Source organism: Schistocerca cancellata, chromosome 2 (genome assembly GCF_023864275.1).
Source record: "Schistocerca cancellata isolate TAMUIC-IGC-003103 chromosome 2, iqSchCanc2.1, whole genome shotgun sequence".
NCBI lineage: Eukaryota > Metazoa > Arthropoda > Insecta > Orthoptera > Acrididae > Schistocerca > Schistocerca cancellata.
The window spans coordinates 380,967,858-381,039,946 of record NC_064627.1 but is presented as its reverse complement, the minus strand read 5'-3'; the positions used below and the strand labels follow the sequence as shown (position 1 = coordinate 381,039,946).

Genomic DNA, 72,089 nt, shown 5'->3' with positions numbered 1-72,089 from the left:
AGCTTGATGTATCTACTACTCTTGGAACACCCCTAAACTTTTTGTTCACTGAGTCTCATTTCCCTTATATAGTCATGGTCTCACCCCTTGCACTTTGAAGATCTGGAAGATGACAGTGTTTTGCAGTTCTTCAGACTCTTCGTGGATGATGAACTACTGATTATATTAGTTTAAGAGACTAATGTATATTCACACCAATGATTTTTTTGTTTCAGAACAGTGGTGTCTAACAAGCAAAGAAATATATATTTTTCTGTCTCTTGTAATTTTGCAAAGATAGTGAATTTATGGTACCTCAACTACTATTATATTGCCCATGCGGCCAAATAATTTCTAGTCCTTTGTAAATAAAAACAGTGCCATTCTGCTGATATAAGTAGCTGAAAGCATTTAAAATTTTGAAACAATGGAAAGTATGAGTTAAATAATAAATTAAATAAAATGTAGACCATAAGCCAAAGGCTGCAGTAAAACATGCTGTATACAGTTATACAATCCTGAAAGAGAACTTATGATAGAGTAATATCTATTATCTTACTAAGGCAGACTAGGCTGGTTAAAATGATGCCGATTTTGAATAAAGTCTTTCTCATTTTGTGAATCTAAAAGTGTATAGTAATTACCATAATATACACTGGGAAGAGAACTAAGTTTGATTAGGAATACAGAGGTCTTCCTGTGTCTTCAAATGTTATAATGATACTGAGAAATGCTGGATATTGTCAGCAGTTGATACTTTTACACATCATGTAGTAAGTATTTTGGTAACTAATGGAAGAGACTTTTGTGACACTGTCAAGCTGAAGAGGAATCATAAGCCACTAGGTATAAAGGACAAGAATTAGAAAAGGAAAGACGCTGTAACTTTCCAATGAAGAGGAAAAACGGAGGCATTGCAGTAATCAGTTCAGCATATAATGGTAAAATGGTACATGTAGAGAACTGTTATAGTATATCATCCATTGTGTTGATGCCATTCATTTATTTGAAAACATAAATTGTGATTTTTACAACATGTACACAGAGTCAATGATGTTTTTTTTTTATTGTCAAACAGTTTTTACTAGCCGTTGTGCAAGAAACGGAACTCATCTGCAAAAGAGCTCGATGGTCTTAGAACTCTGGTGCTGCTCCATGGAGAGTAAATTTCCTTGTCATGTTAATCTTATGAAGAGACACACTTCTTTGTCTTGAGGTCTGATGAAAGAGTGTGCATATTGGTGTTAGTCTCAATGTTTGTAAAATGGGTATTGTTTTCAGCAGCCATTAAAGGTTGTCTGAAGTTAATTCAGTTTCAACAATGCAAATGGTGCCAGTTAGTTAATATTTCATCTCGAAACTGATGTGAGGGACTCAAGAATATATTTTCTTACTGAAAGAGTGTAAATCAGTTTATTTCTTTGAACAGTGACTGACTTACTACTGTGGCTATAGCCTACACCCATAGAATATTAGAAATTGTTGGAATTGTGTGAACAATATATTTCGTGTGTGATGGCGCAAAGTGCACTGTGTAAAATAGACCTCTTTGACATTGTCTAACACTCTTTGTGTGCGCTAATTATTCTGTTGTGTTTGCTGTAATTTTGTTTGTTCTTGACTGTGCAAATATAGTTATTAGTAAGATGTCCTTTTTTCTCCTTAATACTTATTCAGCTGCGCAAATTCCAATAGGTTATGGGCCCAGCGTGCATTTGGAATAAGTATATCAATAAAATAGTAAGGAGAAAGTATTGGAAAAGTTTCAATTTACGTGAAGTGCGAGTTATCCTTACAAGACGATCGCAAATTTTTTCCGCATTATTTTTCGGTGTTCTTTACGGCAATAAAAAGCAAGTTACTGTTAAGATTGAGTGCGGCACAAATTCCACAGATTGAAAGACTTATAGGTCGCGAAAACTATGCAACCTGGAAGTTCACAGTAGAAGCGTATTTACGTTTAGACGACCTATGGGACGTGGTAGATGGGACAATGAAATCCACAGATCAGAATTATTCAAGTAAGGATAGGAAAGCAAAATCAAAATTGATATTACTGATTGATTCGGTGAATTATGTTCACGTTGAAAAAGCTGCTACAGCGAAAGAAGTCTGGGACAATTTACGAAGTGCATTCGAGGATGGTGGTCTTACGAGAATAGTAGGATTATTACGCGAGTTAATTACCACTCGTCTGGACAAATGTAAGAGTGTAGACGAATACGTTAACAAAATAATAACCACGTCAAACCGACTAAGAAACGTCGGATTCGAGATCGCTGACGAATGGATAGGAACATCGCTGTTGGCAGGACTGCCCGAAAGGTATGCACCTATGATTATGGGACTTGAAAGCTCGGGTATACCAATCAGAGGCGACAGCATTAAGGTGAAAATCCTGCAGGACGTAAAGAGTGCTCCAAGCTGTTGTACATTGGAGAAGGAAGGTGCGTCTGCTCTCTACTCGAAAAACAAAAAGAAGAAACCGGGAGGTGCTATAAATGTCATAAGATGGGACATATTGTGTCTCAGTGCAAAGAAAAAGTAAGCCCAAGATCAGACACTCAGCAAAAGAGGTATGTTACTGATAGCCCAGAGAGAAGGACCAATAACAAAGGTAAGGCACTCTCATGTTTTTATTCTTTTGGTGAGATGAGCAATCGTGATATGGAATGGATTTTAGACTCAGGTGCATCTGTGCATATTGTTAAAGATAAATCACTTCTTTATGACATCAAAGATAAGACTCATATGGGAATATCTATTGTTGATGGCAACAAGCTCCAGTGTCACCTGGCTGGGAAACTAGATCTACATGTAAGTGTAAATGGTGAATCAGATATGGTTACAGCACACAATGTTCATTATGTGAAAAATGTTGCAACTAACCTGCTGTCTGTAGGGGAAATTGTCAAGAAAGGAAATACAGTCACCTTTGACATGCAGGGTGCAAGAGTAATCAGTGAAAGTGGTGAAGTTATAGCTACAGCAAGTAACGAAAGGGGTATTTTTAAGTTGGATACCATTGACAGTAAACATAGAAATGTTAGTGATTCAGTATATTCAGCAGAAGGTTTTTTACGGCACCGGAGACTTGGACATCTAAATAGAAAGAGTATGTCTATAATAAAGGATATGGTAAAGGGAATACAGAATTTTAGTGTGTCCAAGGATCCTTGTGAAACATGTATAAAGGGAAAACAAGCAAGGTTACCATTCAAGACTAGTAAGAGTAAATCCACAGAAGTGTTACAGTTAATCCACACAGATGTATGTGGCCCGATGGAGTGTGAATCCATAGGTGGGAGTAATTATTTTCTTATGTTTATTGATGATTACTCACGATATACTCATGTTTATTTTCTTAGTTCTAAAGACCAAGTGAGAGATATCTTTGAGGAATATTGCAATATGGTTGAAAGATGGACAGGAAAGAAGATCAAGATCATCAGGTCTGATAATGGGAGAGAATATATTAACCAGAAATTGAAGAAACTTCTGGCAGAAAAGGGAATCAGGCATCAAACTACCATAAGGTACAGCCCATCTCAAAATGGGGTTGCTGAGAGGGCTAATAGGACCATTGTTGAAAAAGCAAGGAGCATGATGACTGACGCTGAATTATCCAAAGATTTTTGGGCAGAGGCAGTGTCAACAGCTGTATATTTGAACAATAGATCACCTACAAAAGCATTGAAGAATAGAACCCCTTATGAGATATGGGTAGGAAAGAAACCTGATCTAAGCAATATAGGGGTTTTTGGGTGTGATGCAATGGCACATATTCCAAAACAGCTAAGAGGAAAATGGGATCTGAAAGCTAAAAAGTATATTTTTGTAGGCTATTGTGAAAATTCAAAGGGCTACCGATTAATGGATCCATTGACTAAAAAGATTGTCACAAGTAGAGATGTAATATTCTTTGAAAATAGAAAGGACTCAAAAGAGAGCAAAACCACTAAGTCAACTGCACCTAGTTCAGAAGGTGAAACCTTGTGTGAGGAAATAGGAAGTGAAGAAGAGGAAAACGACAGCCGAGGACAAATGGATACAATTTATGATGACAATGAGTTAGAGGATGAAAAACATGAAGAAAACAATGTAAGGCGTTCTTCTCGTGTACCAAAACCGAAGGAATATCCGGATTTTGAAATGTATACAGCACAGTCTTTTAATGATGAGCCAAGAACAGCAGAAGAAGCAATGAGTGGCCCAAACTCTCAAGAATGGAAAGAAGCGATGAAGAGAGAATTAGAATCTTTATATCAGAACGAAACCTTTGAATGGGTAGATATGCCAGGAGATAAGAAACCACTGCAGGCAAGATGGGTATTCAATTTGAAGAACCCTGAAAGCTCATCACAAAATACAAAGCAAGACTTGTGGTAAAAGGATATTCACAAAAACAAGGGGTAGATTATGAAGAAACTTTTTCACCTGTAGTCAAGTATGCATCATTGAGATATCTTTTAGCCTTGGCAGTAAAACGAAATTTAATAATTCATCATATGGATGTTAAAACGGCATATTTAAATGGGAAATTGGAGGAGGAGATATATGTCATTCCACCAAGGGAAGCCATAAAAACCAGGTCAGAAAGTAAAAAGATTTGGCGTTTGAGAAAAAGTATTTATGGACTTAAACAAAGTGGACGTCGCTGGAATTGATGTCTACATGAAACTCTAATAAATATGAATATGAAGCAATCCAAGGCAGATCCCAGCATTTACTATAAAGGGAGAAAAGAAGAAATAATAATAATGGCGATATGGGTGGACGATTTCTTTATCCTGACTGAAAGTGAAGGCCAAATGAGAATTTTCAAGAAACAGCTGCAAACCAAGTTTAAGGTGCATGATTTGGGAGAAGTCAAACGTTATTTAGGTATGCAGATTACTAAGGATGAAGAAAGACAAGAATTGAGCATAAGTCAATCATCATACACGAAAAAAATATTAAAGAAATTTGGCATGAGTGATTGCAAACCCATAAGTACTCCAATGGAAGTAGGAGTGAAGTTAAGTGTAAATGAGACTGATGTGGAATGTGACAAGAATGTTCCTTATTTAGAAGCAGTAGGGAGTCTGTTATATTTGTCTCAAACATCATGACCCGACATTGCTTTTGCCACCAATGCAGTGAGCAGATATTGCAGAGACCCAAAGGAAAAGCACTGGAAAGCTGTAAAGAGGATATTCCGGTACCTAAGAGGAACCTCAAACTATGAGCTAAAATACCATAGAGATGGTAATGCAAAACTAGAGGGATATAGCGATGCGGACTGGGGGAGTGAATTGGGAGACAGATACTCCACCACTGGCTGCTGTTTTAAATTAATGGGGGGCCTCACATCATGGTCCTGTCAAAAGCAAAAAACTGTTGCATTGAGCACCGTAGAGGCCGAGTATATGGCACTATCCTACACCACACAGGAAGCATTATGGCTACGAACATTAATAAGTGAAATAGAACCCAATTTAATTGAGGAACCTACAAGCATCTTCTGTGACAATAAGGGAGCCATAAACCTAGCTAAAAATGATGTTACTAGTGCTAGGACAAAGCATATTGATATACGGCACCATTTCATTCGGGACCACGTAGAGCGACAGAACATTGCTGTGGAATATCTGCGTACAGAAGACATGTTGGCTAACCTTCTGACCAAACCCTTGGAAAGGGAGAAGTTTGAGAAGATTGTGGGACTATTTGGTTTATCTTGTGGAAGCAACACACAAAATATAAGTTCAAGGAGGGGTGTTGGAATTGTGTGAACAATATATTTCGTGTGTGATGGCGCAAAGTGCACTGTGTAAAATAGACCTCTTTGACATTGTCTAACACTCTTTGTGTGCGTTAATTATTCTGTTGTGTTCGCTGTAATTTTGTTTGTTCTTGAATGTGCAAATATAGTTGTTAGTAAGATGTCCTTTTTTCTCCTTAATACTTATTCAGCTGCGCAAATTCCAATAGAAATGACATTTGCTAGATGATTCAATGGTCTAGCAAGTTTTGACACCTGTTAGCTTCAACAAAAGCAGTTCATCATTCATTATATCAATGCACTTTGAATAAAGGACAAAGAAGGACTTCAATAATAAACTAAACACTAAAAAATTCTAATTTAGATTATAATAAACTTGTAAATAAATAATAAAACTGGCTGGTCAAAGACTTGTTATATTTCATCCAGCTCTCAAATGAGGACTTGTAAAAGGTAAGATTTATTTTATTAAGAAGTATTGTGATACCAATAATGTATTCTTATCCAAGTATTGCGATTTGTGACACGATTTTCTGGTGGAGTACAATGGTCTACAGTAGTAGAGCTGTAATGGTCCATCACAAATGGCTTCACGGTGCAACTAAGCAGTGTACAGGCAAGCATAAGCAACAGTTCTCAGTGCTTATCTGCATGTACCACACTATGGACTTCAGCAAACTCTTACTAATAGCAGCAGTTAATCGATTTTTCTTTTTCACCATGCTCTGAGTAGCACCTTCAGAATAATTTTTAGGTGATAGTAGTTATTTTTCCAGGTTTCATATTAATTGGCAGTAAGTTACTATCTTGTTAGTGAATTTTTGCTAGGTTATGTTAAGACTAGATCTCAATTCAAAATGCAGTGAGATCAGGAATCCAATGTTCAACCTGTAAAGGAAATTCACAGAGTAGGACAAGGAGCCACATTTAATCAATTAGGACTTTATCCCAAGTGGAGATTTTAAAGACAGTTAAGGCTTTTACCAACTCAACATCAGAGATATCTACTACTGTTACTAATTTAGCAACTCAACAAATAAAGATGTCTCCTACTGTGACTAATTTGTCTATAACTATTACTAATTTGGCAACTCAGCAATTGTAAATGTCTCAAAAGCAAATGGAGATATCTTAATCTGAAGTCTTAAATAAGATGGTTCAGCTTCAGAAAGCTCAATGGAAATTTCTGAAGGAACTATTGAGAATTAGTCAGTAGGTCCAATATTTATGAAGAGGAGGTGGGAACAGTTGTAGGCCAATTACTCAAGACAGTAAAAGATTTATCCTTTGTTTGTGGTTAACTTATGGAATACAAATTTCATGAGTACCAACTAAAATTCTGAACTCAATTAGATGACTGGGTGAAAGCAAAGGAACAGCAGACAACCCACTGTGCTAACAAGAGTATTAATGAAACTGTAGAAAATCTCTCAATTGATAATTTACCTTTTTCACTGCAACTGAAACAGGACCTGGAAGGAGTAAGTGATCCGATAGGATCTGACATGCTGCAATGGAAGAATGAAGTAACCCAATCAGTAGAGATATAGCAAGAGTTCTGGGGGTGATAAAGGGAAACCTAGAGGAAGAGAGGCAATAGATCTCAGTCCTTGAATCAGTGGATGGCAATGTCTATGCACATAATAAGCCTGACAGTAGTTTAGATTCTGCACAGGCTGGTATCTCACCATCTAATGTGTATGCAAATATTCTGATGGAAGAGAAACTGTTAAAACATTGACAGTTCCAGACTTACTCACCCAATAAAATTTCTGTTAATCCAGTTACATTTATTCAAGGATTTAGGGGTATAATACCCAGATCATTGACTGGACAACAAGAAGTAAGCTATGAGTCAGGATACATCCAAGGGGATGTAGCCTGTCGGCAACTGACATAATGGATAAGCATGGAAATTACCATGAATTGGTAAGGAATTCCTTGCCAAATATTGGTCCAGAGGAATATGAAAACATCTTATCAAATAACTGTTCAGCTTGAAGCCTTTGTCATTCAAGACTGGTAGATTGTGAAGGTATTTTGAAAAGTACCTGAATAAAGTAAGATACTGCAATGAACTGATAATGCATAAAGAGATCTTGTGAATTCCTAAAGCAAAATAACCCATGAAAATCCATGAGAAGCTGACACATTGAATAGAACTAGAGGAGTTTATGTCTCTACTTGTCTCCATTGACCTTATACAAGAAGACATAAGATCAAGGACAAGTCATGGAAATTTGCATGCACACTGAGTGAGTCAGCAGAACAGTTGTGCAAAAAATTGCAATGCACAAGAAACCACTGCTGGTGAACTAATGTCTAATCATTGTAACAATGGACAATACGATGACCAGAGACTGAATGGCAATGGGAACAATTTCCGTAAGAAATGAAGCAAACAAAATAAGCCAGTATGAATATTCAGTCCTGAATATATTTCCAATGTCAACAACCAATGCTGGAATCACAATATGACACATCCACAACTGTTGACTGCTAATAACTGAAGGTAACAATTACCAGCAATTACTGAATTCATTGATGAGATTACCCACTCTAATGAGCAACATTCATTAAACTAGACTCGACAAAATCATGCTCCAGAGGACAAGGCATGGATCTGAATAGGGGCTATGGGCCAAAGGTTCAGTTCTTTTGACAAAATGGCAGAAAGAATGTGACTGAGGAACTCTGTACAGGTGTAAATGATTGTAAGGGATGATATTCTTCAGTACCAATATCAGCAACATGTCCTCTGTAGAAGATATTCTAGCGAAGGTTGTGCTTGATGTAGGAGCATTCGGTAAATGCTGTATCAAGCAACTTCTCCTGGGAGGTATCACAAAGGACTCAGTTACCCACCTGTCCTATCCATAATTGTTAATTATAGGAGCAATCAACATGTGATCGCAGAACATATGAATACAGGCAGTGTTGGAAATTAAAGTGGGATGTACAGTGATTAAATGCGTGTTCCTCCTAGTAAATGAACTGATGGTTGAATGTATTCTGGGACTTGAAATGATCCAAAATAAAGGTGTATAAATAAACTTCTCTTCAGGCAAGGTCAGTTTTCGGATTGATGGAGCCATCACTCAAGTAGATTTGATAAGGGTAGAGAGTAACCAAGGTCAAAACTGCCAAGGGGCAGGGATGCAATTAATAGTGAAGGAGAGCTGACCAACCTATAAGTCACAAGTAAATGATATAAACTTATTTGGATTCTCAGAACAAGTACAGTGCAAGTCAGCTGAGTTGAAGCACCTTACAATAGAACAAAGAAGACAGTTGTCTGAACTCCTAAACAAATATTATAGAGTGTTCAAAGTGAAACCTGTAATAGTACATGGATTTACATGCAATTTAGGTGTTTCCTCTCATTGCACATGCTGCCATAGTTCCTATCCAATCCCTTGGAAGCAGTGACAAGCTGTTGGTGAAGAGACACAAAGGATGCTTAAGTGGAATCTGACTGAACCTTCCAACAGTCCTTATTGTAGTGTGCTCCTCTGGTAACAAAACCTGGAGGGTAGAAAGAATTGAATGGACGGAAAAGTTAACAGAGGTACCAAACGAAGAGGTAAATTGGGAAGTTAAAGTTAGAATGGCACTTATGAATAAGCAAGGAGAAGGAAGAATGAGTATGACCAGGAAAAAAAGAGACTGTAAAGCTTCCACATAGGAGAAAAAGTGTTGCTGCATACACACCCCACATGCCCATAAGAAATGGCAAGTGCTGAACATTGGCCCATTTGGGATATCAAGAATACCACATCCAGGACCATATCTATTTGAGTACCCTGAGACATGCAGAATGAAGGGGCTATACTCACATCAAGACATCAAGAAGTACTACGCTTGACGCAAAAGTTAAAATGATTTGTCTGATGATAAGAGAAAAGATATATGTTGATGATGATGCCAGGCTGATATGTATATAAGGTGTAGTATAATCTTTCTTTTCCTTTTAATTTTGCTGCAATGGTTACATGTACCTGTGAACATGTGGCTTATAGAAATATCAACTATATTAGAAAAAGTATAGATTGCTACTCACTGTAAAGGTGACATGTTGAGGCGCAAACAGGCACAATGAAAAGATTGTTGCACATTTAGCTTTTGGCTAAGGCCTTCTTCAGAAAAGAACACATTCATTCATAAAAGCAAGCACACCTCATGTCTGACATCAGGACAGGTGTGGGTAGAAAAGGTCCGAACTGCCACAGATGGCAGGCTTGTGTATATGAGATGTGCTTGCTTGTATGAATGTGCATGTTTTTTCTTTTCTGAAGGAGGCTCTGGCTGAAAGTTAAATGTGTAACAGTCTTGTCATTGTGCCTGTCTGCAACTCACTTTGTCATCTTAATCGTGAGTGGCAATCTATCCTTTCCTAATATTGTTGATATTCTAGTCTGGAGTTTCCATTATGTGATTTTATTTTACAGAAATGTCATTTGTACTTTTTGCATAAACATGTTTTATAAATATTTTCTTTCAGTCAGTAAGTAATTGAGAAACCAAATCATATGAAAAGATTTGTTTTGAATAATGATGATTTTCAGTCTCTTGCAATGTGTCAGGGAGTCATGTGAATGGTAAGGATAAAATGGGATTAGTGTTATCCCATTTAATCTATTTAATATTACTTCCTAGCATTAAGATTTCTGTGTTCAAACACACTTCTTTGAATTCTCAAATTAAGGCTAATTCACAAGCAACTGACACATCTTTCGTGACCACTGAGGTATGCTATTGACAAGACAGATTAACTTACTCCCTTTGGAGCATTTTATGCAATGAGTCTGAATTTATATACATGTTGAGAAGCTAGATCAAGCTGGCACAGGCAGTGAGTTCTGACATTTTTGATCTGTGTTCTGCACTTACAGTGTATGATCCTTCTCAAAGCCAGTTACCAAGCTTGTGATTTTCGGTTGTGATGTGATCTAGTTTGATGAACTAACTGGTTCGTGACCCGAATTAAGTCAGATTCATATGTAGCAGTTATATCAGTTATAATCTAATGTAGAATGGCAGCACTTATGAGAGTCCAAAGTGAAGCAGACCAAGTCATCTTTTGCTGGTGGCCGAATGGCTGAGAAGTATGACCCCAAATCGTTCCCCTCCGTAGCTAAACCATGGGAGGAACATAGGGCCATAGAAACAAGAGAGCCATATTTGCCTCAATATTTAATTTGCGGAAGAACTGATGTGGACTCCTCTCAGGCTACAAAGCCGCTTATTTGTTGTTGACAACCTGGAGGATATGTTTGGTGAAGTGACGTCACTGTGTATCATGAAAATGAGTCAGTCCTGATTAAGACAGCATCCCCAGCCAGTCATGGGCAATGCTCATCTGTGACAAGCTGGGTGATATTTCCATTTCAATCACTCCTCATAGAAGCCTAAAAATGGTCCAGGGGATTATTTTTCATTGAGACATTCTATTGCTGTTTGACGATGAGCTACATGCATTTATAGGGTTGGTACCAGCGCCTTCATCTTGGCCTTCAAGGGCGATTCATTACCTGAAAAGGTCAAGGTGATGGTACACCAATGTGACGTCAAACCTTAGGTCCCTTTCCCTTTGCTGTGTTTTAAGTGCTGGAAATTCGGGTACATGTCTTCCCGGTGCCCCTCCTCCCACCTGTGTCAGGTGTGGAGAGCACCACTCCCCCTGCTCGCCAGACTGCATGGTTCTTCAAAAGGAGAGGAAAATTATAGAATACAAGACCATGGACAGGCTGACTTACCAAGAGGCTAAAAATAAATATGACCACTTGAACCCTGTTTGAATGACATACTTCTATGCTGCAGCTACAATGACGTCGCTGTCACTGGCGATGATAGCCCTTATTCTATGCCTCCTACAGTAGGCCCTTAGGGCCACCTGACTACATTCCCCCCCCCCCCCCTCTCCCCCCACTTGGTGGTTGGGGCACTTCTTCTTCTCTTCTGCTGTTCCAAAAGCACATAATTTGGAACAATGCCCCCCCCCCCCTCTCCCAAATGCCGGGGTCACGGTCCCCTACTCCCAGCTGGAGAAGCAACAGCCTCCTATGGCTCCTCTTGCATGGAAGGGGTCCTTTGGGACTCTACTTTCCAAGGCCTCTTCCCCGTGCAAGAGTGGACACCAGCCAGTGGCTGAAGGGCCCACAGGCTACCAGTTGAAGGTCTTCATGCTCTTCATATGTACCTGAAGCTACTTCAGAGAAGCCCTCCCAGCAAGCCCCTAAAGAGCAGCAAGAGGGCAAACAGATGAAGAATAAATCTGGGAAGAAACAAGAAACTCCAGAGGCCCCTATGCCACCATTCCCTACCAGTTCCAACTTTAAGGATGAGGTGGAGATTCTGGCATCCCCCAAGGACCTAAATCTAGCCGACACCTCAACAGTGATAGTAATAGATACAAGCAACCATGGCATTGGTAACCCTGTGGCATAAACTGTATCCTTTGTCCTTTCATGCCTTCCCAGATTACAGAAATTGTCATCCTCCAGTGGAATTATGGCAGTTTTTTCCACCAACTGGCTAAGCTATGACAGCTCTTTAGCATTACACCTGCTTTCAGCATTGCCCTTCAGGAAACCTAGTTTCCAGCAGTGTAGACCCCCACCTTTCATGGCTATTGAGGGTATTACAAAAACTGTAATGATTACAACAAGGTGTGAGGTGGAATATGTATATGTGTCCTTACCTCTGTATATAGTGAACGTGTGCCCCTCAATACAACTTTAGAAAGTGTGTCTGTCAGGTTGAGGACAATACAGGAAATTACCATCTGCAATGTCTATCTTCCTCTAAAAGGTGAAGTACCACAAAATGTATTGGCTGCACTAATTTCTCAACTCCCCCCACATTTCCTACTGATTTCAATGTCAATAACACTTTGTGGAAAGCAACCAAGATTACTGGCTGTGGTAATGATTTCGAGAATTTTCTAACACCACTCGACCTTTGCCTCCTAAACAGAGGTGCCCTCACTCATTTCACTGTGGCACATGGCGCATACTCGGCCACTGATTCCTCAGTTGGCCGTTCTGGCTTTCTAGCATCTATCCACTGGAGAGCTTATGACTGTGACAATTTTCCACTCTTCCTGTCCCTCCCCCAGCATCACTGGCCTGGACACTTGCTCAGATGGGCTCTTACCAAGGCTGACTGGGGCACTTTAACCTCTGCGACCGCTGTTGGATCTCCCTTGTAAGGCAACATCAATGTGGTGATACAGAATATTACTATGACCATAGTTTCTGCAGCTGTATCAGCAGTCCCATGTTCCTCAGGTTGTCCCTGGTGGAAGACAGTGCCGTGGTTGTCAGTGAAAATGGCTGCAGCGATTAGGGAACATAGGCGGGCCCTACAACGTTGTAAGTGGCAGTCATCAATGGAGAATCTCATTGCCTTCAAATGACTCTGTGCCTGGGTCCACCAACTAATCAAAAGAGGGAAGCCAGAATTCTGAGAATGGAATGTCTCCACCATTGGAGCATGAACCTCTCCTTCCCAGATTTGGACTAAGATGATATGCCTTTACAGATATCAGACCCCTGCAGGTATAAAAACCTGGCATTTCCAAACATGGAGCTGTATATACTGACCCATACACAATTGCAGAACATTTTGCTGAGCATTGTGCTTGAAGCTCTGCATCTTAGAATTACCATCCAGCTACCTTTTGTACCCAAAAAGCTGCGGGTGGAACAGCAACACCTATCTTTTACTATATGCCATGTAATGCTCCATTCAGTGAGTGGGAATTTCTTAGTGCCCTGGCACATTGTCCTGACACAATCCCTGGGCCAGACCACACCCTTGCCGTCTTCAGCCATCTCTGGAACGATGGCGAATTCCTGTCACAGTGGCAAGAAAGTGTCATCGTTCCAGTGCTAAAAACTGGTTAAGACCCGCTAGATATGGATAGCTATCATCCCATTAGCCTCACCAACACACTGTGCAAGCTGCTCAAATGTATGGTGAGCCAGTGGTTCTGTTGGCTCCTTGAGTCTTGGGGCCTTCTGGCTCCATCCCAGAGCAGTTTTCGCCAAGGTCACTCCACTACTGGCAACTTGGTATACCTGGAGTCTGCCATTCAAATGGCCTTTTGCCTGCATCATCACCTTAATGCCATCTTTTTTGACCTGTTGAGACCCTATGACACCACTTGGCAACACCACATCCTCGCTGCATTATCTGAGTTGGGGTTCTGCGACCTGCTCCGCCTTTTTATACACATCTTTTTGTCACTCTGCAATTTCAGAATTCAAGTCAGTGCTTCACACAGTTCTCCCCCATATCCAAGAGAATGTGGTCCTGCAGGGCTTTGTACTGAGCGTCCCTCTCTTTATAATGGCCATTAATGTTCTTGCAGCAGCTGTGGAGTCCTCAGTATCACCCTTCTTATATGCTGACGATTTTTGCTTTTCTATTTGCTCATCTATTATTGGTGTGACTGAATGTCAGCTGCAGGGTGCCCTATGAAAGACACAGTCATGGGCCCTTACCCATGGCTTTTAGTTTTCAGCCGCCAAGACTTACGGCATGCACTTCTGTCACAGTTGTACAGTTCACCTGCACCCACAGCTTTTTCTTGATGACCATCTCTTTAATGTAGTGGACTCTTATCACATTTTAGGACTGGTTTTTGATGCCCACTTAACTTGGCTTCCTCATCTTCAAAGTGCTGGTAGCACCTTAACATTCTTCTTTGCCTGAGTCACACTGAATGGGATGCATATCAAAGCCCTTGTACAGCCCCGTCTTGACTAGGGGAGTCTGGAGTAAGGTTCAGCATCACCCTCATCATTGCAGATGCTGGACCCTATACACTGCTGTGGAGTTCAACTTGCGATGGGAGCTTTCCAAATGAGCCCTATGAACAGCCTACTCATGGATGGTGGGGTTCATCCATTGCAGATCCAGTGACAACAACTGCTTACCAATTATACTGCACACATTCACAGCTCACCTCAACATCCAAATCACCATCTACTTTCCTCCTACCATGATGATCGATCTCCTGCAATAGTGGCCCAGGTCTGGGATTACAATTGCAGTCCATATCCGGGCCCTTCTCACTGAACTCAAGTTTTTCCTCTACAACATCTCTTCCAGGTCCACTCACATACACCTCCATGGTGCCTACCTCAACCACAGCTTCGTCTGGGCCTATCACAAGTCCCAAAAGACTCTGTTCATCCTGTGGCTCTCCACTGTGTCTTTCTCACTCTTCTTGACATGTCCCAGGTTTCAGAGGTAGTTTACATGGATGGCTCGATGGTTGATGGTCACGCTGGGTTGACTTATGCTCATGCAGCACATACTGACTTGTGCTCTTTGCCAGATGGGTACAGTATTTTCACAGCAAAGCTGGTGGCTTTCTCTCGCACTCTTCAGTGTATCAATTCCTGTGCTGGGGAGACCTTCCTCATTTGTAGCAACTCCTTGAGCACCTTACATGCTCTCAACCAGTGCTATCCTCACCATCCTCTGGTAATGGCCATCCAAGAGTCTGTTTATCAAACAACATGGGTGGTCAGTGGTGTTTGTGTGGACCCATGGACATGTTGCAATCCTGGGAAATGAACTTGCTGACAGCTATCCATGGAGGCTTCTCTCAAACTGAGTCGGGAAATTGGCATACCAGAATTTGATTTTCTATCATTATTATGCCTCAAATTTTTTGTGCTCTGGAATACAGAATGATGTTCCTTGACTTTGCAAATAAATTATGAGTGATAAAGGAGGTGACAAATGTGTGGCGATCCTCTATGCGAGCTGCGAGCCTCTCTCAAGGAATCCATTGTCCTTTTCTGGCTCCGTGTCGGCCACACTCATGGTCACCTCCTACATTGTGAGGACCTACCTCAGTGTCGATGTGGTTCACATTTGACAGTGGTCCACATCTTGTTGGACTGTCCAAATTTAGCAGCCCTGAGGTGGACTCTTAATTTCCCAGATGCGCTTCCTTTGATTTTTGGTGTCAATGCCTTAACAGCTAACATAAAAGTTTTAACTGTGAATGGGGTTTTTATCATTCTATTTAATTTCAGGCAATAGGATTCTTTTAGGGTATGGTTTTAATCTGAGACCTGTGTGACTAAGGGAAAAGGGACTGATAACCTTGCAGTTTAATCCCTTTAATCTACAAACTATCCAACCAACCAACTTACAAGTGTGAAGTCATCACAAATTATAATTACCAACAATGAACTTATGATGGAGAGCTGTGAGGCGTTATGATAAACACTATCCAGTTAATGAAATTATGCATTTGCAGTGCCATGAGTAAATACAGGTGTGTGGAAACAAAACTTCAGCTTGTGTAATAATTGTGATAGTCACCGATAACTACATGGGTGTAGCTATATGACAGAGGTATGATATTGTCAGTGTTCCAAGGACAACCAGAGATTGTTGATCAGCTTATCTCTGGTTTACAAGTGATAAATCATGGAACATTGGTGTTCTTTTAAAAGGTTACCAGATATGAAAGCAGAGCTACACTTTTTTATAACACGCTACTTCCTAATCTAACCATTCAGAACAGATACAAGATGGTCAAATCATAAGTGCTTATCCCATTCTTTTATAGGAAATTAACCTTTAAAAAGTACTTATATATGCATGAACTGTTCCATGTTCTCACATCACACTGTAAGTGTGGTGCTATGAGGTCTGATCCCAGTATCTTCCTGTCTGAGAATCATCCTTGGTCTGATGTCAAGAAGGACTTTCTTCATCTCCCCATTTAGGTCTTCAGCCAAACTTCAATGTACTGTTTAAGTATGTAATAAATCAAATGAATCAAATGGACCACATGATGTTGTGCCAATGCCTCCTTTAGTGTATTACTAAACCAGATGCTTTATTTTCGTGTGCCAGTGTTGACCCATTTGGCTCCACCAAGAATATTTACAAAACTTAATGCAAAATTAACACACTTTTTTGCAACCAAATGTACAAAATGATTTCCTCTCAACATACAACAACATATTATTATCTATTTGCTGCAAAGAACTTGAAACAACTTTATATGATTGTGCATGAATGTCATTCCTGATTAACACCTTTGTAAATTACTGACTGGGAAATATGGTTGAGTGAGCTTTGTTCCAGGTTTTACTTGGAACTCTTGCCTGAATGGCACACTCTTTGTAAATAAATGGCAATGGCCATACTAATCACTTAATATGCTACAAAAGCAATTAGTAAATATAATTTTCAACCTTGTTTATAAAATGGTAGCACTTTATTACTAGCTACCTAGTAAGCTGCAAATATTGTCGTAAGCAGTCAATCGTGCCCTTTAGAAATCGTTACAAACAAAACATGTTTTTGAACATGACACAGTCCTTAGTGGATGCAAAATGTTCCTAAAACAAAATTTCACTGCCACGAGGGACCATATAGTATATCATAATTGTGCTGGTGTTATTTGCATATATGAAAAAGGAAATTCTGATTTCTGTGACATGTACACAGAATCAGTGACCTTCTGTATTTTCAAACAGTTTTTACTTGTTGTAAGGCAAGAAATATAAATCAACTGCGAGAGAGGTTTACACACTTTGAACTCCAGAGCTACATTGTGGAAAGTAAATTTCCCTGCTATGTTAATCTGGTGAAGAGACTCACATTTTTGTCTTGAAATCTGATGAAAAAGTATGCATATTGATGTTAGTCTCAATGTTTTTAATAAGGGTATTGTTTCCAGCAGCCATTAAAGGTTGTCTTAAGTTAATTCAGTTTCAGTGATGCAAATGGTTTGAAGGATATATTTTCTTACTGAAAATGGCATAAAGCAGTTTATTTCTTTAAAAAGTGACTGATTTAATATTGTGGCTATGGACTACACCCATAAAATCTGCTTACATTGTGATTTACTCTTTTGGGAATATTATTTTCCCATTTTCTGATTTATGAAATCCTATGGTGCCATAAAGGTAATCCAAATCTCATCACAGAACTGTACTTGGACCTATACAAACTCTGCTGATTCTATGAGGACAGTTAAAGCATATTTCTAGGTTACAGGTAACTGAGAAAATTTTGGCTGAGTTGCTGCAGGTCTACAAGACCCTCAGAACCTAGCACAGTGATTTCTAGCAAGTTTTGATATCTGTTAGCTTCAACAAAAGCAGTTTATAAATATAAAGAAACAATTAATAAACTAAACTTTAAATAAACTCTAATCAAGCTGTAACAAAAAATGTTTAAATAAATAATAAGATTTTGTTAAATATTTTACTTTAGTCACTTCAGTGCTTAATTCAAAGATCTTCGTATGTCTGTACAAGTTATAATGATACTGATACAACCATTTTTAACACAAGATATTGCCTGACAACTTATAATTTTTATACATCACCTAGTAGATATATTATTTTAATACCTTCTACTACTTTTCCAGTTAGTGTACATTTTCCTCTTTTGGTCAGCTTCTTTCGTTTTCTCTTTCCGAGCAGTTCCCCATTACTTTTCCACCCTTTTCCTTTCCCTGAGTCCTTTTGGGAATTGTTTTAACTTGAGCCTTGTTTGCATGAGGAAAAAGGGTTGGATGACCCTGTAGTTTGGTCTCTTTACACCCCAAACCAACCAATCAAACGGTTCTGTTGTTTTCATGTTTTCTAAAAGCTGGACAGCCAGGAAATGTCAGAAATGTATGACATTACTGAGTGTCTCAGGAAGTTCATACAACCTATGGAAAAGAAACAGCACTCCAGAAGGCAGTGTGCTGTGTGCAGCTGTGTATGTGATGGAATGGAAAGAAAATGTATAGAGGGTTCATTGTGCATTGCATTGATTGCAACATGTCCCCTGTTTACTACCTGTATCTGTGTTTGTTACACTACCAGCTGAAGTAAGACTGACATTCTGAGTAATAAATATGACATTTGATATTTAACATGGTCTTATACCAAAAGGAAAATTCTCTCAAGTAAGCTATAAAATTGTGAGACATAGTTGCTGCTCAGTACTTACCTTCAAGAGAAGTGACAGATAATGTGTCATAGTAACTTGCAGGGTGACTTCCCTATAGCATTTATCATAAATAATAAAATTCTATTACAAATATTTTCTGGTTCACCTTCCATTAGAATTTACTTGGTGCTCTTGACTTAGCCAATGTTTTCTTCCCATATTTACATAATTTTTCTCATTCTATTTTTTTCCTTATTCTCCTCCACATCTCTTAGTATTGTTTACCACTGTAGCTGTTATTAACTTAAAGTAGTTAGTTTCATATCACAAAATAAAGGCAAATATTTGTTGTTTTATGTTTTATAGGTGATTAAATGTGTCCCACTGAAAGAAATGTAAGATTATGTTTAAAAAAATAATTTTAAACAGCATGGAAGTAAGTAATACAGTAATATATGTAGAATGAGGTTTCCAGATATATTTGTCTCATGAAGGGTCTTTACATTTAGGCCAAATTGTTGTTAAACTTTTGATCTGCAATTACCTAAGAATATCATACTCTAATTCTTTTCAAGTCATTGAAAATTATATTTTCTGGAATTATTTGCAACAGTGTTGTTGAAAATAGAAAATTCTAGTTTGTTTTGGGAATTCTGTATTTGTGAAACATTTCTTGATGACATACACAGCTTCACTGATGTCCTCCATTTATTACACCTGAACAGTTCTTAGTCATTTTAGTTTGAACATATGGTGTACTCATTGTACTGATTTTTATTTTCAACTAGTGTCTGTCTATTTCACACTTATTTACCCATAAATACACTTTCAGTCCTTTAGCTTCTGTAAATAAACAATGTGTCACATTGTGGAAAGTTCCATTTAATATTTTAGTGTTAGATATCATCATTTTGCCTAACATGTTCCTTGTGATTTCTCAAAGATTGTTTCATGAGAAAAGTTCCATCAGCCATGGACTGACAGTCTCATTGAACTTTAAGAGTTTTGATTTCTTGTTCATGTGGTATTAAAGTGTTTCCCACAGATTCAGTACTGTATAGAAAGCACTCACTGCTTGCATCTACTTCACTGAAATGGGCTCAGATTTCTCAGCAACCCAGAAGGTACCTCCATCTTTAGCAACTGTACATCTGTGAAAAAAAATTTATCAATAAGACAAAGGATACAAACAGGTTAACATTGATACACTTTGATTTATAATATCATTAAAGACTAATTTACAATCAATAACTTCAGAACTATTGAGATGATCTGAGCTGATATTTTGTAAACATGCAGATTACTTAATTAAAATAAGCATCCCATTAATTTTCTTAATCCACTGAAGAGCACCAGTGTCCTGTATGGCTGGGAAAAGCAGAGAGGTCAGTTACCGTCTTTTATGGACTGTAAGTCACTAAGGGCTGCAAAACTCACGTTAATTTTTAAGCACTTTTTTTTAAAATTTACCATTCTTATCAATAGATTGCAAAGCCAGACTAAAAAAAATTCTTAGTTTATAAAATTGAACTGATCTTTAAAATGCCTGAAAATTATCATCTGAACTTTCTTCTTCTTCTTCTTCTTCTTCTTCTTATCTTCAACATCACTGTTGTCCTCTTCATATGTAAGATGGTCTCCACTGGCATCAAGAGCATCGCTTATGTTGCAGTTCTTGAAAGATTTAGCAATAATGTCTCCTCTCTCTCTAGACCATGACTGTTTTATCCACTGACACACTTGTTTGATTGAAGGTTGGTTTAAAGCTCCCTGCAGTGTGAATTCATGTTGGGTTTCATATGTCATGCATTTGTTCCATTCCTCTTTCATATACTCTTTACATGATTTATTTATCAAGACATCAATAGTTTGCAATTGTGAAGTAAGTCCTCCCAAAATCTCTGTCACATAATTTTTCAAATGATTACTAAATTGATCTAACACAAGAAGAGAATTCTTCTTCAATAAAGCATCTTTCCTTCTCTCCCACACTCTGTTAATCCAAAATTTCATACCAGCCTGATCCATTCAACTCTTGTCACATAGTGAACAACAACATCTGGTGGTGTTTCAGAAGGTTTTTGCATTGTTTTGCCATTGAAAATTATCATTGGATTAAGTTTAGCACCATCAGCACAACGTGAAAGGACCACAGTGTAGTGCACTTTTTCAGGTCAACTTGTTTTCATAGTTACAATTTCAGCACCTTTCATGGCAGTAGTTCTGTTAATCAGCATGTAAAATTTTAGAGAAGTTTCATTGATTTTCACTACACGGCATAGTTCCACACTGGTTTTCTTTCGATGTTGAATAATAATGCAATGAAAGATAATATTTTCTTTTCCTACTCTTGTGGCATTTCCTGAGATACTTTGGTTTTGATTTGCATGCTAAGTCCACGACACTTCATAAACCTTTAGCACTGACCATCTCCACCCTTAAAGTCTGTTAAGTTCCACTGTAGTACCAGCTTCTGAGCGTGTATTTGAATCATTCTTGTATTAATTCCAATGCCATTTTGATGGTGTCCTTGAATCCGTTTCAATATGTCTTCTTCTAGTTTGGCCATTTTGCAGTCAGTCCTCCATTTGCACATTTAGTCTTCTTCATTTCTTTCAGTTCTTCATTGTGGTTTGATGAACTCTCTGCCAGGTGCTTATGTGTGATTTGGGGAGTATCCAGGCAGATGTAGATATACTAGCCCACCAATTGCGAACAGTTTTTTGTGTTGGTGGAATGCTGAAATGCCACACAGCTGGTCTGTTTCCATGTTATTCTGCATAGGCTATTGGTTTCAATTTGTGGCCCACATTATATGAATATCTTTTTTTTCCATTATCAAACTAGCTACTAACAAATATATTGTACTATTACTGATAACACAAATCACTTTCAATTCAAGTTCACTGGGACCATAGACTGCAATAATGCATCAAAGACTAGACAGTGTTCTGGGTTTGTGATGGTGGGGTGGGAGGGAGACAGTGTTATCAAGCTTGTGAATCCCCACAACTCATGTTCATTGCATTGGTACACTGTTGCTGCCCCAGTTGAATCTAATGTTGCTGGATAGAGACAAGTCTCCTGCAGACATTTTTAAGACTGGTGGAAATTGTAAAACAAACAGTGGACATGTAATTTTGGGTGTGGTATAAGACACACCTGAATTTTGGAGGCAATTTTTCCATATGTGTCATGATTAAAGAACTCTGTAAGATCAATATGAATTATGCAAGCACTTATTTTTGTGAAACCATGTTCGCTCTTCATGAAACACATATGCATATAATTTTTTAAAACCAATTGACAACTATTTTGAAGCCAACAATTACCTTTTCCAATCTTTTTTTTTCTTTTTTTTTTTTTTTTGCCCGTTCTCTTTGGAACCTCCGTATTTCATATTTAAGATGTTCACTTACTTTTAACATTATTCAATAATGCCAAATTTCAAGTGGTTTTATTTTATTTTTCTCTGGATTTCCCATGATCTGTTTTTCATATCCATACAATCAGTCTACATCTAGATGTAGATTTAGAGAAATTATCTCCTCAGTAATGTATCAGTATTTCACACTATGAGAGCTGTTATATTTGAGAAAGTATTCTTTGTCTGTGCAGATAATTCTTATATTATCCTCATTGTTTCAGTCATCCTGTATAACCATGCTTCCTAGATAGGAGAAGTCTTTCACTTTTTCTATTTTTGAATCACTCATCCATTCACTAATTTTCAGCAGATCCCATCAAAAAGGAGAACTTCTATGGATGTGAAACAAGTCAAGGTACACATTAACAAAAGACAAACAACAGAAATCTGTATACTGCAATAACAATGAACTACCACTATACTATTTAATGCTGTTCATGTTAAGTTAGTTACATGTTCCATATAACATTGAATGACTTTTTTTTTTTTTTTGAAATGATGTGGAATGAGTCAGTTTAAAGGATATATATACATGATTAGGGTTAACATTAATGAACACATTATTATTTTAGTCCTACAATTAAAAAAAAAGGTGTTTTGTTTACAGGCTACCAGTTTTTAAGTAGAAATTTGTCAATGGACTAGAAGTAGCTGTCCAGGACAAATGATCTGAAGTTAGATTTAAAACTTAATATGTTATTGGTTAAATGATCAAAGGCTTTTGTTGCTACATATTGATTTCCTTTACAAGCTATTGGCAGCTTTAATAGTTGGTCATACCGGTAATTTTTCCTTCTAGTGTTGTAGGTATGGACTTTACTATTGCTTTGTGAAAGTACAGTTAAAATGCCTAGCTCCTTGAAAATGCTTGGTTTTGTGCAGTCAGTACTTTCTTTTTAAGTGATGATGTACCCCAGAAAAGTATTCCATAGGATATTACTGAGTGTAAATACACAAATTATGTCAGGAGATTGATTTGTTTGTTTTCAAGACTAGGAATTATATGAAGAGCAAACATACCTGAACTTAATTCTGCAAGAAACTCAGTAATATGCTTCTTCTAATTTTCATCATTATGTACACCCATTAATTTGGAGCATTCTACCCTATTTACTGATTCCTGTTCATGTGCTACATCAATTGTTGGTATGGCCTTAGATGTACAGAACTGAATATAGTGTATGGTTTTCAAAATTGAGGGAGAGTCCATTTTCTGAGAACCACTTTATAATTCTTTGGAAAATATCATTTACCATCTCTTCTGTTGCTGTCTCTCTAATGGGATTTATTATAACACTAGTATTGTCTCCAAGAAGCTCCAATTCTGTTTGTTGAATGATAAGTGGAAGGTCATTCACATATATAAAGCATAGGAGCAGGCCCAAAATTGAACCCGGGGCCTTCCTTTGTGATTTCTTCCCAGTCACTAAATTAGTCACTAAGTTAGGTAGAAAAAAGTTGCTAATTTGAAAACACCTGTTGTCTGATAGTGCTTCTGTCCAATAGGAAGCTTAATATTTACTTGATTACAATGGTGTGTTTCAAAAGAAAATATTCAACTATATCTTTAAATAAGGAACCCTGTTTACAGTACATAACTACTTGTCATTCACCTTTACAATGAACCCTGCTACTTGAGATATTGTTGTACTTGAGATACAGCTAACAGAAATTTTCAATCTTTAAATATTCAGGTAATTTGTCGATAAAATAGCTCATGAGGTACATATTTAATTTTCTTTTGGAGTGGTTGGGATCCTCAATTTCTTGTTTTGTCTTTGATGGGGACCTGTTAAATATTTTCTTTATGAACCCTAGACATGGAGGCCAAGTTTATATACAATTTTTTTTGTGTTTTGTGTAGATCACAATCCAGCTGAAATTAATTTCTTGTATCAGCAGCAAAAGCCATTGAGGAGTTAATGTGTTGGGTAGAGAGTGTAAGAATTCCTTAAAAAGGCTACTCAAAGATTTAGGCAGCCCATTAATTTTCATAATTAATGTGCTGAAGAACACCAGTGTCCTGTTTGGTTATCTAATTCCAAAAAAACCCCATTACGTCATTCCTAATTTTGATGTTAAGTATGTTAGGATGGAACTTTCTGTCTTTCTATTACTTTTCTTAACCTCTGCTTTAGTTTTGTTTATCCTTAAGCCATATTACCTACTAAGTATGTTGTCTGCTCCATTCAGCAGGTGTTCCTTACTTTCAGCCAGATGGCCCATGTTATCTTGAATATTATCATATATTTTTGCTGAGCACTTTCACTTCACTTCCAAATGTTCACTTTACCTCCTTCATTGCTTCTTTGGTTTACAATTTAAACAGCAGTGCTGATACACAGCAATCCTCCCATCCACACTACTTAACATGAGTTTACTTTCTCGAACTTCACTTTTTTTCTCCTACTTCGTTTTTGTCAATTTTATAGATTACTACATTGTCTCTCTAAATTAGTTCTAATTGTCTGAAGATTGCAAAACCTTTCATTTATTCATACACTCATCACGTTCTCTGAACTCCATCATGAAGGGCAGCCTTTGAGGATATGAACTGAGACAAATTATATGTCAAGCACCCACAGCAGGCTACTTCTATAGAGTATACGGTAGCATGCAGCCAGGCGATTAGCGTGAGTTTTGGTGTTCTCGTAAAGTTAAGTCATTTTAGATTATAAAAACAAATAGTTTAGTACTGATTACATGGTAAATAGGTGTATTAGTGTGCTTTTTAAGTGTACCAATAAAGATTTCATTTTTCTTTACGTAATATAGCAGAAAACGCAAAAAGATTGTACAGTCGTATTTTACGTTTACGTTTTGCCGCAGCAAGTCAATAGAATTTCGTTTAGTTGTTCTTTGTTCTCTCCAGCAATTTAACTGCAGCGTACCTCCTCATTATTTAACTCACATTTCCAGGAAGTAGCGTAAAGTTTAAGTTGTTGTTTCAGAAACTTTGCACTGTTGTTTTTGTTTACACACAGTCGCGTGTAGGTCAAATTTGTGGAACCATATTTTTGTGTTTATCTGTAATTTAACTGACTTATTCTTAATAAACTATTACGTTTATCATGAGTGAAAAGTGCTTGACTTGTCATAGAATTGTTAGGTCGGGGCTTTGGTGTGACGGGTGCTGTAGTTTTTTCCATGTGGGTGACTGTAGTGGCGTGGGAACAGGGGAAGTAAATGAGACTCATCAGTGGTTTTGTAGGATATGTAGTATAGTCAGGAAGATACTAGAACAGGAGGGGAAAATTGCCACCCTTCAGGCTGAGTTAGACAAGGCCAGGGGAGATCTTGACAGGTTAGGAAGGGAGAAGGATAAAGAGAGGTGGGAAGTGGCAACAGGCAACAGGAGGAACAGGCCTAGAACTTTGTCTGACAGCTTCGTGGTGAATGTAGAAAATCAATTTGATCCATTGCTTCAGTTAGAAGCTGGTGAGCCTCAAGCAGTTGCAGGTGTAGACAGGGCACAACAAACTTTCAGCAGCAAATTGAAAAGTAAGAATGTAGGGAAATCAGTAAAGAGAAAGAAAGTGTTGTTGTTAGGTAGTTCCCATGCAAGAGGTGTTGGCCAACTTTTGCAGGATGAACTAGGATCAGAATACCAGGTCACCAATTTTTTTGAATCTTGTGCTGGTCTTGAGCAGGTGACAGAGGATTTAGGATCACTTTGCAAAGATTTCACTAAGGAAGACACTGTGGTTATAGTGGGTGAGGCAGGTAATAGTATTGACAGAGATCCTGGGTACAGTACACAGTGTGACCTGGCAAAGATTGCATCTGCATCGAAGCATACTAGTGTTGAGTTTGTATCTGTTCTTGGGTGCCATGACTGACCTCATTTGAATTCTTCTGTCAAAAGAGTTAATTTGGAGTTGGAACGGCTGCTTATGTTGGGTGCAGGGTCACACATTGGTGTGGTTACTGTTGATTCTCTCAATAGGTGGGATTATACTAGGCATGACCTTCACCTCAACAGGAAAGGGGAGGATAAACTGGCTGTGAAAACAGTAGGAAAGTTAAAGGGGGGAGGCACTGTCATGAGTGATAAAATACCAGTGGTTATAGGGTTCAGAAAAGACCCTTTTTTAGGGTAGGGAGGACAGAAAGAAACCAAATTTTAAGAGAGGTGAGGACTGAGACAAACCTTCAGTTTGAGAAAGAAACCAAAACACATAATTCTAGCTTTTTACATCAGCATAAACAGCTATTGGTTAAAAATGTTCAACAGTCAGCAGATATTTCAACTTTACTCAATTTTAACTCAGTCAATGTGAAATGTCAGCTACCTTTATTGTGTCAAAATATTCGAGGACTGAGAAATAAAATTAATGAATTAATTGTCTGCATAGATGAATTAGAGTCTTCAAACCTATCTGACATAATCTGCCTCTCTGAAGATCATGTGACCACCAGTATAGAACTTTTAAGTGTTACAGGGTTTAGGTTAGCATCTCACTTTTGTAGAGCAGTACTGAAGAAAGGAGGAGTTGCCACATTCATTAGGAACTGTCATAAATTTGAGAACATAGACATTCATAAATTTTGCCTAGAACAACATATGGAAGCATGTGCAACAGAAGTAGAATTTCACAAAAAGTCCTTCCTAATATTAAGTGTACATTGAGCACCTGCAGGTAACTTTAATCTGTTCACAAACCACCTTGAAGCTGTACTGGCCCATTTAACAACCAAAAACAAAGAAATAGTGGTTGCTGGTGATTTCAATGTAGATTTCCTTAAAGACTCTCCCAATAACTTATTTGAGTTAGAAACACTATCATTCAACTTATTTCCCACTGTAAAGTTTCCCACTAGGGTAGCCAATTGCTCACAAACAGCCATTGATAATATCTTTACAGAAAAGTCCAATGAACAAAATTATGTTACAAAACCAATAGTTAATGACCTCTCAGACCATGACATGCAGTTCCTTCTGTTAAATGTTTATACTGAACAGGATTTAAAATCTGTTAAATCTGAGCTCAAGAGGGTAATCAATAAGCCAAAAATTGATTACTTTAGGACACTCCTCAGAGACATTCACTGGAACAATGTTTACAGTGCTCATGGCATGAGTGAAAAATACAAAACTTTTGCTGATAAACTGCTTACGTTGTTTTTCTCCAAAACTAACCAAGGTTAGAGCAAAGTCTACAAAGAAGCCATGGATTACTCAAGGAATAGGGGTATCTTGTAAAACAAAAAGAAAAGTGTTTCTGTCAATCCGAAACAGTTCTGATGTTGATGCTATAGCAGATTACAAGAAATATTGCAAAATATTAAAGACAAGTAATACCGACATCAAAGCAAATATATTACAAGGAAAAGATAGTCATATCAGATGACAAAATAAAGACAATATGTGATATAGTGAAGTAGGAGACTGGTAGAACCAGACACGAAGAGGAACAAATAGCATTAAGAATAAATGATACATTGGTGACAGATGTGTATAGTGTTGCCGAACTTTTTAACAAACATTTTATAACTGTTACTGTAAAGATGGGGTTGTCAGATTCTGTAGATGCTCCTATGGAACACCTCAGACTAGACATTTCAAGTAACTTCCGTAATATGAATTTGACCCTCACGACCCCAGCAGAAATAATTTCCATCATAAAATCTTTAAAATCAAAAACATATAGTGGGTATGATGAAATATCAACAAAGTTAATTAAAGAATGTGATTCTGAGTTAAGTAACACATAAAGCTATCTGTGTAACCAGTCATTTATCAGTGGAATATTCCCTGAATGGTTAAAATATGGTTAAGTAAAGCCACTGTTTAAGAAGGGAGATAAAGAAATAGCATCAAATTTCTGTCCAATTTCACTTTTGCCAGCATTCTCAAAAATTTAGAAAAAGTAATGTACAATTGGCTTTATAACCATCTTATCTCAAATAACATACTATCAAATTTTCAGTTCGGATTTCTAAAGGGTTCTGATATTGAGAAGGCTATCTACACTTACAGTGAAAATGTTCTTAATTCATTAGACAAAAAATTGCAGGCAACTGGTATATTTTGTGATCTGTCAGAGGCATTTGACTGTGTAAATCACAATATCCTTTTAAGTAAATTAGAATATTATGGTGTAACAGGAAATGCTGCTTAATGGTTCAAATCTTACATCTCTGGCAGGAAACAAAGGATGTTATTAGGAAAGAGACATGTATTAAGCTATCAGGCATCATCCAACTGGGAACTAATTACATGTGGGGTCCCACAAGGTTCCATTTTAGGGCCCTTACTTTTTCTTGTTTATATCAATGACCTTTCATCAGTAACATTACAAAATGCTAAGTTCATTTGATTTGCCGATGATACAGACATTGCAATAAATAGCAAATCAAGCGTAGCCTTAAAAAGACTGGCTAATAAAATATTTGTCATTAAAAATGTATCACTTTTTCAAACCAACAGCTCAATTCATGGAATCAATACTAGAAATAAGAATAATCTTCACAAGGATTTAAAGTCACTTACTCTTGTACAAAAAGGTGTGATTATTTAGGAACACACATTTTCAATAACTTGCCAGCAGCCATAAAAAGCTTAACGACCAATGAAATTCAGTTTCAGAGAAGCCCAAAGGATTTATTGGCGGTCAACTCCTACTCCATTGATGAATTTCTCAGTAGAACCAACTGATTTGTGTGTATATCTGTATATAAGTACAATATAACTTCTGCACAATTTCAGTGCAGTAATGTGTTCATTGTAAAAAAGTGTGTGTGTGTGTGTGTGTGTAAGTACAACCTAACTTCTGCACCAGCTCAGTGCAGTAATGTGTTCATTGTAAATAAGTATTATAGTAGTTCTATTACATGTTTATTACCTTATAAATAAATAAAACTTTTTTATTTGAAATTCAGTGCATTAGTGTTTGTAAAATGGTTCTTTCATTTAGTGTTCATAAAAAAATGATGATCATTCCACTTGGGACCTGTGGAAGGTACATTATCTTATTTGTTCCAGTTGTACCGTATTTACTTGAATCTAAGACGCACTCGAATCTAAGCCGCACCCGAAAAATGAGACTCGAAATCGAGGAAAAAAATTTTCCCGAATCTAAGCCGCACCTGAAATTTGAGACTCGAAATTCAAGGGGAGAGAAAAGTTTTAGGCCGCACCTCCAAATCAAAACAAAGTTGGTCCATTGTAATACGAGACACAATTTAGGTCGAATGAATGACGATACAGCTACAGGAGTTTGGTTCGAGTCGTAAGCTTAACAGTTAAGTTTTACCAGGTAGCCATTGCTATACGCCAGGCGCTCCGTCCGCATTTATACGGGTACCCTTCCTTTTCACGTGCTTCGTCTGGTTTGAATCGATTGTTTATTTTGCTTTGATCTGATAAGTGCCGTTTTCTTTGTTATAGGTGTTAACGTCACTCTGAGCTGAAAATGCATTACTGTACTGTGTAATGCATTGTTTGTCTCATTCTGATAGTGCGTGTTTACGGCCTGTCGCCGCGCGCGGCATGGCTTGCTTTTGTGCGCGCTACCGCCGCTTACAATTAAAAAAAAAAAGAAGAGAGAGGAATCGTCTCACTAGCGAAACAATGGCAAGAGACTGCTATTTGTTGTTACTTACACTGCTTTCTTTGATAATGATCAACAAGAACCAAGTAATAGACTGCGTATGATAGAATATGTTCTGAACGAGAGTTAGGCGAAAATTTTTCTCCGTTTGAAAATCTTTGCGGCCGCTTCTCTAGTACGTCAAATTCTGCACAGGAATTAGTCATCTTAGATTTAAAAATCTAATCAGTTGCCGTGCTTAATTTCTGACTGTATCACTATTAGGCATAAGAAAAATACGAATGTAAACATGACACGATACGTATATTCTTCCGCGTTTGCTGTTGTCTCACTCTAGTTTCGTAGTTTATTAGGCAGATAGGATTTAAATGAAATAGTAGCAAACACGAAAGAATACGTGGCATAATGTTTACATTCATGTTATTCTTATGGTGAAGAGAATACTGCATGTGATTCACATTTCGTCAGGTTCCTATTAGCAACCACCTCTTCTCACAGGTAGTAAAAAATTCAGAACGTAGAGTTGGCCATATTGACAAACATCCCAAACAGTCTGGCCAGTCGGATTTTCGTAGTACACTGAAATTGTGCTACATTCGAAGATGAACAATACGGAATTTGTATTTACTTCGTTGGATAATGTACGAAAATGCAGTGGTCGAAACTCGGGGGGCGGAGAAAAAAGCTCGTCTTCCACCTTTTTTTTTTTTTTAATTTATTTACCGACGCAGAGATTTCCAGTATTTATCTCTGTGCCTACAAAACATCCCCTTGTAGCGCTACATATATTCGACGGCAGAAGTTAGTTGTGGCGGCACCAACCAACATTTTTCAGAACTTCCGCTTGCTTTGCACTCGATTCTAAGCCGCAGGCGGTTTTTTGGATTACAAAAACCGGAAAAAAGTGCGGCTTAGATTCGAGTAAATACGGTAAATATTTCTCATCTATTATTATTTTTCTGACATGTTCTACATCCTGGAGGACCTCCTCACTACAGATCAATTGGAATGAAAGTAAATCTAATCTAATCTAATCTAGTAACAACCAATTACAACTAATGCTAATCTGCTCATAGTGATAATCATAGAAAATACTCTTAGTTTACTCTATGCATATATACATAAATATTAGGGGGAAAATAGTACTTTAAGAAAAGGCCACTTCCCTTCATCCTATGCTACTCAGCTGTTGTTTTTGTCTGCTACTTTATATAACCTTTTATGTCACTTTACTGATATCACAGAACACCAACAGCTGTCTGTATACCAGCAAAGTTAAAAACCTGAAATAATTGATGGGGACATTACGGATATGTGGCCATGACATGTAATGTCAGAACAACTGTACTGTGTGTGTATACTACACACAAAGTTAAAGAGAACTGAGTCACAATGCATATTGTAAATAAAAGAAAAAAAGGCAGAACTATTCAAGTAAAGAAACATCTGAAAGTACTAAAGGAAGAATGTAGCAGCAACAATTTAAATTCTAAAGTGCTCCCTCAGTTTTTACAGCCATGATATAAATTAAGGAAGAAGTCTTAATTTGATAATTTTAGACTTGATGACCACACCACACTTCTCAAGCTTGGATGCATGTCTTATGTTGGCTGATATTCCAGTTTTTGTGGAAATTCTCAAAGAGCCTGACATATTAAATGAAACTTTATGTGAATATATTATGTCTTTGAGAGAAAACTTGATTGTATGCTAACTTTCCAGCAGGGTGATTGTTCTTGAACAAAGAGACATTTTACAGGTATCTCAGTCCCAGTTCTTTAATGAATAATGACTGGTGAATTGCTTGATTGTTTGAATATCATGAGATCACTACTTTGGAAAAGGTGAATTTCTAACCCATTTACAATGCTCCATCAGTTTTGGTACATTTATCCTTGATATATATTAGCTTCCTGTTGATTGTTCATTTGAAATCTCTCAGGATTCACTTAGTAACTTGCCAATGAATAATATTCTGACTGTTGCTGTATTGATTTAACTTATTGACTGCATAAGATATGTCAGACTAAGTAGTTACAGCAATGTACATCAGAGCTCCAGCCAATTCCCTGAATGAAAGATGAATATGATCCTCTGTGGTGACAGTTGTAGCATTCAATTTGGTGTGCCACAGCCAACCTGCCTGGTAAATTCCATAAATGGTTTTCCTCAAATTACACACATCATCATCATCAGATACCATCATCTATCAAACAATGGAAAATCCAGGATGGAATGTAACAATATTACAAAAAGGAAAGTTGCTACTTATCATATAGTGGAGGTGCTGAGTCACAGATAGGCAAAACAAAAAGACTGTTACAAAAAAAGCTTTTGGCCAGCAAGGCCTTAATCAAAAATGGACGACAGATACACACACATACTTATGCAAATGCAACTCGCATGCATGTGACTGTAGTCTCAGGCAACTGAGCCCACACTGTGAGGTGTAGCCCTAGTGGGTGATGGAAGTGGCAACAGCTCCTTCTTACCCCACCCAGTTGCCAATCCCACCATGCAATGGTGCCTCAGTTGCCTGAGACTATAGTCACATTTGTGTGAGTTGCATTTGTGTGTGTGTGTGTGTGTGTGTGTGTGTGTGTGTGTGTGTGTGTGTGTGTGTGTGTGCATCTGTCATCTATTTTGATGAAGGCCTTACTGGCCAAAAGCTTTTTTTGTGCCAGTCTTTCAGCTCTGCCTATCTGCAACTCAGCTTCTCCGCTACATGGTGAGTAGCAACTTTTCTTTACATAATATTGTTAGCTATAGATATCTAGAGCATGTTTGTCAACTTCTTGACTATGCAGTCATCTTTGTCAAGTTGTGTCATTGACTGTAAGATTTCAACAAGGGACTTTGGCTGTTACATGAGTTCTTGTGCTGATGTTCAAAATATAAAGTTATCCAAGAATAAGGCAAAAATATTTTGGAAATTATTAAATGAAAAACAAATAAAAATTAGTATCTAAATGAAATTACACTCTCAAAACCAGCCGCAGTAAAAATGGTGACACTTTCAAATCATTGGTCAGCAAGTTCAAAGATTACTTTCTCACAGTGGCTGAGAATTGTGCATCCACTAATAAACAACCAAAACAGATGCATTAGATTTAGTTGGGCAAACACTACATAGACCAGCAGTAAGCATTAGTGTCATAAATATAGCCAACAAGGAAAATAAAGAATTCATTGGATCACCAAAAAGTAGTAATTCTGCTGATTATTAAACTCTTTCACTGACATGATAGGATTATCCATATGTTATCTTTGTAATCAGTCAGTGATTCGTGGGAAAAAATCAGCTGAAAGACTTGAACCTTCTGTAGTAAAATCCAACTGTAAAACTGCAGATACCGTATTTACTCGAATCTAAGCCGCACTTTTTTTCCGGTTTTCGTAATCCAAAAAACCGCCTGCGGCTTAGAATCGAGTGCAAAGCAAGCGGAAGTTAAGAAAAATGTTGGTACGTGCCGCCACAACTAACTTCTGCCGTCGAATATATGTAGCGCTACGCATGCATGCTTTGTAGGCACAAAGATAAATACTGGCGCCAAAACCTCTGCGTGAGTAAATAAATTAAAAAAAAAAGTGGAAGACGAGCTTTTTTTCTCCGCCGCGAGTTTCGACCACTGCATTTTCATACATTATCCAACGAAGTAAATACAAATTCCGTATTGTTCATCTTCGAATGTAGCACAATTTCAGTGTGCTACGAAAATCTGACTGGCAAGACTTTTTGGGATGTTTGTCAATATGGCCAACTCTACGTTCTGAATTTTTTCCTATCTGTGAGAAGAGATGGTTGCTTATAGGAACCTGATGAAATTTGTATCACATACAGTATTCTCTTCACCATAAGAATAATACGAATATAAACATTTTGCCATGTAGTCTTTCGTGTTTGCTGCTATCTCATTTAAATCCTATCTGCCTAATAAACTACGAAACTAGAGAGAGACAACAGCAAACGCGGAAGGATATACGTATCGTGTCATCTTTATATTCGTATTATTCTTATGCCTAATAGTGATACAGTCAGAAATGAAGCACGGCAAGTGACTAGATTTTTAAATCTAAGATGACTCTAATTTCTGTGCAGAATTTGATGTAATAAAGAAGCGGCCGCAAAGATTTTCAAACGGAGAAAAATTTTCGCCTAACTCTCGTTCAGAACATGTTCTATCATACGCAGTCTATTATTTGATTCTTGTTGATCATTATCAAAGAAAGCAGCAGTGTAAGTAACAACAAATAGCAGTCTCTTGCCATTGTTTCGCTAATGAGACGATTGCTCTCTTTTTGTTTTTAATTGTACGCGGCGGTAGCGCGCACAAAAGCAAGCCATGCCGCGAGCCGCGACAGGCCGTAAACACGCACTATCAGAATGCGACAAACAATGCAGTGCAGTAATGCATTTTCAGCTTAAGAGTGACGCAAACACCTATAACAAAGAAAACGGCACTTATCAGATCAAAGCAAAATAAACAATCGATTCAAACCAGACGAAGCACGTGAAAAAGGAAGGATACCCGTATAAATACGGACGGAGCGCCTGACGCATAGCAATGGATATCTGGTAAAGCTTAACTGCTAAGCTTACGACTCGAACCAAACTACTGTAGCTGTATCGTCATTCATTCGACCTAAATTGTGTCTCATATTACAATGGACCAACTTTGTTTTGATTTGGAGGTGCGGCCTAAAACTTTTATCTCCCCTTGAATTTCGAGTCTCAAATTTCAGGTGCGGCTTAGATTCGGGAAATTTTTTTTTCCTTTATTTCGAGTCTCATTTTTCAGGTGCGGCTTAGATTCGAGTGCGGCTTAGATTCGAGTAAATACGGTAACCAAACCACCTCTAATTACAGTCAAATTTCACTCCAGCCTTTCCAAAAGTGTTTGAAAAAGTGATCTATGACAGAATACTGATTCATATAACAGGGCAGAACATGTTAACTGCCCCTGAGTTTTGTCATTTTTAAGGAATTTTACAAAGGGAAAACAATACAGGACTTCATAAATGAAGTGGTGGGAAAGCTAACAAGAAAAATTATGACATTAATATATTTTGTTTCCTTGGCAAATCCACAAGCATATTAATTAAGAAACCAGACTCAGTCTTATCAGACACAGCTCAAACAAACCTAAAAGTGATTAAAGCTAACAGTTTAAGCCTGAATCTAACAAAGACTAATATTATGTAATTTCTAAAAAGCAATAATGGCATTTTATCACCAGAAGTAGACATTAATAATCACACACTCTGCTCCGGACACGGAAGAAGAAGAAGAAGAAGAAGAAGAAGAAAATCACACACTAAATGAAACATCCTGTGTAACATTCCTTGACTCCAGTTGGATAATAATTTAAAATGGAGCCAACACACAGATAAGCAATCGAGAGGCTCAGTTCAGTGTTTTGCCCTGAGAAGCATAATTCACTGTGTTGGATGAAAACCAAGAGTGTTTGCTTATTTTGGATAATTTTGTTCCTTAGTGTCTTATGAAATGTATCTTCTGGATCAGTGCACTTAAATTAAATAGGGGGTTTATTTAGCAAAAGTGAGTAGTAAGAACATGGTGTAGAGTAGATACTGTAACCATATGCCTTGAAGAAGCCTTTTTCAGATCTTGGAATTCTGACAATGGCTTCCCATCACATTCTCTATTAATTTTGTTTTGTTTTGTTTTGCTGACAATAAAAATCAGTTAAAGCTGAACCATGATTTACACTGAATGAAGTTATGTGCCCAGGGGGGAAGTTATTCAACAAACTCGAATCTAACATAAAGCTCAAAATTGGAGATTACTATTGCTGTAGCGGTTTTCAGTCAGAAGACTGGTTTCATGTACCTCTCCACACTCGTCTGTCTTGTGCTAGTTTCTTTATCTTTGAATAACTACTGCAATTCATGCCTTTGTTTCACTCTAAACATTTTAACCCCCACCCCTCAAAAACTTCCCTCCATTCCCAAGCAACTATTCCTTGACGCCTCACGATATGGCCTACCAACCAATCTCTTCTTTTAGTCAAGTTGTGCCATAAATTTCATTTTCCAGTCTGTTTCAGTGCCTCCTCATTAGCTATTCTATCTACATATCTAATGTCCAGCATACTTCAGTACTACCACATTTCAAAAACTATTCTCTTCTTGGCTGAACTGCTTAGCATCTGCATTTCACACCTATAAAAGACTACAATCCAAACAAATACTTTCACAATAGACTTCCTATCACTTAGATTTAAATTAGATGTTAACAAATTCTTCTCTGTCAGGAATGTTTCTCTTGCTGTTGCCAGTCTGCATTTTACACTATGTGATTAAAAGTATCCGGATGCCCTCAAAAACAGGGATATCCTTAAACTGACTTGATTACTAAAGTGCCTTAGTAGTAAAGAATACACTATGTGATCAAAAGTATCTGAAAACCCCCTAAAACATATGTTTTTCATATTAGGTGCATTGTGCTGCCACCTACTGCCAGGTACTCCATATCAGCAACCTCAGTAGTCATTAGACATCATGAGAGAGCAGAATGGGTTGCTCTGCAGAACTCACGGACTTTGCACATGGTCATGTGATTGGGTGTCTCTTGTGTCAAATGTCTGTATGCAAGATTTCAACACTTCTAAATATCCCTAGGTCCACTGTTTCTGATGTGATAGTGAAGTGTAAACATGAAGGGACACACACAGTACAAAAGCGTACAGGCCGACCTCATCTGTTGACTGACAGAGACCGCCGAAAGTTGAAGAGGGTTGTAATGTGTAATAGGCAGACATCTATCCAGACCATCACACAGGAATACCAAACTGCATCAGGATCCACTGAAAGTACTGTGATAGTTAGGCGGGAGGTGAGAAAACTTAGATTTCATGGTCGAGCGACTGCTCAAAGCCACACATCTTGCTGGTCAATGCCAAATGATGCCTTGCTTGGTGTAAGGAGCTTAAACATTGGATGACTGAACAGTGGAAAAATGTTGTGTGGTGTGACAAATCATGGTACACAATGTGACAATCCTTTGGCAGGGTGTGGGTATGGCAAATGCCTGGTGAACATCATCTGCCAATGCGTGTAGTGCCAACAGTACAATTCAGAGGCGATGGTGTTATGGTGTGGTTGTGTTTTTCATGGAGGGGGCTTGCACCCCTTATTGTTTTGCATGGTATTATCACAGCACAGGCCTACATTGATGTTTTAAGCACATTCTTACTTTCCACTGTCGAGGAGCCATTCGGGGATGGTGATTGCATCTTTCAACACGATCGAGCACCTGTTCATAATTCATGGCCTGTGGTGGAGTGATTACATGACAATAACATCCCTGTAATGGACTGGCCTGCACAGAGCCCTGACCTGAATCCTACAGAACACCTTTGGAATGGTTTGGAACACCGACTTCATGCCGGGCCTCACTGACTGACATCAATATCTCTCCTCAGTGCAGCTCTCTGTGAAGAATGGGCTGCCATTGCCCAACAAACCTTCCAGCACCTGATTGAACATATGCCTGCGAGAGTGGATGCTGGCATCAAGGCTAAGGGTGGGCCAACACAATACTGAATTCCAACATTTCCAATGGAGGGTTCCACAAAGTTGTAAGTCATTTTCAGCCAGGTGTCTGGATACATTTGATCACATAGTGTATGTTTTCTCTCCTGTGCCCAGCTTCAGTTATTTTGTTGCACAAGCAACAAAACTTACCTACTACTTTAAGTACGCAATTTTCTAATCTAACTCCTTCAGTATTGCCTGATTTAAATTGACTAAATTCCACTACCCTTGCTTCACTTTTGTTGAGCTCACCTTATAACCAGATTTCAACTGTCCTTGGTTTTCTTTACTGCATTGCCAATGTACAGATGATAGTCAGATGTAGGCTACATCCCCATCTCTTTCACTTTGCAACCGTTGCACCTCCTTCGATCTCCTGTAGCTCTTATAACTGCAGCCTGTTTGCTGTACACCTTGTAAATATCCTTTTGCTCTCTGTATTTTGTCTCTGCTAGCTTTAGAATTTGAAAGATTGTACTCCAGTCAACATTGTCAGAAGCTCTAAATCTACAAAAGCTATAAATGTAGGCTTGCCTTTCTTCAACCCATCTTCAAAATATGTTTTAGGGTCAGTACTGAGTCATGGGAATCCTGGAAAAACATAATTTCTGTCCATAGGCCCTGGTGTGTCCATCTGTAGCAACTGACCTCTGTGTTATTGTCTACCAATGGTGTCATTGGATGTAGTATGCAGGGGTGTGAGGTCACCACACTGCTCTCCTGGCCATTGTCAGTTTTTGTGACCTTGAGGTGCTACTGCTCAGTCAAGTAGCTCCTCATGAAGCTGAGTGCACCCTGTTTCAGTCCTCCCACCAAGGAACAATTCCTGACAGTGCCAAAAATCAAACTCATGTCTTCCAGATGGCAGTCAGCCTCACAGACCATTCAGCTATGGAGGTGGGCAATTGGAATCCACACTATTTATAAATAAAGTTAAAAATGTACCTCATTTGCCATTTTCCCTACAAATTACCAGAATATCTAGAGTCAAGCACTGAAAAGTGCTGTTAGCTACATGACAAGTAGCATGGTTTGTTATAAAGCAGTATGATGAGTAGTAATGCAGCCCACTGTAATTAAGATTCAGTACTTACAGATATAGGTAAATATTTTCTTTGAAAAATATTATTGTAATCAAATAAATATCAAGCTACCAAAAGGAAATATATAAAAATTGAAGAAGCAGTATATTTCTTCAAAGTAAAACCTTTCTTTCTACTATGTTGTATTAAATTTAGATGGCATAAAAATGAACAGTGTTAAGTAGTGTAGTCACAGTTTATTTTTAATACAATATACAGCCTAAGTTTCTATTTTTTGTTTCTTTTTTGATAAAGTATACCTTGGTTCATTCCACATCCCTAAAGGTTCCCTTCTGGATGGGCTCACTATGATTGAGTGAATCAGATCATACACTCAAGGTTAGAGAGTTATTTGTCTGAAATAATTATGTTATTTCAGCTTATTTGCATTTGTGGAAACAAGGGGGAAAAGTCACATGGCCTATTGCATCAAAATAATCAACAAAACATTTTGATTGATTTATTATAGTGGTTTTGCAATGAACAAACACACCAAATGCTTCAGATCTTAGAAAAATGGCTTTTGGTTTTGTGTAAAGCAGTCTCTGTCTTAGATGTGAAATGCCACACGTTTTAATCCTTCCCTCAAACTGGGAAAAAACCACCAGTACTGTGTGTGTCCAAAGGACATGAACTGTATTCACAGCTGTGAATATGGACTACCATCGGCTGTAGATGGACTGACGACAGTGAAAATTTGTACTGGACCATGACTTGAACTGGGATTTCCTGGTTATTGTGAGTTGTTGCCTTATGATTTGGCTATCTGAGCATGACCCAAACTTTCACATGTTGCCAATCATGTGTCTACAACCTGTGCTCATACATTAATTATGTATATTCCCATAAAGGGGAGACATTTTACTTAAAAGTCACTTCCCCAATGTTGGGGGATAAATATGATATTTAATGTCCTTCTGGGCACTTTGTCATGAACAGCAGTAACTACTTTTCTCCAAAATGTGCTCTGGCCACTCTTCAGTGGTGAAACATGTCAATTGTCTACAATGACACACTATAAGATCTGCCAATGTTGTGAGTGTCTTTCTCTCCCTCCAGCTCAGCCCCTCCTGCCACCATGTGTAAGCAAGTAAGAAATCTCTTATTCATCCACGCTTCCCTAGTACCCTATCACCCTTTCTTTCTGCTCAATATATTTCCAATATGATGCACACTATAAACGAAATTTTGCAGCAGTTAAGACTCTATATTCATGTTTGGGAAAGGTGAAACTAAAGGAAGCTCTCATTAATATTGTTAAGGACACTGAATGTGAAGAAAAAACTCAGATAGCTTAAGGGGGATGGAGAGAGAATCATTTATGATCTTTATCAAGCAATCACTTAAGTGTCTAAAGTCACTTAAAGGAGCCAGTTGTAACTGAGAGGAGTATGGCAAGGAATTTTTTTCACCAACACAAGCTACACATAATGAGCTGTTTTGAAATTGAAACAGCATGCACGGTTATCACAGCGGACACTTTGACAAATGTTGTTCAAACAATACTTCACCTAAATGAAAAGTGTCTGATGCATGGGTCTTGGTTATTTAAAGCATCTGTAGTTGTTGTGAAGATCTAAGGATACTGGCAACCATTATCTCACATTTTATCAGTTTAGTATCTTTTTTTTTATTCCCAACTGCAGTGTGCATTTGAATTTGTGTAGCACTTCTTTTATCCTCTCCTTCCAAGATATCTTCATTCACTCATTGTGTTCCTTCTCTATTCTTCTGTCAATAATATAGTTTGTTGGGGACGGGGGGGATTCAGAGCAAATTTGTGAGTGTTAATTATGGTTTAAAATTTTGTTCAATCCTGAAAGATATCTTTATATACTTCAGTTTCCTTTACATATTCATGACTTTCTGTTATTCAGTTGTTTTGGTTCTTTATCAGTAGAGCAATGTTTAGAATTTTCTTTGTGAACCTGTTATTATTGATTCTATGTATGTTGCCATTAAATTGTTATCACCAGTTTAGTGTCATTGTATTTGCACAGTTTCTCATTTATTAATTTTTTCTTGTTATTTTCAGATGCTGTTTTCTCAGAAATTTGACACATATTCAAACTTATACTAAAGAAATCCATATTATCTATTATGTTTATTAAATATAATAACTTCAAAATAAAGGAAATATTTCAACTTACACAAATGTCAGAGGTTTATCAAGCTTCTCAGATGCTACCCAGGTGAATTCTACTTTTGGTTTCTCGTCGGCACTGATGTGAGTTACAGCATCCTGCAAATGATTGAAACTGACTGTAAGTTTAAGTTGTATGTGCAGGAACACTTTATAAGTAATATCAACATTGAAAACTTAAAATGGAACAATAATATTACAGACATGTGAAGTCATAGACTATCCATAAAATACCATTTTTTGTTATAAAAATTTATTTACATTAAGGCATCACCTTGCAATAATGGAAATGCTGCTGCAAATCAGCAGCAATGGTGGTTGATTTCAAAGCAGACTCAGTTGTCAACTGTTCATAACAGGGCACTCTACCAAACTACAATTCCTCATTGACACAGGGGTTGATCTCTCAGTTCACCCCTCTTCTCATCCTCCATGGCAAAGTACTGATGGCAACTATGTGCATGCTGCGAATGGATATACCATCAAGATTTGCGGCTGTCTCACATTACACTTAAATTTAAATTTTTGATGTGAGCTCCTATGAATATCCATTGTTGCCACTGTGCTATGCTGAATTGTTGAAGCAGTTTCCTTATTGTTTACAGCCTTCTCCCAGATCTTCACAATCAATGTCTGCTTGAGTCTACAACACAGTCGTCTCATCATGGACACCTACACCATGCCAACCATGCTGGAGCCAAATTTATTGCTGGAAAGTCACCATATTACAACCTGCTTTGCTAGTACTCTGAAGTCACCCATCCATTGCCAACTCTAGTATTGGAAAAATACTCGAAAGATCATCACAATTTCAGCATGGCAGGATCATCAGTCCACCCACAGCCTCATCATCTGCCTCAAGATAAACTGAAGATTGCAGAGCAAGAGTTCTCATCAAGTTATCACAAGGAATTTGTCACTCTTCAAATAGTATCTGGGGCTCACCACTACATACTGTTCCTAAGAACAGTAATGGGTGCACCTTTGAGGCAGCTGTCAACAGCTTAATACCATAACAATACCTGATCATTACTCAGTGCCATATGTCAAAACTTTTGCTATGCACATCCACAGCAAGACAGTTTTCTCCATGATACACCTCATCCATGTTTTTTGTCATATACCCATTACACCAGAAGATATACTGAAAATCATTTATGAATTTCTGCAAATGCCATTTCGACTATACAATGCCTCCTGTACCTTGCAGCACCTAATGAATGAAATAAATTAGAGTTCTGTTATGTGTATGCTGATGATGTGCTTGTAATGTCGTCCAATAAGGCAGAGCATCTAGCACATATACAGCAACTGTTTACTAGACTATAAGAATATAGCTGGGTTATTAATCCATCAAAATGTGTCTTTGAAGTGGTGCAAATAAAATTCTTAGGATGCTCAAGGAATCCTGTCACCTCAAGACACAGTTGAAGCTATCTCTCAATTCCCATTGCCCACTGCTATATCAGAACTATGCCATTTCTTGGGCTTGACAAGTTTTTATTGACTTTTATGCACAATCATGCATTGTTGGTAGCACACCTCAATGAAATACTAAAAGGTTTGCCTAGACCTAGACATGTGCTACTGTGGACTTATGCCTATTCTCTTCCTGGCGCATCTCTCAAGTTATGGTGGATGAATCGTCAACTACCACTGAAGCTGTATTACAGTAACATGTACAATGTGACTTGCAACCCCTAGCTTTGGTTAGGAAAAAATTATCAGTTTCACAAGCAAATGGGTCAGCGTATGATTGCAAGCTCTTATGAGGCATATGTCTCAATCAAAAAGCGTAGGAAAATGCTTGAAGGTAGACATTTCGCTATTGTTACAGAGCATAAGCCATCCATGTTTGCATTCTGTCAGAAGCCAGACAGTACATCACCACACCAGTTACAGTATTTGGACTTCATTGTGCAATTTACTGTGGATATTTGACATATTGCTGGTGACTAGAATGGACCAGCAGATGCACTATTTCATACTGATGGCACTGCAAAGGAGCTTGACTTCATAGTGCTTACCAGTGACCTGGAAAGAGACAATGAACTGAAGGCATTTCTTGAAACATTGTCAGGCTTACAGTTCCAATGCATTCAAATACCATTCCCAGATTAATCGCTACAATGTGATCTATCAATGTCACAAGCACGACTGTTTGTTACAGCAGATTTCTGCAAGCAAACATTTTGCTCTCTTCACAGCCTCTCTCATCTATAGTAAGGACTATTGTATGACTAGTGAAGAAGTCATTTTCTTGGCCAAATATTAAGAATGATTTCAAGGCATTTCTCTGCCAGTGCTTCTGAGAAAAATGAGCTAAATTGGCACATTACTGTTCTGCTCAGTACTTTCATCCCACTGAATCAACAGTGTGACAATGCCCACTTTGACATTACTGTATCTTTATCACTGGCCAAAGAATATCAGTACTGCCTGACAGTTTAACCATTTCTCTTGCTGGCCTGAAACCTATAAAATGAAAGATACAACAGTAGCAACTGCAGCCACACCTTCTTTTGCGAGTGAATTCCACATTTTAGCATCTCTCTCCACATCACTACCAATTAGGACAAACAATTTGAGTCTTACTTCTGTAAAGGATCTGAGTTTCAAATCACTTTCAGCATTTCTTGGCATGAACTGAATTCGAACCTGTGTCTACCACATTTCTGCTAATGGTCTCATGGAAGAGCTCCATAAACAGTTCAAGGTCTCACTCAGATGCTTCACAGAGTATTGAACTGACAGCTTCCCTGTTGTCCCACTAGGCCACAACAGCTGAACTGATGTGTGGACAAAGACTTTGACTACCTAGAGAATTCTTCATTGACATGTCAAACAATGTCATTGAAGCATCAGACTTTGTACAACATCTACATTCACAAGTTCACTAGCTGCATCCAGCTGATTCAGAAGGAAATTTTATCAAGTGACAATTCATTTTCTATCACTTAAAGTCCTATAAACAGGTTTTATCTGACATCACAACATTCTAAAAATTCTCCAAGCACCATACGATCATACAGACAGAATACTCAATGTTGACATCAATGACTCTTCCTTCATGATATCCATTGACAGGTTTAAGTCAGCCCTTTCCCCAGCTGAGACTCTCACCTGTTTAGGGATAGCAGCTAACAATGAAATGCTGTCTACGAGTGATTCCACAAGGACACCAGATGCCTGTACTTTTGGTAAACATCCAGTCACAACTCATTTTGGGTACTGTGTATACTTCAACCTAAATATTGTTGACACTTACGTAAACTCTTTGGTTATTCATGTTGTCCGTGAACTTCAAACAAATGATAAGCATACAGAATTCAGCAAACATGATCCTTAGTCCAACTATGATGAAACCCCCACCTTCCTATCATTATAATCCATTATTGTGGTTTGCACAACTGGAAAGCCAGTTTCTCTTGGCTCACATCACCTCACATGAAACTGAATATAGTTATGTGGTGGCTGCACTTAAGAAGCAGATGGGTATGGAAGTACAAGACATCTAGCTTCACCATCATGCACTGAAGAATCCATCTCTATCAAACATGTGCTTGCTGTAGTCAGAAGCCAAGTGACCTGAAAAATTGCTCTGCAGTGAAGAACTCAGTGCCTGCACACCATCCCAACTATTTTGTCTTCTTCACATGCTGGTAGTCAATGCAATTGACAATGATGTTCTGCACAATATATGACTGTCACTCTTACTTGTGGATGCACAGAAAATACTCACACAGCACATATGTCAGAGTCATTTTACTGTTATATTATCTGCTACACTCTTCTCATCCAGAATCACAGTTAACTGCTAAAATCTTAGACTACTGTCCAATTGTACCACACTTATGCTGCCAATAGGTAAAATGGGTGGCAAGCCCCCACTTAAATTAGCTTCTGCCCCTCAGGAAAAGATGAAAGTAACTCAGTTAAAATATGGAATGCAGCAATTTTTACACCACAGACGCAAGGGACCTCTTTTGAAAGTGTGAAGTCATGCATTAATAGTTAGTGTTCAATTCAGAGGTGGATCAGGATTACTTCATCCCATTGGAGTCTGATGTGAGCACATCATTGGATAGGTTCTCCAATACAGTTAATAGTCCCCGACTACCAGTGACTCCTCCTCCCACAGTTGCATAACACAGTGATGCACAAAGATGATGGTCAGCAGCTGAATCATTCAATATGTCACATTTTGTTCCCTGTAGGTCACTTTGATTGCTAAATTTGCTTGCTCATTTCCTGAGGTTCCCTGCAACCGAGCGGAATGATAGCGACTACCCTGCTGTTGAAGAAGGATGAATGAATCCTGTATATTTCATGTGGATACATTTCCTAAAGTGTATGAGGCCACTTGGGATATTTTACCATATGAGAAACTTTGATGACATGTCATTTTCTCCAGTGTCTTTGAGAATTGTGTGCTGTTCTGCACTAAATAGAGTGTACACATTAGTAAGGTGAATCCTGAATATGTGACTGGTAGTCAATCCTTGGTTTAAACATCAGTGTACAGTATGTTATATTAAAATAGTGGTGACTATCTAACATTTTATAAAATAAGAAAATAGGAAACATTGATTGAATTTTTGTTGGTGGTTGGCAGAACGTGATTATAATATTCAAAAGGAAAACCCTTACTGATGTTCTGCAAAATTATATTTATTTGGTCACAAAATGGCTTTCAGCTTCTCAGGCCATCTTCAGGTGACAATTGAAAGTTGCAAACACAGATGTTCATTATGTGTAACTTACACAGGCATTATTTATACAGAAGACACAAAAATGACAAAGTGTTTACATAAGAAAACATTACAATAATTACATTAATTGGAAAATAAGGTAAACAAATTTTTATGTGGGGATACATTTAACAAAGGTGATGATGTTTCTACAAAACATTTGGTAGCCCATGATTTAAAAATTGCTGCCGCTCTTAGTGATGAACTCTCATACATTTAACAAAGGTGATGATGTTTCTACAAAACATTTGGTAGCCCATGATTTAAAAATTGCTGCCGCTTTTAGTGACGAACTCTCATGCAATGAGTTCAGTATGTCAAGAAGAAAATAATCTCCAGTAATGTCATTGCTACCAAAGCAGATGAATCAACAGTTTAGTTCTTTTGAACAAAGGTGATTACATTACAAAAGTGAACCAGCACCTTAATAGTTCCAATTTCCAACATCTACAAAAAGATCACATTGCTCCTTTCAGTGAACAAATGAAAACTGCCATTAGTTCATGCAAAAGTGTTATATCTGAAACCGACAGTTGTATGCTAGCTAATACGAATCCCTTGGCTCCTAAATTATATGGCTTACCCAAATTACATAAAGATGGTGTTCTAGTATGTCCACTAGTGGTATCCTTGTTTGCTCCCATGTTACCTACTATCGAAAGAGATTGATTATACTATTAAAATGAAAACCAGTTTTAGACCTAAGTTTGGTATAAAAAATTCTATGACTCTTGTTGACAAAAATGGAAGATATGCAAATCACACCCAGTTCTAAAGTAGCATCATTCAATGGCGCTAGCTTATTTTCAAATGTTCCTACTGATGAATCTGTAAACGTATCAGTTGATATTTCCAGTAATCCAAAGTAAATCTCAGAATTACATGACATAATTGATGGTACTCAAATAAGTGTAGAACAGAACTACTACTACTTTCAAAACAAGTATTATGGTCAGTATAATGGTCTAAGCATGTGTTCACCTCTTAGTCCTGTACTATCTGAAATTGTCATGGAGAGTTCTGAAAAAAATTTCTTACCAAAAGAGCCATTGAATTGTAAAATCAAGTATTGGTTCAGATATGTTGATGAGGGCTGTGTTTGTGGAGTAGTAACATTAGACAATTAGATACATTACTACTGCATTAAAAGCCACAACATAACAAAATTCAGTTTATAATAGGTCTGGGAGGCTCTTCCACAAATTTCATGGATATTAACATAAATGTTATTACAAGAAAGCATGCATTTAGCATAGCTGCTGCTATGGTGATTCCTGCAAGTTCCCAGCATCCTCACAATCACAAACATGCAGCTTTCCATTCAACAGTGCATTGTCTCAATCTATTCCACTATCCAAATCAGCCTTTCAAACAGAACTACAAACCATCAAACAAATTGCTTCCAGCAGTGGCTAAAGCACTCCCTTGATTGATAGTATTCTATGAAAAAATGAAGATGAATAAAAATAAATTTACATGACTTCTATATTTTGGTCAACAGCAGTCATTCAGCATTTACAAGGTCTGGTGCAAAAATCAATTTATTGGCAACATTCCAGACAATCTTGCGAGAAAAGTTAAAGTTTCACAACTACAGACCTGCATTTTATAATACTAATAACACATCATAATTTTAATCAGAAGTAATGACAAATTGCAATCCTTTGCAAGGAGTGGTGTATATAAAATCACTTGCAAACAGTGTGAAAAAGGGCATATTGGTCAGTCAGGAAAAACTGTGGCAGTTAGGCTACATGAACATGAGAGAAGCTGGTGGTTAAGGAAGAAAGATTTGACCTTTTCTGCTCATATTTTAGTAGAAATAATTAATATGATGTCAAATGTGAAATTTTATATTCTGTCAAGAAAAGCAGAAAGATGATTCTACTGTAAATACTGGAAATCAAGAAACACATGACAAAGAATGCCAGCCTAGTATTAAATGAACAGACTCATTTTCCATGTCCCCTTTGTTAAATTAAGTTTTTGTTACAAATACTAGAGTCAAACTGTGCATTCATCTTATTTCTCATTATTTGTTGAATGTATCTCATTATAAAAACTTTGTTTAACCCCTTTTTTTGGTTGAAGTAATTACTGCAATGTTTTCCTGTGTAAACATTTTGTCATTTTTGTGTCTTCTGTTCAAATAATGTCTGTGTAAGGCGCACAACATGTTTATCTATGTTTGCGATGTGCAGTTGTTTCTCTGAAGATGGCCTGAGGAAATGAAAGCCAGTTCATGAACAAAGAAATATAATTTTGCAGAACTTTCAGAAGTGTTTTCCTTTTTAATATTAATAAAATATGAACTTCTTAAAGTTTGTCAACTCCAACATAATTCTGGGCAAAGGTGGAGATCTGCTACAACCTTGGTGTATAACTTTCAAATGCCACTCCCATCTCTGAAAGTCAGCTCTTCATGCAGATCTGAAAAGGCCTTGTCCATCAATGAGGCCCAGAACTTGCATGTTCAGTGCTCTATAGCTTGATAAATGACATCTTGATGTGCATCATGAGGTGCAGTTCGGAAATATTTATATGCCAGACTGGTATTTGGGTATATAGCTTTTCATCATTGACACATACTGTGTGCATCTACATCATCTGACATGTCTGTCAAGTATACAATCTTTATGTCCATTAAACATGATGTGAATCTTTGTGGTACACAGATTGTCATGTGTACATGTTGTTACTGTGAAACAATAAAAACCATTTCACAGATGATGTGCCTGAATACTGAACTTGAAAATAAATACTTTCAAAGTGCAGCTCATGGTGTACATTAATATGTCATTTATCAGTGAGGTCCATTAAAACACAGCAGCCATCACCCCCATTCCCACACCTAAGAGCAATGATATTATCAAATTTCAGAACTATTTCTACTGCTCATTGTACAATGAATTATTTCTTGAGTAAAGCCCTTACCTGCTTTCCTGAGCTACAGTTAACAATCTGGACTCCATCAGCTTCTTGGAAGTTACCCACTCGGCCTTTCTCATGTGCCTGACACATAAATCCTTTGAACTTTTCACCTTTTTTACCAGTGATGGTGACCTTAATTGGCTCACCTACTTTAATTTCCCTCTTACTGACAGTGATAACATAGGGACAGGGGTCTTTCCGAGCTGGTACTCCGTGTTGTGGCACAAGATCTTCACAAGCATCGATGGGTGCACCACTGCCGTAGCCAGCTGCATGGTGCATCAGTGCACCTAAGCATATTACTCCCAGCAAAATAAATGCCTTCATTCTGAAACAAGGTGTTTGCTCACTGTCAGTTTCATATCAAAATGGTTACATGTACAATAGCACAGTTATGGGGAATGGTTAGTAATGCAATGATAGAGTATGTAACATACATATACATAATCTGCAAGAAAGACAATTTTTTTCAATCGCTTTAGCAAGTAATTCCACAGGTGCGAGGCAAAACAATGTAAGTGATTTGATTTGATCTATTTGTTGGCCCATTTATTCTTTTCTGTACAAGGGTGCAGGAGGATATAGAGAAGTCCATTTGTGATGAGAATGAATATTGAGAGAATATGTTCATGACTGTGTTATGCATACATTGGTAATGTTATAATTATGTAATTATTGCAATCTTTTACAGTAAATAATGACAACAGAAATTGTTGTGCCCATAGATACTGCTATATCAAGGTCTTGCACCCACTCAGCCAGCAACCGACAACCCAGATGGATTATGCAGGCACAGACTTCATAGGGGACAGCTCCTCAGATGACAGACAAGGAACGACTGCATATCATGTGACCACCAAGTGGCAACTCAAGCACCACCAGAGGTCACTCACCCCACAAAACTTTTCTCCTCCATGGGCTGCATGCCTGAAAGTAGTGCCTGCAGTGTACTGACACCCAGGCAGTATTTAGGTCAGTGCCTGGGCTACTCTCTACCAGTAGTTGAGTTTGATGGGCCAGGCACTGATTGCAAAAGCTTTCCCAGAAACAGGATCTCACTCTGGAGCCACTGCTATGACACCAACACTGTTAGCCTTTGCCTCCCAGAGCTGCCAGCTATGGACCTACACCATTCATAACCTCTACACCAAAGAGACATGGCCTCCAGTGCCATGACAGCAGTTGGACTCTGTTATATTTCTCTTTATTTTCATTGGCAATATGCTGATCTTAAACTTTCGTGTCCCTAGGAACTTTAATTATTGTTTGTCCTCCTGGGGCTTTGATTGTGGCACTCTTTGTGTATACTCACTAGATTTTGGAACTTTCAGTTTACTGTGACATTTTCAGATCTTCAGGCTTCAGAGATTATTATTGTTCTCCCAGTATTAAAGAAGTTACTTGGTTTTATCTATGCTGCCTTCAGTGGACACATTGTCTGGCGATGAGGTTCCTTCTCTTCTCCTTCTTCTTCCTGCCCCAAGCCAGTGTCTCTCATACTTGCTCTGACCCATGTAGACATTGTTTTTGTGTGTCTTCTTCCACTTTCTAGTAGTAGACTTACTCTCATGATGGAACCAGTAGATGTCTCTGACTGTGTGATGTTAATGTTCTAGTAGAAGCAGCACTCTCATGACCTGCAACCTGCCTTTTCCATGTCACCTACAGAGCTCTCTAACTGCCCCCCCCCCCCCCCCCACATCAACTCCATGGTCAAAGCTTCTGGATGGTGCCCTCCTGTTCTAGCAGATCGCCAGGAAGGTCAGTCTGTGGGCACACTATGTTGCACACATGGAACAGCACTTCTTAGCCCATGGCATCACAGGTGATCTGCAGCAGTGTGCCTTCTTTCTGGCATACGAGAACCCAGATATTTACCACCTCCTGCAACAACTTAACCCAGAAGTGGAACCCCACACTCTGCCCTATAGCAGGCTGAAATCCAGTTTGTTAGAATACTTTGACTCCCACGTGCATGTGGCAGCAGCTCGCCGCAAGTTTTCCAGCTACTATAAATTTAATGAACTGTCTTACTGGGAATGGAACACCCGTTTCTATGGTTTATCTCATGACTGCCATTTCCAGTGTAGTAATCCTCAGTGTCAGTAATCGAATGTGGCTTTCTTGGTCTGGAACGTGATTTTCATGCATGCTCCTTATGTGGGACTGCACATGGATCTCTTTAAAGTGAAAGATCCTTCTTTACAAACAAGTCTCCACATTGTCAGAGCTTTTGAACAGTCTCTCAGATCATCATCCACCCTGCATGCCCCATCACAAGTGTTCACCACCCAACAAACATGTTGCCCTCAGCCCCAGTCATTACTCCCCCCCCCCCTCCCCCCCTGCCCAACCTGGGTCAGATTCACACAATTCAGGCAAAAACTCAGCAGCCAGATGCCACCATCAACAGGTCTATTTCTGTAGCTAGCATTTTATTAGTCATTAGAGACACCTGTGCTCCTACCAGCATGCTAATGCACCTCTTGTGAGTGGATGCAAAGATGGATGACAGGGTGGACCTGTTCACAGATGTATCGTACTCTCAGTCTGTGCTCCTACACTCAGAGGAATCTCCATTGCTAATGGTAGCCATCAAAAATGCACTCATCAATCTGCAGATAGATACAGGGTCCTCTGCAGCCATCATAAATTGGCAATCTTATTATCGTGTGATGTCCTCTCCCCTTCAACATTTTAACACTCCGCTGTGTATTTATAGCAGTTACATCATTGAAGTCAATGCCCAATTTACAGCCCAAGTTCAGTACCATTCAACTGCCCTCACCGACAGTGTTTGGTTGTTGACACTCTGGGAGCAATCAGTCTCTTGGGCCTGGATCTGCTCAATTTTCTTGGCTTAGAAATCCACAATACTGTCAAGCTGCTGGTTGCCAAATCCCACCTAGAACAGTTCTTTTCTAAGTTAAGCTCAGTGTTCATGCAACCCTCCTCAGTTGTCAAAGATTTCGAGGCACATGTGGCTCTTCTCCAATCAGCGGCACAGAAGTTCTTCAAAATCAGAAATGTTCCCTTTGCACTCAGAGCCAATCTTTGACTGCAGATATAGTGGTTTCAGGATGAGGGTATTCTCTCTCCTGTTTCCAACAGCTGAAGGACCATCCCCATTGACTTTGTAGAGAAATCAAACAGCACGTTTTGCATTTGCAGGGACTTCAAGACAACCATTAATGCCCAGTGAGTCATAGACACTTTTCCCGTTCCCAAGGCAGAGGTCACAATGCTCCCGTGAGCAGTTGCAGAACCATTACACCACCTCTTATGCAAAAATGTTCACTGTCATCAGACACTGGCATGTGATAAAGCCTTCCAAGACTTGATATGTGCCCTCCTCCACCCCCACATGCCTCACAGAAAAAGACCCTTCCAAGCCTCCAATATTGGAAGCAGAAGCATCAGACAATGGGTTGGGGTGGTCCTTTCATATGTGACTGATGGGAGTGGCCAATTGCATTTGTGTCTAAGAGTCTTTCCGCTGCAGAGGATAACTCCAGTTGGATAGAAAAAGAAGCTCTAGGACTCAAATTTGGCTCAAAAAAGGTTCCACGACTATGTCTATGGCCGCCATTTCATGCTATTCACAGACCACAAGTATTTACTCCCTCATTTCAAGGTGTCAGCAAATATTCCAGCCAATATGGAATGCTGCCTTCAATGCCAGGCTCTATTTCTTTCAAGCGTGCTAATGCTGATCTCCTCATGCCCTTGGCCCAGGACCCAGCCTTTCACATCAATCCCACAGTCTGCTTCCACATGGAAGTCACTGCTGAGGTTGCTGAAGTTTGATGCCAACCTTGTCACATGCCACACTGCCAAGGACCCAGTGCTTAATGAGGTATTCTGCCTGGTGCTACATGGTTGGCCACCAGACTGCAAGCAGCTGCAACATCCAGAGGTCCAGGCCTACTTGTATTGTTTGATTGATCTCTCCATCTTCAATGATATGATCCATCTCCAGGGGGACAATGGATGGACCAGGGTTATGATCCGAGTGGCCCTTCAGCAGTGTATCTTGTCTCTCATGCAAATATGGCAATGGGAAGTTGTGGTGACAAAGTGCCTGGCCTGCCATTGTGTCTACTGGCAGAGCATGGACACAGCGATCACCCACATGGTTGCCTCCTGCAGGCAGTGCAAGCAGGCTACCCCTCCAAGATGTTTTTTCCCTTGGCCAGGCCCTTCTGCCACCTGGTCGGGGCTACCATACACATGGATTTTGTGGATCCCTTTCTGAGATAACCCAGGTTAATTGCCATAGATGCTTGTTGTGTCTTTCACATGTCTACCATATATGCAGGGCACACCACTCAACCCTATCTCAATTTCTTTTCAATTGGAGTGCTCCCAGAAACTATTGTCACAAATAATGGCCCTCAATTTGCTTTCATGGAATCTTTGCTTTCTGTGAAGCAAGTGGTATAGTGCTGATACATACTGCACCTCATGAGGTCCTTATGCTCTTTCTGGATCCTTATTGTTCTATTCCCCAGGACAGGTCAACACCAGAGATAAACTCCACAGCCAACTACATTGGTTGCAGTTATCTGTCATACATCCCACCTGCACCCACCCCTCCTCTCAGTGGTCCAGCCACCACTGTTTCTCTCTCTAACAACTTGTGTGGGTACTTCTCTTCAAAACAAAGAATGCCAGCATTGGTTTCTTGCAGTCATTTCCAATCTTCTTGATCAGGCCATGCCCAAAGAGACATTCAAGATGACACAGTATGTTGTAAACACATTAAGCAATTGTGGCCTCTTTGTGGTCCTTTTCCTGGGTCTGTTAATCTGTCATCATCTTCTGTTCCAGAGGCGGAATTGTCCACAGTACCCATCCCAGACACTGCTGGCCTATCTCAGTTCCAGTCTGTGGCCAGTCCCTGAATGGGCACTTAGCTGCCCCACATGCCATACCAGTGCCAACGCTGATGGAGGTAGACCTCAGCTGCCCCAGCCACCAATGGGAACTCAGCCCATTTCAGAGACATGGAGATGTGCTACCACATTTCCTCTCCTTTGGGGGGGGGGGGGGACACAGGATGGAGGGGGAAGGGGGGAATACTGTGGTGAGTCTTTGTGCCTACTCATCCAGAAACCAACAACACAGACTTCACAGGGAACAGCTCTTCAGATGACAGACAAAGGATGGCCGCACTCTGCTGAACCACCAGGCATGACAAAACCAAGTGCTACGACGGGTTACTGGACCTGTGAACCTTATCTCCTCCATGAGCCATGTGATTGAAAGTAGTACCTGCAGTATCCTGTTGCCTAGGCAGTATTGAGGCTGGCACTCTGCCCTACACTTCACCAGTAAGCTCTGAGTGAGTTTCCTGGGGCAGATGCCAATTGCAAAAGTATTGCCACAAACGGGATCTCTCTCTATGACAATGCCTCCATCCACACCAATCTTCATCTTCCAGAGCAGCCAGCTATGGACCTGCACCATTCATGGCCACTGCACTAAAGTGCCATGATCAGCAATTGGACTTTGTAATATTTATCTTTGTTTCTCATTAGCAATATGCTGGACTTTAACTTTAGGAATTTAACTTTTGCATGTCCCTTCCAGACTTTGATTGTGGTGTGCTTAGATTCTGGAATATTCAATTTACTGTGACATTTTCAGGCCTTTACCTTTCAGAGATTGTTATTGTACTTTCAGTATTCAAGAAGCGACTTCATTCCAATTATTGTGTTCCAAACTGATTACCATTAGAGAATAATGTTTTTGTGTGTTACAATAAACTTCATATTCATTTTATACCTGGGTATTGCTCATGTGCCACCTTCATTGGATACATCAGATGTTATGGTAGGTCAAATGAAAACTTTAGATGTTTCATAAAATAACCCTAAAATTGCACCTGCAGCCTGTAAAATGCCAGGCATTTTCCTAATAGTGTGACACATAGTCAGAAGGAGACAGTATCATGCAGATGAACAAACACTATAAAAGATACAGTGTAATGATGGCTTTCCAATTGCAATAGTCACCATGGATGAATAATGTTCTGTTATTCATTTTATATGTCTACATCTGTACTTTACAAACAATTGTAAAGTGCATGACAGAAGGTACTTCCCAATGCACCACATATTCTTACTATTCCCTTCTTGCAAATGATAGTGGTACTAATAGCTTCTGAAGAATAGCAGTTATCTAGAATGAGATTTTCACTCTGCAGTGGAGTGTGCACTGATATGAAACTTCCTGGCAGATTAAAACTGTGTGCCGGGGTGTGAGTCATGCTTGGGTAGCTCAGGCGGTAGAGCACTTGCCCGCGAAAAGCAAATGTCCCGAGTTCGAGCCTCGGTCCGGTACACAGTTTTAATCTGCCAGGAAGCTTCATATCAGTGCACACTCCACTGTAGAGTGAAAATCTCATTCTGGAAACATCCCCCAGGCTGTGGCTAACCCATGTCTCCACAATATCCTTTCTTTCAGGAGTGCTAGTTCTGCAAAGGTTTGCAGGAGAGCTTTTGTAAAGTTTGGAAGGTAGGAGACGAGGTACTGGCAGAAGTAAAGCTGTGAGGACAGGGCGAGAGTCGTGCTTGGGTAGCTCAGTTGGTAGAGAACTTGCCCATGAAAGACAAAGGTCCTGAGTTCGAGTCTCAGTCCGTCACACAGTTTTAATCTGCCAGGAAGTTTCATATCAGTGCACACTCCGCTGCAGAGTGAAAATCTCATTCTGGAAACCTAGGCCTCATTTAAAGAACCTTGGATTAATTTAAGGAAATAGTGAGAAACCTAAGTTAAGGTGGTCAGAACATGATTTGTAACTCATTCTTCCGAAATCACATGACCGAGCGAGATGGCATACAGGTTAGCACACTGGACCCACAGTCAGTAGGATATGGTTCAAATCCCCATCCGACCATCCAGATTTAAGTTCTCCATGATATTCCTACATTGCCCCAGGAAAATGCCCCAATGGTTCCTTTGAAAAGCACATTGCCGATATTCTTCTCCATCCTTTCATAACCAGACATTGTGTTCCTTCTCTAATGAGCTGATGAGACGTTAACTCTAATCTTATTTCCTTCCAAATACCACAACTTCTGTCAACATGTATCTTCTGCATTTGCTTGTCAGAGGAGTAATAGAAATACTACTATTAGTCTTGCAGAGTTGTGAGTTAGGTACTACAGTGAATAATATACCTTCCTGTATGTCCATACAATTTACGCAAATCAAAAAAAGTTTTGCATCACCTCAGTGCCAAGAGTTCTGGAGCCTATACAGAAAATTGGAAGAGAGATCAACATAAACACCATATCTACCCTTTTTATTGCCCATGAAAACTACACATTGCATGTTGTACCACTAAACTGCGAGACCTTCAGAGGCAGTAGTCCAGATTGCTGTACACACTGGTACCTCTAATACACAGTAGTATGTTTTCTTGCATTGATGCATGGCTGTATTCATCATGGCATGCTATCCAAGTTGGTCCATATTATCCCACACTTCAATGGCAATTTGGTATAGATCCCTTGGAGTGGTTGGTGGGTCACGTCATCCATAGGCAGCCCTTTTCAATCTGTCTCAGGCATGTTTAATAGGGTTCGCATCTGGAGAACATGCTAGCCACTCTAGTCGAGCAACATCATTGTCCGGAAGGAAGTCATTCACAAGATGAGCATGATGGGGATGCAAATTGTTGCCCATGAAGACGAATGCAGCGCCAGTATGCTGCCGATATTGTTGCACTATTGGTCAGAGGATGGCATTAATGTATTGTACAGTCATTATGACGCCTTCCATGGCCACCAGGGGAATACGTTAGCCCCACATAATGCCACTCCAAAACAGTGTGGAACCACCACCTTGCTGCACTCACTAGGCAGTGAGCCTTAGGCATTCAGCCTGACCAGGGTGCCTCCAAACACTATGCGTCCGACAATTGTCTGGTTGAAGGCATATGCAACACTCATCGGTGAAGAGAACGTGATGATAATCCTGAGTGGTCCATTCGGCATGTTGTTGGGCCCATCTGTACTGTGCTGCATGATATCATGGCTGCAAAGATGGACCTCACCATGGATATCAGGAGTGATGTTGTGCATCATGTAGCCTATTGCACACAGTTTGAGTCATAACACGATGTCTCGTGGCTGCACGACAAGTATTATTCACGTTGGTGGCATTGCTGTCAGGGTTCCTCCGAGCCATAACCCGTAGGTATCAGTCATCCACTGCAGTAGTAGCCTTTGGAACATACTTACATTCATACAAACGTACATCCATTATTATACACACAACAAAAAAAGCGAGGCATGTCATCGACAGTTCCTGCTTCTTTGTATCTCCTCCATGTCAGAACAACATCGCTTTGGTTCGCTCATGCATGGTTGTTTATTTCTTTGAGTGGGTTTAGTGAAATCTCTGAACAGTTGAAGGGACTGTGTCTGTGATACAATATCCTAGTCAACGTTTTTATCTCTAGGAGTTCTGGGAACCAGGGTGAAGCAAAACTTTTTTTGTTGTGTGTATAATAATGGATGTACATTTGTATGAATGTAAGTAAGTATGTTCCATATTTCCTCTTAAACCATTAGATCAGTTTCAATCAAACTTGGTACTCATATTATTTACTGTCTGGAAAGAATCACTGTCAGGGTAAAAATCACCCACCTATCAAAGAGATGGGGGTGCGGGTGAAAAAGCAGTGTAGCACGTGAAGTGAGAATAGCTACTTTAGTCATCCAGTATTTGAGAATAAGAGCACTTAGAAACCTGCACAAAACTCTACACATAATTTAGAACCTATGTGACACTTTTTCTCTCTGACAACTGCCACAAAATAATGAAAGGACAAAATTTTGTCACTTACTATATTTTCGTTGTACGTGAAGCACCACATTTTAATTTATTGCCTTTTTGCTACTAACCATAGCCATGTCACTTTTTGCATACAGTATTCACATATACCACTAAATGTACCAGAAAAATTACATCATTATATGGCATTTGGTTTACGAGATAAGACATCATATACACTGAAACTGAGTGAAAACTACTGCATCATGCAAGACGTTTCAATTTATTACTTCATAGCTATTATTTTCTCAACGTTTTTTCAGGCAGTAACAGTATCTGCTGCTGCTTGTGCATACACAAATTTATCATAGTATGACACACTGAGTTGCATGAGAAACTGTGACATATTGCATGTTTCAATTTATTACTTCTTTACTACTAACTCTATTCGCAACACATTTTCCAGATGGTATCCACATATGCCCCTGAATGATTGTAGAAAAATACGCTCAGATGAGAATGGTCATGGGATACCTCCTAATGTAATGTTGGACCTGGTTTTGCCTGGCATAGTGCAGAAACTCAATATGGTACAATGGGATTCATGTTGGGCGATGTGGGTGGCCAGATCATTCACTCGAACTGTTCGAAATGTTCTTCAAACCAATCATGAGCCATCATGACCCGGTGACATGGCACATTATCATCCATGAAAATTCCATCGTTGTTTGGGAACATGAAGACCATGAATGGCTGCAAATGGTCTCCAAGTGGCTGAGCATAACTGAGGACCCAGTCCATTCTACGTTGAACACAGCCCACAACAATATGGCACCATTACCAGCTTGCACAGTACCTTGTTGACAACCTGTGTTCTTGGCTTCGTGGGGTCTGTGCTACATTTGAACCATACCAGCAGCTCTTACCAACTGAAATCAGGTCTCATCGGACTGTGCCACAGTTTTACAGTAGTCTAGGGTCCAACCAGTATGGTCATGAGCCCAGGAAAGTCTCTGCAGGCGATGTTGCACTATTAGCAAAGGCACTCGTGTCGGTTGTCTGTTGCCATAGTCCGTTAACGCCAAATTTTGCTGCACTGTCCTAACGGATATGTTCATCGTACATCCCACATTGATTTCTGCGGTTATTTCATGCAGTGTTGCTTGTCTGATACCACTAACAGCTCTAGCAAATGCAGCTATTCTCGGTCGTTAAGTGAAGGCCAACGACCACTGCGTTGTCTGTGGTGAGAGGTAATGCCTGAAATTTGATACTGTCGGCACACTCGTGACACTGTAGATCTCAGAATACTGAATTCCCTAACTATTTCCAAATTGGAATGTCCCATGCATCAAGCTGTAACTACCACACCATCTTCTAAGTCTGTTAATTCTCGTCATGTGGCATAATGTGCATGTCTCTATCCGATGACTTTTGTCAGTTCATTGTGTATCATTGTGTGACTCATGGTTCAGGAGATATAACGTCATAAAGAATGACCAACGTGATAAACTGACGCATCATGCAACACATTTTAATTTATTACTTCTTCATGATAAAAAGCTCATTCTAAATCAATGGAACGATTTCAGCCAAATTTGGTACACATATTAGTCACTACTGAAAAAAATACTGTAGGGGTAAGTAGCTCCAGCGCCTCTATTGGGGCGAGTAAGATAACGTGCACAGGGAAGGACAATGAGGGGGAAGAAGGAAATAGGCACAGATAGGAGGAGGAGGAGATGAACAAAGATAGGGATGGGGGAAACAGACAAAGAGAGGAGTGAGAAGGAAATGGGCATAGAGAGGAAAGAGGAGGAAATAGGCAGAGAGATGGAGGAGGAGGAAATGGACAGAGAAAGGGAAGAGGAGGAAATGGACAGAGAGAGGGGGAGGAGGAGATGGAATTAGAGAGGGGAGAAGAAAATGGACAGAGGGGTAGAGGCAGATGGATACAGGGTGAGAAGGAGATTGAGGAAGGGGGGAAGGAGATGGGCAGAGAGTGGGGAGCGGGGGTGGAGAGACATGGAAGGAGGAGATGGACTAATAGAAGAATGGAATAAACGCATACCCGGGAAACGCCGGATATGCTACATGGTTTATAAAGTGTGGTCATTCCACTTTAGGACGCTGCAAATGGTTATTCCTAGGTATGTTACTGTTGTTACTGTTTCCAGCAATACACCGCCATCAGTATAGTCCAAAACTAGTGGATCTCTACGGGTATTTATGTGCAATGTGTTAACATTTATTTACGTTCAGGGTCAATGTCAGTCCCAGTACCAGAAGTAGATCTTTTGCAGGTCATCCTGTACTTCGTTACAGTCCTCTGGCGTTGCATTCTTCGTATAAACAGCATCGAACGCAAAAAGCTACTTGGGGCTTCCGATGTTTTCCACTGAAACATTTATATACACAGTAAACCCGAATGATCTTATAACACTCCCCAAGGATTTTCGAAAAATTATCGTTATATCTGTCGACTTGGTTCCGTTAAGATAGTGTTGAGTTCTATCTGCTAGGGAGTCGTTGAATCCAGTCACAAACTTGGTTCTGTACTCGGTTAGTTTTTATTTCGCTCTGTAAATGATAGTGCATAACTGTATCGCATACTTTTCGGAAGTCAGTAACATGGCATCAGCTTGGATGGCTGCGGCTCTCTGACGGGGCAAACAGAGCGAGCAAAGTTTCACAAGAACCTTGTTGATTCCTATACTCCAGATTTTTTCGAAAGAGGTCATAACACGTGAGCATAAAAGGCATAAGGAGCCGCTATGTCATGCCTGAAGCGTTTCGGTTAGTGCAGTTTACTTTCGCGGAAGAATTGGTAGCGGTTCCGCATCGCTAGCGTGACAACGCTGTATCCCAGTCGCTGTTGGTGAAAGTATTCGACGTTACTAAAATAGCTCAGTCCGCATTCATAAACAATTCTTCAAGCTTTCCTTTGCGTGCGTCGAAAGTGTAGTGAAATGTGCGTAGTGTACTAAAGCAGAGAGCACACCTCTTTCTGTTGTCGTTACTTTGTCAGTGTGCAAAATTGTTTCGATTAATAAACGTCACGTCACTGTACAGAACATGGGATATACGTGACAGCGTAGTGGTAAAAATTAAGTCTTACGGCAGTGGATCCCAACCTAGCGATAATTAGCCCGTGAGGGGTAAAATTTAATTTTATGAGGGTAAAAAGAAAAGGGTTCAATTATTTTTCGGTCGCGAAATTAAATTACATTTGAAAGACGATTACTACTATCAGTATTTCCTAAGACTGTATGTAACAGTGATTATGTAAATTACAAACAGTTACAATTTTTTTCAAATACAAACATTAATGCCTGATGCAACGTGGCGCAGACTAAAGTTAGCGAAACGAATGTATGGACATCAACCTCCTCACCCAGTCTACCCACAACACAAACACTTTGAAGTTTGTACCATGTACCTATGACAGTAAAATTGAGATATATGCACCACATATGCTTAAATATCTCATAATAATGCCTTCTAATTGACAGCACAACACAACTACTGTGCTGTAGGGCCTACGCAGTATTATTATGATTACTATTATTTGCTGCGGTCAGACACAACGCATTGACAGTCTGGAGTCTCTCGGTTTATACTAGTAAGGAGTCCAACAATCAAATGATTTACAAACGGTAGGCCGAAGTATAGTGCATACATTTTAATTTGGTTGATTACAAATGGGCTTGTAGGGTGTGGGTGAAGCAAATGTCGCTATAGAGAGGAGTGGTGCAGAGGAAGCATGCTTTGTAACAACTGTCTACCCTCAAGGTGGATAGTTAGCATTCTTTTCTGAGAAGAAGTTAAAGGTAGCACTAGCGATGGGCCGAGAACTGCTACATCCTCCACAAATATTACAAAAATTGACGTACATATGTGTGCGTGATTCATACCTCCTCCTAAACCACCGGACCGATTTCAACCAGACTTGGTTCACACACGCCTTACTGTCGGGCAACAATCACTTTGCGATAAGAGCCACCTACCTATCACAGTAAAGGAAATATAACACCATAGACAATGAGATGAGCGACAAACTGCCGCATCATGGCCCACGTTCATACATATTACACTACTGGCCATTAAAATTACTACACCACGAAGATGACGTGCTACAGACGCGAAATTTAACCGACAGGAAGAAGATGCTGTGATATGCAAATGATTAGCTTTTCAGAGCATTCACACAAGGTTGGAGCCGGTGGCGAAACCTACAACGTGCTGACATGAGGAAAGTTTCCAAGCGATTTCTCACACACAAACAACAGTTGACCGGCGTTGCCTGGTGAAACGTTGTTGCGATGCCTCGTGTAAGGAGGAGAAATGCGTACCCATCACGTTTCCGACTTTGATAAAGGTCAGATTGTAGCCTATCGCGATTGCGGTTTATCGAATCGCGACATTGCTGCTCGCGTTGGTCGAGATCCAATGACTGTTAGCAGAATATGGAATCGGTGGGTTCAGGAGGGTAATACGGAACGCCGTTCTGGATCCCAACGGCCTCTTATCACTAGCAGTCGAGATGACAGGCACCTTATCCGCAAGGCTGTAACGAATCGTGCAGCCACGTCTCGATCCCTGAGCCAACAGACGAGAACGTTTGCAAGGCAACAACCATCTGCACTAACAGTTCGACGACGTTTGCAGCAGCATGGACTATCAGCTCGGAGACCATGGCTCCGGTTCCCCTTGACGCTGCATCACAGACAGGAGCGCCTGCGATGGTGTACTCAACGACTAACCTGGGTGCACGAGTGGCAAAACGTCATGTTTTCGGATGAATCCAGGTTCTGTTTACAGCGTCATGATGGTCTCATCCGTGTTTGGCGACATCACGGTGAATGCACATTGGAAGGGCGTATTCGTCGTCGCCATACTGGCGTATCACTCGGTGTGATGGTATGGAGTGCCATTGTTAACACGTCTCGGTCACCTCTTGTTCGCATTGATGGCACTTTGAACAGTGGACGTTACATTTCAGATGTGTTACGACTCGTGGCTTTACCCTTCATTCGATCCCTTCGAAAGCCTACATTTCAGCAGGATAACGCACGACCGCATGTTGCAGGTCCTGTACGGGCCTTTCTGGATACAGAAGCCAGCATATTCTCCAGATCTCTCACCAACTGAAAACGTCTGGTCAACGGTGGCCGAGCAACTGGCTCGTTACAATAGGCCAGTCACTACTCTTGATGAACTGTGGTATCGTGTTGAAGCTGCATGGGCAGCTGTACCTGTACATGCCATCCAAGCACTGTTTGACTCAATGCCCAGGCGTATCAAGGCCGTTATTACGGCCAGAGTTGGTTGTTCTGGGTACTGATTTCTTAGGATCTAAGCACCCAAATTGCGGGAAAATGTAATCACATGTCAGTTCTAGTATAACATATTTGTCCAATGAGTACCCGTTTATCATCTGCATTTCTTCTTGGTGTAGCAATTTTAATGGCCAGTAGTGTACTTATGTCGCTAAAAGTTCCTACACAATTATATCATGGTATCACACATGGTTCAGGAGATATAACGTCATAAACACTGAGCTGCGTGAAAATCTGCCGCATTGTGCATAACGTTTACATTTATTACTTTGTTATTACTGACTCTATTAGCAACACATTTTGAAGACAGTATCCACATATGCTGCTGAATGCAGCTACACAAACATGTCATTGTACGACATATAGTTCAAGAGATAACACGTCATAAACATTGAGACGCGTGAAAAAATGCGTCATTATGCGTTTTAACACATTCATTCTTCACTACTAAGACACTTCTACATCGAGTCAACTTAAGGAAATCCCTGACACCTGGCAGTACTTTTAACAGCTTTCAGCTGCGAAACGCCAACGGCTGTAGGCGAAAACAATAGTTGCCTATAGAGCTATGAAGAGGCGTTGCCACACAGATGTTTACAAAATCGCGTTCTAGACCCTCGAAGCAGCTGCACCTGGCGTACTAGAAATATTGTTTATAATAAAATTCTGAGTTATGTAAACATTATAGAGGATTTGTATTGTGCATACAGTGTGTCTTAATTTAGATACTGTACTTATACATTTGTACATTATGCATATTTCTTTATACTACCGTTTCATAATTTCAAGGTGTTTACACGAATACATGGAAATGAAAATTTTTCGTTTGTCATAGAAATTTAGCAAAATGTATACCTGGGTAATGTCAGATTTGTCATCTAGTCAGTCTATATAAAGAAAAGATAGATAGAAATAAGGAGTATCAGTTGTCTCATTGACTCATCAGTTCGTGGTTTAATAAAACAACCATAAAACTACATAAATATCATTTATCTTTCGTCATTTTAAAGTGTTCAAAGAAAATGCTTTTTCATTTTAAAGTTTAGTTAGGCGCTAATATTGATAATGGTTGTGCAAGGTTATTAGCTAATATCAGATTGCACTCGTAGGTAATAGTCTCAGAAAGTTTGGAAATCAATGTCTTATGGAATGATGGGCTGGTAGACCCCCGAGGGGTAAGTTAAACCACCTAACTGGAAAGGTTTTTCTTCCTTCACACACAATGCCTCTTTTCCTTCTCGAAGTGTTAAATCATTGTCTTAAGTTATCTGTTGAGCGCAAGTGAATGCAAGGGGTATATGTATAGTGTAATGTCGCGTGATATTGAAAGAATGGAGAGGGTGAAACACGGTGCTTGCACACAACGTACCCCTCTCGAATAACATCAAGGCGGCCGCCGAGGTCATTGCCATTATCGCTGTCACTTTTCCTCAGTCCATGACAGACTGCAGGAGATGTGGAATTTAACCCAAGATTTCGCACAGAGTATGGTGGCCAGAGCCGTTCGCTATCACCTGTCCTCTCCGTACCGCCCTAAAGCTAATGTTGAAATGTTTTTACTACCGAGAACTAGAATCGGTAACATCTGAAGCGAGCGCTATCTCATGTGTACATTAGTGACCCCGGCCGTGGGAGAGGGTAATATTCTGGTGATGCCTGTACTACAGGCCTTGGCGACTCAGAAGGAATAGTGAGGCTTAGAGTCATGTAATTGTCTGCAAGGAAAGCAAGGTGGACACTTGAAGACGGATACGGGCAAAACCTTCATGCATCCAGTTTCATCAAACGTGTTCTTCTGGTACCGAGACTTCCGTGTAAAACGATAAAACGAGTAACATTTCCCTCAACTGCACAGATATTCTAAAAAAAGATCGTCTGAGGCTAACGACCTGACAATGCAGACTTATTTCCAATGGAGTCCTTTCAGATAGCAAATGCATATTGTGTTAACAACGGCACAGTTATAACACACTCCTCGATTCGGGCGTCTTTTGACCTTATCCGTTCTATCCTTACAGTACGTAATATATATCGTAGTAAGTATGATAAAATACGATTTCTTATCCGGTAACTCCAGTTATTACCTGACACTGCAAGAATACGAGATGATGTTTTGCTACTTAATTTGGCGGTATTACGGAACGGACGAAGAAAGAAAGAAAGGTCAAGATTGAACAGTTAGTCGACGGAGAGATAATCAATACAAGGACAAACATGGGGAAGAATTAGGCCATGACGATTTGAAAATAAACGTCTCGGTATTTGACTTATCGATGTAAGAAAACCACGGGGATTCGAATTCCTGGTGAATGCGAGTTCAGTGCACAATTGCGCCAACCTATTCGGTTTGAGAGCTATTCACGTAATCACTCACTATCCGATAAAGCAACAAGTCTTGATACACGCAGGTCGTATAACCTGTCAGAACTGCTGAAATTTTCCCATCATTCATCATGTGGCTCTTTAACCAGTTTTTTATTATTATCAAAAGTAGCTTTCGGCTACGTAGCCATTCAATTAGGTCATATGGTTCTTACAGTGCATTAGTCCTTGTTGTCTCCACACTACAAATAGTAGACGAGTTTTGATATCTGGATTGACGATAGCAGAACTAAAGAATATATACCATGCAAAATGACAAGAGTAAGTAAAACTTCACTGAAAACGAGGGAGACACGTTAGCATCTAATAAATATAGAAATAGAAGGAAGTTTTTCTTGAATTGCAGCCTTACATGAGAACGAAATAGGTAGATAAACAGTACAGACAAGACGAGAATCGAAGCATTTGAAATGTAGTGTAACAAAGAATGTTAAAGATTAGATGGGTTCAACGTATAACTAATGAAGAATGAATAAATTTGTGGCTCAACTTGACTGAAAAAAGGAGCAGATTAATAGGAAACATCCTGAGACATAAAAGAAGAATGTTAATTTGGTAATGGGGGAAGTGTGGGGTTTAAAAACAGTAGAGAGAGAGACCACGTCTTGACTCCAGTAAGTAGTTCAATTCGATGTAGATTGTACTAGTTTTGTAGAGATGGGACGACGCGAAGAGCTGCATCAAACCACTGTTCAGCCTAAAGACAATACCAACAACAAGAACGTTAATATTTAGACTCGTTATTCATTCGTACGCAGTCACACACAATCTTTTGCCCATTTCTGTCTATTTTAATTATGACTCTCTATGTACACAAAGTAATGGCGTATTTGAAATCCCCACCAATGTACGAGGCTGAATTCGAACCCGCGACTTCTAGCGTACCAGGCAGCAGCAATACGCCGAGACCGCGGAGAGGACCTATAAACTGAGAAAACTGTTCAGGGCGATTATAATGAAGTACTTGCGTTCTTCCCATTAGAAGAGAAACTACAATACCTTATAAAAAAATATAGAATTTAAAATTAAAGCTTCAGCAGGGCGGATCACAAATACAGCTTTTTAGCTGGTTGAAGACTGCCTAAATATCACCAAGACTTTCAACTTTTCACCACTTCCCTTTGCTCTTCACGTTGGACCTTCCGCCTATTGAAATATTGTTCTCAAGATTGCTTGCTTGCTAATGAACACTAACTTCCCACTGTTCCGTCAAGTGATAGTACTATTCGCTCACTCCACATGCGAGCGACGTATGTAGCGATCCGTCGCATCGGCAACCGATCACTTCGTAGATCGCACTTGTGTTGGCAAATCACAGCGATCAGTACTGATCACATGAAAATCCCATGCAGTCTGATGATGGATCACCTGCGATTCGTGGTTGCAATGTTTAACTGGCTAGTTATCAGCGATGTGAGACAATATAGTTGCGATTCGTTTCTCTAGTTATTAAGTGTTGTCGTGCAGTTTTGTTTCGTTTCACTTCGCCCTAGTTGAGTAAGAACTTTGCGCTAGAATTTGTAGTTATTACGGAACGACGAACTACTCTGACAAATAATGTGGAGGTTGGACTCGCCATTTGAATTAAGGAATAATACAAAATACACCCTCTGATTTTGTAGTGATTAGTATTTTGAAGCTTGTTTTATAGAAGTAGAACTGGTGGGAAAGTAATAGCAATAGTCGCGACACAATAGGCTCCATCTGATGATTTTGAGGTAATTGTGGAATAATTATACATACTGTAACTAAAATTTTTAACTTCTAACGTTCGTGATAACTTTACACAGAAGCTTTGAAAAATAGTAAATACGCATGCTATACAGTAAAAACTCAACTGTGGCTGAACTCACAATCAGCGAAAGCAGCGTAGGCCATGACTACAAAAAACAGCAATAATTGAGCTACATTACGGCTAACCTTATTTCAGATGAGATGATGGTATGGGATTATCGGTCAGGAGATCCCGTCTGGGGTTGTTGGGCTGTCTGGTGCAATACTTTCAGTTTGAGGCTACTTCAGTGACTTGCACGTCTTTGTGAAGAAGGTGAGATGAAATGATTAGGCCAACACAAACGCCTGGTCCCCAAGCGAAGAAAATCTCCGATCCGGCCGGGGATCGAGCCCGGTACCCCGCAAACAGGCAGCAACACAAACCTTTGCCCGCGGTGGTCTAGCGGTTCTGGCGCTGCAGTCCGGAACCGCGGGACTGCTACGGTCGCAGGTTCGAATCCTGCCTCGGGCATGGGTGTGTGTGCTGTCCTTAGGTTAGTTAGGTTTAAGTAGTTCTAAGTTCTAGGGGACTTATGACCTAAGATGTTGAGTCCCATAGTGCTCAGAGCCTTTGAACCATTTGAACAAACCTTTGCTATAACTAATATATAGTAGACCCCGGGCTGTGGACAGTTTCGAATGAACAGCTGTCAAGACTTCGGGATATATTGCGATTGTCCGAATATTTCGCCGAGTGGCATACATCGTTTGGCGCGAGAATATGTTAGCAATCGATTTTTAGGCGAGCTATTTTGACAATGTGAGTCAGACAGTCTGTTAGTCGTATGTCATGGTGCAGGTTCGTAATAATGCACAGCCGGACATAGTAAAACACAACTTGTCAATAAAGTTCTTGTGCCAACTGGTAATAAGTAAGAAGCAATTTAGAAATGTACAGTTACGTGGAACATATTCTTCACACGTTAAAAATACACGCAACATTATGTGATTAATCTGTTATTTCTAGAGCTGCTCAATCATACGCACATAATCTTAAACAGTGTTATTATTTTCAGTTCAATGGGTAATTTCTCCCCCCTACCTCTCCCCCTACCTCTCCCCCCCCCCCTCAACAAAAATGGCCACTACAGCTGCTGGGTCCTAAGTTGTGCTACATGAGATACCTCGATAAGCTGTCTCTCTTTATAAGCATTGAACATTGAGTTGTCTGCCAGCTTTAAGTAGTAACCAAAAAGCATTCAGAATCGACGTTTTTCGATTTCTGTCCCGCGTGGCTGCTCCCAGATGTCTCGTTGCCTAGAATCTACCCAGAGCTGCATTTCTCAATTTTTCTTATTTTTTTCGCGACACCCTACATCTGATTTTTTACCCTAAATGCAAAAGAGCAAACACATAAAGTACATAAAATAGATTTTTTATTAATATGTGTATAAACTCTACATATAAAAAGGAATTTCTTGACTGTTTGACTCATTATCGCCCAGCCCAAAACGCTAAGAACAGAAACTTGGAATTTGGGTTAATCTTTTACTGCAGGCGTCGTTTAAGAAGAGATTTTTCGAAATTCCACCCCTAGTGGGTGAAATAGAGGACTGAAGGTTTTTTGAAAATATATCGCTATTAAGACGATTTTGAGCTAGGACTACGAAATTTTGAATCTGGTTAAGTAGTAGGCAGAAGTTTATTTTTAAAATAAAGTGTTATTTTAAAAACTGCTAAAGCATTTTTTTTAAAGCTGCATCTATGAAAATTAGCATTTGACTTCTCAGTCAGAAATAAAAAGGTACGTATTGCAGCGCTTTTGGAACTTGCAACCCCGAAGGGAGTGAAACAGGGGATGAAAAGTTCCATGAAAATATTTCAGTATGAAAGTACGTTTAAGGGAGATACTATGCACAAGAATACCTGTTTAAGATACAATTCAGTTCTAGGTGTAAGACTGGCGCTAATAACTATAAAGCACTTATCCGATTTGTCTTTTTTTGGTTTTTTGGTCAGAAGTACATTAGGAAAAAGATCAAGATTCAATGGCTTTAATTAGCGTGAAAAGTTTAGAAGGTGTTGTAATTTATGAACTAAATCATGGAAAACTATTTAAAAGTTACTGCTGTAAATCGACTTAGCCAGAATAGCATGGAAAAAGAAGCAACTCTTTAATACATTAATTTTTCAGTAGGTGTAAAATACGTTTTTCAAATTATTTTTGTTGTGATTACTAAGCAAACATGAGTGAAGCAGCGAGCGCTGAGTTAGTCGCGTATAACGATGGGCGATTCCTTGTAAATTCGGTTATTCCAAAAAAAAAAAAAAAAAAAAAAAAAAAAAAAAAAAAAAAAAAAAAAAAAAAAAAAAAAACTATTTGACGATAAATTTTTTTATGTTGTAGATATTTTATCTGCGAAAGACCCGAAGACATTAAAAATCTCGCAACACACCAAAGCGGCCAAACAGGGCGGTTGAGAAAGGCTGCCGTAGAGCGTTCTACTATAGGCTGCCACCTACAGGCGTTCTCGCTGCAGCGCAGTGGTTGGCCCTCACCTGAGTGTTGTCCGCGAAGATCTGTGCTGCAGACTGCGCTGGTCGCGGCCGCCTTTTGAAAGCGAAAGTGTGGCCCTGGAGGGAGGGAAGGAGGGGGGAGGGCTGCGGCGCTAACCAATGGCGCCGGCCCCCACCCACCACCAACAATTCCCTCCACTAATCTCCAACTTCTGCGCTCGGCGTCTTTGTTGGCTTCTCCTATCAAAATTCGCCTTATCTACAGGGGCTGGAGAAGGATGGTGGATTAGGAAGTAAGAAGTTTGAAGGAACACTTCCTAAACAGTTGCCAGCTCTTAGGTTAATAATCCTGGTATCTGCGCCGAGGGATTCACTCTTGGTGTGTGCGTACCGAGAGCGCAATGGAACTCATGAACCCTCCTTGTCATCACTGAGTTCGTCGTCTGTAGTTATAGTTTCGTCAATACATGAGTGCTCCTTTAGGATTTCATTACCAATAAGGCCAATTATGCTTTACACGCCGGCGGATAATGTAAACAGACGAGTATCTCAAGAACTTTGCCGGCTAAGTGTGAGTTCCACAAACCGAAGATCTTAAATCGTCTCTTCCTTTCAAGGATTAGGCTACTGCCTGTTTCGAAGATCTTAAGCCAGCTACTTAGCGTTACTACAATACTGGCCATTAAAATTGCTACACCACGAAGATGACGTGCTACAGACGCGAAATTTAACCGACAGGAAGAAGATGCTGTGATATGCAAATTATTAGCTTTTCAGAACATTCACACAAGGTTGGCGCCGGTGGTGACACCTACAACGTGCTGACATGAGGAAAGTTTACAACCTATTTCTCACACACAAACAACAGTTGACCGGCGTTGCCTGGTGAAACGTTGTTGTGATGCCTCGTGTAAGGAGGAGAAATGCGTACCCATCACGTTTCCGACTTTGATAAAGGTCGGATTGTAGCCTATCGCGATTGCGGTTTATCGTATCGCGACACTGCTGCTCGCGTTGATCGAGATCTAATGACTATTAGCAGAATATGGAATCGGTGGGTTCAGGAGGGTAATACAGAACGCCTAGCTGGATCCCAACGGCCTCTTATCACTAGCAGTCGAGATGACAGGCATCTTAGCCGCATGGCTGTAACGGATCGTGCAGCCACGTCTCGATCCCTGAGTCAACAGACGAGAACGTTTGCAAGACAACAACCATCTGCACTAACAGTTCGACGACGTTTGCAGCAGCATGGACTATCAGCTCGGAGACCATGGCTGCGGTTACCCTTGACGCTGCATCAAAGACAGGAGCGCCTGCAATGGTGTACTCAACGACGAACCTGTTTGCGCGAATGGCAAAACGTCATGTTTTCGGATGAATCCAGGTTCTGTTTACAGCATCATGATGGTCGCATCCGTGTTTGGCGACATCGCGGTAAACGCACATTGGAAGCGTGTATTCGTCATCGCCATACTGGCGTATCACCCGGCGTGATGGTATGGGGTGCCATTGGTTACACGTCTCGGCCACCTCTTGTTCGCATTGATGGCACTTTGAACAATGGACGTAACATTTCAGATGTGTTACAACCCGTGGCTCCACCCCTCATTCGATCCCTGCGAAACCCTACATTTCGGTAGGATAATGCACGACCGCATGTGGCAGGTCCTGTACGGGCCTTTCTGGATACAGAAAATGTTCGACTGCTGCCCTGGCCAGCACATTCTCCAGATCTCTCACCAAGTGAAAACGTCTGGTCAATGGTGGCCGAGCAACTGGCTCGTCACAATACGCCAGTCACTACTCTTGATGAACTGTGGTATCGTGTTGAAGCTGCATGGGCAGCTGTACCTGTACACGCCATCCAAGCTCTGTTTGACTCAATGCCCAGGAGTATCAAGGCTGTTATTACGGGCAGAGGTGGTTGTTCTGGGCACTGATTTCTCAGGATCTATACACTCAAATTGCGTGAAAATGTAACCACATATCATTTCTAGTATAATATATTTGTGCAATGAATGCCCGTAATCATCTGCATTTCTTCTTGGTGTAGCGATTTTAATGGCCAGTAGTGTATTCTACAAACAGCAGACTGAACAGCTTCAGAGTATCAACTTTCCTTATAATTTACTTCATTAAACTTAGCTGGCATAAGTATGAATAGAGGTAAAGCATTATAGCGGTAGTTTCTTGTTAATGCAATATATTGTATTACGGAGGCTGATTCCGAAATGATGTAACAAGCATTCAGGGATGATGGAGAAGGGTGAATTTATCAGTGTGAGGCAAGGGATCCTAGGCCGTAAATGACCGAGTCGAAAAGTATAAGCGAAAATCTACTCAAGTTCCGCCTTAGCCTTGTGTATCGCTCAAACTAAGGGCCCCAACTTCCGAACCTGAGTCATGACGTACAGAATTCCCGCTGAAAACTCCTCAATACCTTCAGATTACTTCCGCTGTTGATGGACTAGTAACGACGCATGTAATCTGATGTCAGACAGACCGACACTCGTAAGTGTACGGAACAGTAATAATGAATTCCATTTACCTGTACAAGTTTCTCAAGCTACTACATTTACGACATGTGTTCAAAATGGCGTTCCCCAGCGTCAATTCAGGCATGTCATCGCTGCACAACGACCTGTGTTACCCATTCTAATACCCCCGGTGTCGTTTGAGCAGTATCGCAGCCACCGAGAACTCTTGCCAGGAGACCCTCTTCAGACTTGACAGGCGTCTCATACACAAGACTTTTCTCGTGGCCCCGCAGAAAGAAATCAAGTGGGTTGAGATCAGGTGAACAGGTTGTCCACGAAACACGCCCCCCTCTGCGTGCCCACTTTTCAGGGAATGTCTGATCCAGGCTGGCTAGTCAAGTGTTTAGTATTTTACCGAACTGTTCGGTGTTGCAGCCCCGTGTTCGGTACCGAAGTGGGTGTGGTTCGGTGTTTTCAGAATTCCATTCACGTTTATTGATTTGCAAAATCAAATCAATAAACATTTGGTAACTCGTACATATAAAAAATACGTATAAGCGTCAAAGGTGCTGGGCACTGAAGAGGACAGTGATAAAGATAGTTTTTACGAAGAGGTCCGCTTACTAAATAAAACTTTGGAACTACTACAAAGTCAAACTTCTACGTCCACAAACACGTTTTGTCGGAATCGTTTTTAGCAGAGATGAAACGCCTAATACAAAAACAAAGTATCAGAAGTATCGATGTGGTAAAAGCATAA

The 72,089-nt window shown here is 39.6% G+C and overlaps 1 protein-coding gene across 1 annotated transcript; it reads right to left on the bottom strand.

The window, feature by feature from the left end:
- Positions 1 to 19,308: 19,308 nt before the first annotated feature.
- On the bottom strand, positions 19,309 to 68,952 carry LOC126145841 (putative defense protein Hdd11). Its single transcript, XM_049915584.1, has 4 exons — positions 68,892 to 68,952; positions 48,118 to 48,442; positions 40,440 to 40,531; positions 19,309 to 19,821 (listed from the first exon to the last, which is right to left on the bottom strand). Exons 2-4 carry the CDS (start codon positions 48,439 to 48,441, stop codon positions 19,752 to 19,754), a joined length of 486 nt encoding a protein of 161 aa, XP_049771541.1. The 5' UTR covers position 48,442; positions 68,892 to 68,952; the 3' UTR covers positions 19,309 to 19,751.
- Between the last annotated feature and the right edge of the window lie 3,137 nt (positions 68,953 to 72,089).

Excerpts from the sequence above, each read along its gene's own strand:
- LOC126145841 (XM_049915584.1), bottom strand. The coding sequence starts at position 48,441 with ATGAAGGCATTTATTTTGCTGGGAGTAATATGCTTAGGTGCACTGATG. Across the intron at positions 40,532-48,117 it reads ACTGTAGCTCAGGAAAGCAG|GATGCTGTAACTCACATCAG; the intron begins GTAAGGGCTTTA and ends AATCATTTGCAG. Across the intron at positions 19,822-40,439 it reads GATAAACCTCTGACATTTGT|ATGTACAGTTGCTAAAGATG; the intron begins GTAAGTTGAAAT and ends TTTTTTTCACAG.